This window comes from Octopus sinensis, linkage group LG3, assembly GCF_006345805.1.
Source record: "Octopus sinensis linkage group LG3, ASM634580v1, whole genome shotgun sequence".
NCBI lineage: Eukaryota > Metazoa > Mollusca > Cephalopoda > Octopoda > Octopodidae > Octopus > Octopus sinensis.
The window spans coordinates 55,681,434-55,741,433 of NC_042999.1; the positions used below are offsets into that span (position 1 = coordinate 55,681,434).

Consider the following 60,000-nt stretch of genomic DNA (forward strand, 5'->3'; position numbering starts at 1 on the left):
TTGAGTCTCTGAATAGAACAACCAGATCTAGGTTCGAACCCACAGGCACCACATGTAACATTTTAATAATTTCCAGTATGTTACAACCAATAACCACGGCAGAGAAAATGTCTTTATGGCTTAATCACGAAAGAAAAGACAGAGCACGTGACCTTTGTGTTCTGGGATTCAAGCTGCTTTTGTTGGGGAGGGAGGAGGAAACTAAGGTTAATGACTGGGTGACGGTGATTAAGTAGACTTTACCATCCAAATGCAGGTGGGGGTCCACCATGTGTCACAACAGAATTTCGATTTTGGATCAATTCAAAGCTGACAGAATATACCTGCCCACCATGCCTCGCAATGGATTCGATCCCATAATATGATTGAGAAGTAGGCGCTATATACAAATTAATATATATTTCTTTATTGCCTACAGGAGGCTAAATATAGAGGGGACAAACAAGGACAGACAAAGAGATTAAGTCGATTACATCGACCTCAGTGTGTAACTGGTACTTATTTAATCGACCCCAAAAGGATGAAAGGCAAAGTCGACCTCGGCGGAATTTGAACGTAACAGCAGACGAAATACCGCCAGGCAGTTCGCCCGGCGTGCTAACGATTCTTTCGGCTCACCACCCTATAATATAGTTTAAACTTTTCTTTTTATAAAGTGGTGAAAGACTTTTTTTTTATCAGCTAGTCTTAGACTGAAGGTAGGTAGCCTAATGGTTAGAGTGTGGCATTCACGATCGTAAGATTGTTGTTTCGATTCCCGGACAGGAGGGTGAATTGTGTTCTTGAGTAGAACACTTTATTTCACGTTGGCTCAGTCCCCTCGGCTGTAAAACGAGCTCCAACAATAGGTGGGAAGTTGACATGGCAACCGTCTGACATCCCATTCAGGTGTGTGTTCAATCGCACTGAAAATAGGGTTCGTCTCCAGCGTTATGAGTGCTGGGGGTTATGAGAGCCCTTAAGTCTAAGTATAAGGTGTAGAGGAAGGCGCAGGGCCGACGACCTTTGCAGGTCTTCGGATATAATTGAAACTGAAATCGTTAACATTCCATTTAAACTGGTAAAAGTTGACGATTGTAAGAGAAATGTGTGAAAGACACGAATTCAAGAGGGACAACGTTCTGCGGAGGAAGGAATGGGTGAAGGGATTAACGCAGGACAAGCGAATAGGTGTACAAAACATGGGGGATGAAAAAAGCAGAGATAGGTGAATATGTCGGGTCAATGTAATATATAAATCGCTGAGATAATTTGCAGTTTTTCATTCAATTTCTGGAATGTGATAAATTCTTGTATCTATCCAAGAAATTAAATGATTGATCTGTCTGAGTATAAAACGTATTGGCATACTTATTAACGGAATGTAGAGTCATTGGGGTCATTGGAGTAATTTCATTGTGTTTCTAATTAAAAAGCTTTATATTTCTTTACCTTTCTGTCTACCCGTCTACTAATTAAGACGTAGTAAATAATCTGGGCTTACTTTAATTAGTTGCTAAACCATATAATTTCTTACTGATATTAAGGAGTAATACATAATAGTTAAATAAAGCGGCGAGGAGCTGGCAGAAACGTTAGACCGCCGGGCGAAATGCTTAGCGGTATTTCGTCTGCCGCTACGTTCTGAGTTCAAATTCCGCCGAGGTTGACTTTGCCTTTCATCCTTTCGGGGTCGATTAAATAAGTGCCAGTTACGCACTAAGGTCGATATAATCGACTTAATCTGTTTGTCTATCCTTGTTTGTCCTCTCTGTGTTTAGCCCCTTGTGGGTAGTAAAGAAATAGGTATGTGTGTCTGTTTTTACGTTCTGAGTTCAAATTCCGCCGAGGTCGACTTTTCCTTTCATCCTTTCGGGGTCGATTAAATAAGTATCAGTCACGCACTTGGGTCGATGTAATCGACTTAATCCCTTTGTCTGTTCTTGCTTGTCCCCTCTATATTTAACCCCTTGTGGGCAATAAAGAAATAAATAAAACTGATCTAAATGTCTGGGTAAGACAACGGGTGGCTGCAGCCGTATCGAGCTTTGAACCAATGTGTACACTAACCTTGGCCTTTGACTTGGGATGGTGCAATGATTTGGGAGTGGTTGCTTGGCGACAGACCATGCTGTCTTTATAGCTGGGGGTGCTGAACAAGGGTACGGACAAAAACCCCTACTTAAAGTGTGAAAGTGGACAAAAACCCCATGCTTATATTTTTCGGGGGGGGGGGGTTCCACATTTCTTGACGCCTAGCCTGGTAAAAATTTCTGATATATTTCGTTTTTATTTTCATTTTACTTGTTGCAATCATTAAACTGAGGTCATGCTGAGGCATCACCTCGAAAAAGTTTTAATCGAATGTATCGACTCCAATATTTTTTTAATGATTTTTAACAAGCACATAGTTGAGCCTAAAAGGTCTTTCCACATGCTAGAGATAACAGCTTAATCTTTAAACATTATTTTTATATAATTTCAAATAAACAAAAACAGAAACCGCGGTTGTAAAAAAAACAGAAAACACTTTCATACTTTAACTATGGGAGTTTGTTTGAGGGGCTTTTGTCTTAGGGGGCTTTTTTCATAAGGGTCTTTTGTATTACACCCGCTGAACAGAACTCTAAAAACTGTACTGTTTATAAAATTTGATTATGTCTCTGTTGTGTGGAAATAGAACACCCCCATGGTAGAATGGATGGATAAGTCCACCAGGATAAATACGTTGGAGTAATGCCAATGGGTTCGACAGTTCATGAGCAATGTGTTGAGTCGGGAGTTCAAGTACTAACGGTGAGCGGACAAATATCTAGTACTATCTCTTAAACAGACTTAATGTATTATTTTATTATGTCGTACGAGAACTGTACGATACAAGTCTCTCAAGAAAAACTCAGAATACGAAATAGAATCAGGTTACATTTATTTAATACAACTGCAATCTACGGCAACACAAGGCAAAAAATTTAAGAAAATCGCCCTTCTCTATACTTGATTTGTATTTATTAAGAGAAGCAAATATCACGAGATTTGATTTTCGCTGGTGCTTCACATTTCGTTGAAAGGGTGTCATAATTCGAGTTAGCGTCGAAAACGATGATTCACATGTAGCTGGGCTAGATCCAAATGTTAATGCTGTACCATACAAAGGATAAACATTTGGAAAGGCATCCTGTGCAATACGTAAAGATCCAAAAATATCAAGCAGTGTCATCATAATTTGTTGGGAAATGTTTGCTTTAGCCACAGTAATTTCAGAAAGTAAGGTCAATTTATCGCAATTAACTAAATTGCTGGCATTCCTTCGATATCACAAAATCAGAACATTTCACTTCGGGTATTTCCGTGGGTTGTGGAGTGTAGATATAACGAAATTATTCCAGCAATGTCTCATTTTAAACTTGAAGAAAAAAGCCTTGCATATTTGTTCTTACCTGTTTCATGTGTGTATGTAAAATCCACAAATTTCCAAGCAGAAAACAGAATCGAACTGTCTTTTGCTTCCACGGAAATACCCGAAATGAAATGTTTTGATTTTGTCGAGTTATATCGAAAGAATGCCAAATTGCTCAAAGGTTTTAAAGCACCAAAATCTAAAAATGTCTCGGACGTTGGTAGGAAGAATATATACTATCGCTTTGCTCTGAAAATCTATTATCTAACTCTCTCAGGCTTTCGTCGATGATCACGATATAAATTTTGCGATGAAAGGTTATCCAGTCATCTTGTGATGGTATCAGGGCTTCAACAACATAATCTGAAAAACGTCGGGACCCGCAAGCCTTTCGACACATGCATTCCTCAATAACATTAAATTGACGCATTTGTTTTAGAATCTCATCAAATATTAAAGAGTTTCTCAGTTTGGTTATTTCACTCTTGGCAATCTTAAGAAGCCCAAGGCCATGGTATATATCACATTTGTGACTCTGAAGCTGTTTGTCTACTGGTCTAATTATATGCAGAAATTTGCTAAGAACAAGGGCTAAGAAAAACAAACCTCAAGGAACGAACTTGATGTAAAATTCTACACACGTTTTTGAATCTGACAAATCTGTGCATTCGGTTAGCAAACCAACAATTTTGGAGTGATTTTCTATTACAGAAGCAATGGCAGTGAAATGGCCCGACTACCTATGCTCCATAAGGCGTGGCAATTTCAATCCTTTGCAGAGACTAGCTATCTTTGGCCGTTTAATAAAATTATGAAGAATATTAACGATGTCAAAGAACTCCGGAATCCGCTTTATTGTGTTAACGACGTCAAGATGCAACTGAGGATTAAGACAATGAACATAGGGTATATATTTCTCAAGTCGATTCAGAATCTTTCTTTGAACGCCACCTATTTTACTAAACGTCACAGAAGCACCATCATAGCATTGTGACAACATACGCTTTGGATCAATGCAAAGGCTGGTTAATTCTTTAATTATAAAGTCGGCCAATGCATGATTTTTCAGTATTACTCAAATCGCGTTCCGTCACATTTTAGCGTAAAATAAGGAACATCGGAACATTTTATTTCATCGACCACGAGGCTGACAGTGTGTCTTCTCAACAATTCGATGATTTCGTGTTGCATTCCTGCTGAGGTGTAGGTCGCATTTTATGGAATCGTGCTGTAACATTCTATTAGCTTCGAGTCTTTCTCTAATGTGTACTGGAATAATTTCATAAAAGACCACAAGGCTGCGTGTCATCTTCCGAATAAAGATCCTAAAAAGCTTCATTTTCGTTTTCTCGAAAAGGCAATTCGTTTGCACAAAGAAAATGAACAATATCAACAATGGAACTGATGTAATAACGGTTTTTGCTCAACTGATCATTTTGAAGACACGGAAATTGTTGTGGATAAACGCTGTTGGCGTTCCTTCCATGTTACCATAGCTTGGATATGGGATGCAGAGTTTGCGTGTTTATTTAAACCTTTGTTTTTTTTTTCTTTTGCATGATGCCAATTAGAATATCCATTTTTGATAAAACAAGTATCAGCTTGAGCAGAAGTATTAAAGCGCTGACAAGCAAAACAAAACAAGGCTTTCTTTGAAAGAGAATACTCTAACCATAAACGACCAGTATACCAGCTTGACGAGAAGTCACGTCTCTGATTTCCATAAATTTTTGGATCTGTCGACCTGTCCTAGATCATCCAATGAGGGTGTCAAAGTCTTTGCAAGATCTCCCTTGACCTGCGAAACTTCGTTTGCAATTCTCTTCTGTTTGGCATTATTAGATGTATCAGATTGGAAATTCAACAATGATTGCTTCAGTTCTCTTTTTCGGTGGTGATTCATTATTTTTGGGCACCGATATTCGCAATAATTAATTCTAAGGTAGAATATCGTAGTAAGAGTAACAATTTCTTAAAATCTATGTATTTTAAAATTAAACTCGTAAGAGATTTCAGTTCAAGCAATTTTTTTTTCAATTTCTTCAAAGTTATGCTTTTTTTAGTTAAACACAAAATGATTTCTGAATAAACTTTGTTCAAAGAGTAAGAAAAATTATTCAGTGGAAGTTCCCACCGGAAAAATCCTTTCTGAATGTATATTTTTGGAAATTTCAAAAATGTTCTTTCCTTTCTCGCGAATAAATTATCCTCTCTGACTAGTAGAAATAAAATGACTTTTTAATGTCCGCCTCTGTTCATATACGTTTGTAGTGATGCGTTTACTACCATAAATTTCTAACTACAGCAACTATTCTTCACATACTTTTCAAAAGCAACAACGACAATCACCAGCACCACCGCCGCCGTCGCCACCACGACGATGACCACAACAACAACAACAACAACTGACCCAGCGTCAGCCAGTCCTTAATTCAACCCACAGTTGATGACCAGGTCAACAGCCAATTCTGCGACAATAATTACAGCTACAACAAACACTTTGACCAGCTCTAATTTACCCACGTTTTCAAATCAAAAGAAATTCAATTTATTGAAACTTTAGCGACTTCAGATATTGCATATGAGAAAATGCAGCGAGCGTACGCCTTAAAAGCTAAAGCAAATCCGAAAGTGATCTCCCTTGAAGTAGAAGTTTTTCACCTGAGTTACCTCCCCTAGATTCTTTTTTTCTTCTTCGTAAGTTTTAGAAGGCGCCGATGAGTAGATCCATTATGTGCCAGAAATAGCAGCTAGGTTCCTCAGAACTAGAACTGTACAGTCATAAACTAGGAAGCATACAAGTTTCCTGTGAATTAGAGACAAACAAAAAAGTGCTTAGACAATTTCAGAGCCAAAATGATTCGACGCTAGTGGTTATTAAGTAGGCAATCTCTGAATGGTGACGAGGCGTGCTAGAAATAGCAGTCAAATTTCAGTCAAATCACACCACTATTGTCTTCAAAATCGGACGCTATTAATAATGCAATTCCGGATATATAAACAAGACGGAGGAAAGGAGGGGGTACATCCAGAAAGACTTTGCTGCCAAGCTTGCACGTTCGAAACCAACCCGAAACTCAACAGTGGGGCGCAATGGCCCAGTGGTTAGGGCAGCGGACTTGCGGTCGGAGGATCGCGGTTTCGATTCCCAGACCGGGCGTTGTGTGTGTTTATCGAGCAAAAACACCTAAAGCTCACAAGGCTCCGGCAGGGGGTTGTGGCGACCCCAGTTGTACTCTTTCGCTCCAACTTTCTCTCACTCTTTCTTTCTGTTCCTTGTCTCCGACTTCCTACGCAACCGCTGAGCCTGGATGCGCATTCATCCATCCGTCGATGCTCTCGGTGTCGGGGGTTGACCTGCTTTCTCTTCTGCGGGTCTTACGATTAGCAAAGGACCACGTTTCGGACTTCTCCCACTGGGACGAAGACCGCTTCGCTCAACAAACAAACAACAACAACAACCATATTCATGTGACTAGGCAATAATGCAGCTAATTTCAGTTTATTTCATGAAAATTTAAGACATTAATTAAAGAGTATGACTAATTAATGGCATCAGAAATATGAAGAGATGGAGAAATCCATTGTACAGGACTTGATGGGGTCATGATGTAATGGTTACATATATTTAGACTCCATCTTACACGGAGTGAGGGGCTGGATACACTGACCTCTTTTGACATTAGAAAACTGAAATATTAATACTGAGATTTTTGTATACACTACTCAAGTGGGCCTCAGCCATCCCGATTTTGTGGAGGAAATCAGCAGTGCAGGGTTCGAGGTCACCGGAGGTCTCGACGGCAACCAGCACAAACTGATGGCGACCGGTCAGTCACCTGCATCTGTTTATCTTCTTTTCCTCTGCGTTATGGCTGGCGATACTTGGGCTTGCGGCTGATGCAGCCAGGGTGGAACCGGAATACGCGTCACAACACGTCACGACCCAGACTAGAAACCTGTCTCACTCGAATGAGTAGGGGATTATTCTGCCGGGCCACTTCTGTTCCTTAGGTCCAGTTGAAACGAGAAGCCAACTGCATCGGGGCCCCTCTTAATTATGCCATTCAGAACGGCATGTTGGGGGAACTGACTCACGTTACTATGTCATTCGCCTATTCACACTATGTCACAAGGCGGTGAGCTGGCACAATCGTTAGCACGCTGGGTGAAATGCTTAGCGACATTTCGTCTGCCGCTACGCTCTGAGTTCAAATTCCGCCACGGTCAACTTTACCTTTCATCCTTTCAGGGTCGATAAATTAAGTACCAGTTACGCACTGGGGTCGATATAATCGACTTAATCCGTTTGTCTGTCCTTGTTTGTCCTCTCTGTGTGTAGCCCCTTGTGGGCAGTAAAAAAATAGATATTTCGTCTGCCGTTACGTTCTGAGTTTAAATTCCGCCGAGGTCGACTTTGCCTTTCATCTTTTCGGGGTCAATAAATTAAGTACCAGTTATGCACTGGGGTTGATGTAATCGACTTAATTCCTTTGTCTGTCCTTGTTTGTCCCCTCTATGTTTAGCCCCTTGTGGGCAATAAAGATATAAGATACTATGTCATTCACCGCGGCAACGTCATCGCAGTCATGAACCCGAGGCACCATTGAGAGGACCATTTATTCCGGGTTGCGGGGACATTACCCCCTCATCATCATCTTCTGCTGCTTACCCTCACTTGCCCTTTTTTCTTGTTTTTTGTATTTAAATTTTATAATTTAAAATGTGATCTGTTGGTTTTATAAATAATTTACTGAAGTGCAAAACATCTCGATATTAGCTGAATCTTTATAATTTACCAGAAAATAAACAAAATCACCAAAAGTGCTGCTATGAATGCGTGTGTGTGTGTGTGTGTGTGTGTGTGTGTGTGTGTGTGTGTGTGTGTGTGTACGTGTGACTACAGGTTAAGCGACAAGAACTGAATGTACCTTGTTTCATTACACCACAGCAAAGTAAACGTCTGCAACACTTAGAAACTTTAATAGTAGTTGCTCTTCTTCTTCTTCTTCTTTAACCTAACTGAACAGATCAATAACTAAATGTGTTCCACTGAATATTATCTGGGCAACGTATACCTAGGACTATATTATCCAAAACATCTCTTCTTAAATACAATATATCCCTTCAAGATAATAAGATACGACTTCAGGGAGCCCTGACTGCTATTTCTTGTAGATCACGCGACCACATACAGGTTTATTCAACTGTGCTGTGAAATGTAAAGTGTTCGCACTAAATTTGACATCAATTGTTCAATGAATTCTGGAGTATCTCTTCCGGATGGCCACGGCTTCGTAGTCTTATAGCCTTTTCAGTGTTCACAGAGCGGTGAATAGCAGTTGTGATGTCGGCATTTTCATACTCGGCGTGAATCTAACTCGTTTCCAGTATTCAAATGTCTTCCAGTCCTCCATGTCAGCTAACATTTTCGCAACCACAACTTAAATTTTTATGCTCTCCAACGCCGTTGTATCTTCACCAAAACACGAAACTCTCCCCAAAAAAGACAAAAAAAAATCGCCATTTTCGAACAGATACTCTTAACGGGCGTGTAAAGTATATAAATTATCTCCCTTGGACGGTTTTTGATACTGTATTATATAAATGTGGTTATCTCCCCTACATTACTCGCCTTTCCCAGCTTCATGAGCGCCAACTACGTCTTTGTGCGATCGTTGAACAGCCAGAAATGTCAGCCAAACCATTGTTTCATCATCATCATTTAATGTCCGCTTTCCATGCTAGCATGGATTGGACGGTTTGACTGAGGTCTGGCGAACCAGACTCCAATCTGATCTGGCAGAGTTTCTACAGCTGGATGCCCTTCCTAACGCCAACCACTCCGAGGGTGTAGTGGGTGCTTTTACGTGCCACCGGCACGAGGGCCAGTTTGGTGGTACTGACAACGGCCACGCCCAAATGGTGCTTTTTATGTGCCACCTGCACAGGAGCCAGTCCAGCAGCACTGGCGACGACCTCACTCGAATGTTTCACGTGCCACCAGCACAAGTGCTAGTAAGGCGGTGCAGTAACGATCACGCTCGAATGGTGTGTTTAACATGCCATCGGCACAAAGGCCAGCTTGTTACTCTGGCAACGATCTCACTCGTATCCTTTATATTATTTGTCATTGGACTGTGGCCCTGCTGAAGTACAGCCCTGAAGGGTTTTATCAGACAAATGAACCTCAAGTATCTAGTCTATCAATCTTTCTGCTGAACCGATAAGTTACGGAAACATAACCAAACTAACGCAGATTGTCAAGCGGTGGCAGAATGAATATTAAAACACATGATGATGATGATGATGTGCACAAGCACACACACACTTAATTCATAGACTACAGGTGATTACAATATCTGGGACTATAAAAATCTGCAGGACTTTCTTAAGATTTAGCGAATGATGAACAAAACAAGATGCTTTCCTTCACAGCCTTGCTACCAAGTAGATGGTCAGTCAAAATTTATTCTAAATTAAAAAGAGGTAGAGCACATTCATACATATAATTGACTTCTCTTGCCCCTGTCATTTCACTGTCCTCCCTCCAACTTCTCTCTGATACTACTTGCTGACTACAAATGAAACTCACAATGACCTCTGTTCCCCATCAGTTGCAGCCAGTTTCTCAAACACAGAAAATGTAAGGCTTTATCCTATTACTTCTGCAGCACTGTGGATTATCCTTAGAAGCTGTAATGATTCTCCTAATTGAATCACAACACAAACTTCACAATCCAAAATCCAAAATATTAAAAATGCCACCGAATCAAACAGAATACAGAAAATATATTAAATTTATTATTTAAAATGAAAAAATTTACATGTATTTCCAAATATGGTCAAAATTTGTACCATATTTTTTTGTGGCTCTGAGGAGAATGCACCCCCACCAGACACTCTCAGAAGTGGGTCTTTCTCCCTCTGTCTCTCTTTCATATTTCAGTGAAATAAATACACAACTTGGTCCAGTGTAAATACCATCATTTAGAAACAGATCTAAATGACAGACTCAATCAGCTGTTTGATGATAATTCCTGAAAAGACAACAATAATAATAATAATAATAATAATAATAATAATAAAGAAATTGATAAAGGATAGAATTAACTTTCCAAATTCTAATCAGAAGGTAAATACAAACACACACACACACACACATATAAACTATTGCAATACAAATGTACTACTTTCCAGTAAAATAAAGCACTGTAAAAGTAGAAGTATAAATATAAATTAGTGGTACAACAAGGCACCAGAAGCTATGTATTTATACTTCTACCTTTACGGTACTGCAAGCAAGCAAGCAAGCATGCAGGCAGGCAGGCAAGCAAGGAAGCATGTATGTATGTGTATATATCCCGTGATCATGTGACCGACCAGACCATCAGATGTTACACATCGCTGGTCACAATGCGTTTGCATTGTTTTAGCCTTCGAATGACGCCACCCTGCTGGCTAAGCGAGCAGGCCAACAGAAGAAAGAGTGGGAGAAAGTGTAGTGAAAGAGTACAGCAGGGATCACCACCCCCTGCCGGAGCCTCGTGGAGCTTTTTAGGTGTTTTCGCTCAATAAACACTCACAACGCCCGGTCTGGGAATCGAAACCGCGATCCTACAACCGCGAGTTTGCTGCCCTAACTACTGGGCCATTGCGCCTCCACATGTGTATATATATATGTATATAAATTCAGTGTATGTAGCATTCTATTACTTAATAAATGGGAAAATGTATAAACAAACAACATAACATATACTGAATATAAAAACGAATTGGAGACAAAAAGGTCTGTAATTCTTCATCAGTTATCGACCAATTGGTAATATTCAGTTTCGTGCCTTTAATGATAAGACTGAGCACTTCCCAATTGGTGGTGCCCGCAAAAAAGTAGTTGTTAGCTTCTGTAACATCCTCATTTAATATTCGTTTTCAATGCTGGCATGGGTCGGTCAGTTTGACAGGAGTTGGTCAGCTGTGGAGCTGTCCAGGCTCCGACTGTCTTCTGTGGCATGGTTTCTACAGCTAGATGCCCTTCCTAATGCCAGCCACTTTGCAGAGTATGCTGGCTGCGTTTATGTGCCCCCAGCGTGGGCGTGTTTACACAGCTCTGGCACAAGTGCTTTTTATGTGGCACCTACACCAATAAAGGACAAGCCTTTATGTTTGGATAACAGCCATTTCCCACTGACAGGAGAAGGGGCAAAGGCAAGTCACTGGCGCCTTAAAACCAGTTGCTTCGGGTAGTTGGGACTCGATAGCCTTGGTTGGCAGCCCAACTAGGAGAGGGAAACTCCGATTTCAAACCTCCGCTGCCTTGTGGCAAGACCCCCTCCTGGGGAAGGCTAAGGGAGTAAACCCTGACAGAAAATCCAGAGCTGGAGTCCCTAAGGCGGCCTGACACAACACATCATCACCAGCAACTCCTGCGGCACATCTGGCACCAAGCTGTACCGACCCGTCGTTCCCTTGGAGCTACCAGCTGCGTGGAGAGGGGGAGGGGGGTCAAACTGCATGGGCAGCAGCTGATCCCTCATACAAAACTGCCCAGGCCCCTTGTAGCTCATTCCGAGCTACACCATCATCTCTCGAGACGGATGGATGCCGACGACGATGGGATCAGCCAGTTTACTTAGCCTAATGTATCTTCACAAGTACAACAAACTGTCACAATTCCCAGTACATAAGAATGAAGGGACAAAAGTTTCAGGGAGTTATTTACCTTTCCTGTGGCATGTAAAAAGCACCATCCGAGCGTGGTCGTTCACCAGCCTCGTCTAGCACCTGTGCCGGTGGCACGTAAAAAGCACCCACTACACTTACGGAGTGGTTGGCGTTAGGAAGGGCATCCAGCTGCAGAAACACCGCCAGATATGACTGGCCTGGTGCAGCCATCGGGCTTCCCAGACCCCAGCTGAACCGTCCAACCCATGCTAGCATGGAAAGCGGACGTTAAACGATGATGATGATGATGATGATGATGATGAAAGGGTTTCTCTCAGAATGAAAGGCAAATAGTATAAAATATATTGAGGCTAAGATGTGGCTGTGTGGTTAAGAAACACATTTCTCAACTGTGTGCAGTTATATGTTCAGTTCCATTGAGTAGTACCATGGACAAGGGCCTTTTACTATGGACCCCCAACCAAACCTTGTGAGTTTAGAGAGCTCCTACTCCTGCTGGCAACAAAGGGCCTCTCTCTCAGACTGAAAGGCAGATTGTGTGATGCCTGTGTGCGACCAGCTATGCAACATGGCAGTGGAACATGGGCTGTGACAGCCGAGGACATGTATAGTCTTGAAAGAAATGAAGCCAGTATGCTTTGCTGGATGTGCAATGTCAGTGTGCATGTTCAACAGCGTGTAAGCATCTTCAGAGAAAAGTTAGGCATAAGTGTATTCTGATGTGGGGTGCTAGAGAGATGATTGCACTGGTATGGCCATGTGATACATATGGACGAGGACAGCTGTGTAAAGAAGTGCTGATCCCTAACTGTGGAGGGAACCTGTGTTAGAGGTACACCCAGGAAGACATGGGACGAAGTGGTGAAGCATGATCTTCAAAAAATTTGAGCCTCAAGGAGACAATGATAGGAAACTGAGACCTTTGGCGATGTGCTGTGTTTGAGTTTTTAAACCAAATGAAATCGTAATCATGGCTGATGGTGGTGTCACATAATTGGCATCCATGCTGGTGGCATGTAAAAAGCATCTTTCAAGCATTGGGCCTCACAGAAGCAAAGTGACTGAGTTCCTTTTGAGTGTTGGGTCTCATGGAGGCAATGACTGAGACCTTTGGCAATATGTCGTGCTTGAGAAGAAGACTCATCAAGCTGAGTAAAATCACAGTCTTGGCAGATACTGGTGTCATACGAATAACACCCGTACCAGTGGCATGTAAAAGTACCCATTACATTCTTAGAGTGGTTGGTGTTAGAAAGGACATCCAACCACAGAAACCCTGTCAAATCAGACTGGAGTCTGGTGCAGCTTTCCATGGACAATGGACATTAAATGATGATGATGATGTGTGTGTATGTGTTTGAGAACAAGGATATAGGGAGGTGTGAGGTGTGTACTAGTGAAACCATTATAAGGTGGTGAGTTGGCAGAAGTGTTAGCACAGCAGACAAAATGCTTCCAAGCATGTCATCAGTCTTTGCTTTCCAAGTTCGAATTCCACTGAAGCCAACTTTTTTTTCTTTTTGGGGTTGATAAAAAAAAAGTACCAGTTGCGCACAGGGGTCAATGTAATTGACTTAGTCCCCTCCCAGTAATATTTCAAGCCTTGCACCTGTAGCAGAAAGGATTATTATTATTATTATTATTATTATTATTATTGTGTGTGAACGCATTGACATCTAAACAGTCCCAGACCTGCTGCATGACGCTGTGGAGGATCTTCATGGTTTGTACGGCCAACTTTTGGCATTCCGTATCCGGATCTTCTCTGACAGTATCTGAAATGACCAACAAAGACAAAAGCAGTGGTGGTAGTAGTAGTAGTAGTAGTAGTAGTAGTAGTAGTAGTAGTAGTAGTAGTAGTAGTAGTAGTAGTAATAATAGTAGTAGTAGTAGTAGTAGTAGTAGTAGTATAGTCGTAATGGTAGTAGTAGTAGTAGTAGTAGTAGTAATGGTGGTGGTGGTAGTAGTAGTAGTAGTAGTAGTAGTAGTAGTAATGGTGGTGGTAGTAGTAGTAGTAGAGACGACGACAACAACAACAACAACAACAGCAACAGCAACATCCTCCTCCTCCTCCTCTGTATCACCATCATATATACAACCTTGAATTAGACAAGTCTATACTTTAAACTTCATGCGTCTCTCTCTCTCTCTCTCTCTCTACCTCTCTCTCTTTACCCCTCTCTTTACCTTACTCTCTACCCCCTCTCTCTTTCTCTCTTCCCCAGTTTCTATCCACCTCTTAAACACACAAACAACAAATCACAAAACAAAGCATAACGCCTCATCATCATCATCATCATCATCATCATCATCATTTAACGTCGTTCTTCACATTCTGAGTTCAAATTCCGCCAAGGTCAACTTTGCCTTTCATCCTCTCGGGGTCGATAAATTAAGTACCAGTTACGCACTGGGGTCGATGTAACCAAGTTAATCCGTTTCGTCTGTCCTTGTTTGTCCCCTCTGTGTGCAGCCCCTTGTGGACAGTAAAGTAATAGGTACTGGCAACGGCCAGTACCACCAAACCTCATTTCTCTAAACCAGTGGTTCCCAAACTATTTTAGGTTGCCACCCCCCTTGACACCCATCCCACATTCCTAGCACCCTCATCCCCACCTTAACTAACCATCACAACCACAAACCTCTTTTTGAAGCAAATTCAAACTAACAGTATTTCACAAATAATACTTAACATAACGGTGGTGCCCCAGCATGGGCGCAGCCTTCGGGCTAAAACATTTTTAAGGATTTATAACGAACCCATTATTTTGTTGTTTTTACTTCAACTGCATCCCCACCCCACTTGGGCTACCCCATTATCACCCCAATTTTCTTGGAACTTTCCACCACCCCAGGGGGGAGCATACCACCCACTTTGGGAACCGCTTTCCCTAATTTTTAGGATGATATTTACGATAAACATTCTTTACAAACCCCACATCATCATCATCATCAACTACAGTATACCTTTCACTGTCTCACACATAAACATATCATCATCATCAACAGCAATATTAGCCACTTGTTTACTGCATTACTAATGACAACACTCAGTGCTTGCAGACTCTGTGCAGAACAAATATCCAAAGGGACTTCATCAAACAAGCAACATTTTTTTTTTCGGAATCTTGGGGTTAGTAGCCCATGCTCTTAACCACTACGCCATATGCCCATTGTCTTTTCTTCCAATCTACAGAGAAACAGCTAAATTAGCCCTGTTTGTATATCTGCGAAATAGTTTCAATGTATGACACTGTAAAGTATATACTAGTCTATGGTATTAGATAGTGTACGCTAACATACTTAATTATTTATAATGGATGGGTATGTGTCCTCATCTTGTTGTTACCACAACATTTCAGCTGATGTATTCTCCAGCCTTCTTCCGGTGTTCTGGTGGAATTTTCGAGCCCAGCCCTTTATTTGACCAATGGGGCAAACTGTTCTCATTCCTAAGGTATGTTGCTGATGTTATTTTTCTGTTGACGTTATTTTTCAAGTCCCTAAGGTGGCAAGCTGGCAGAATCATTAGCACGTCGGATGAAATTCGGTGAATTGGTAGAATCGTTAGCACGCTGGGCAAAATGCTTAGCAGTATTTCGTCTGCCGTTACGTTCTGAGTTCAAATTCCACCGAGGTCGACTTTACCTTTCATCCTTTCGGGGTCGATTAAATAAGTATCAGTTACGCACTGGGGTCAATGTAATTGACTTAATCCGTGTGCCTGTCCTTGTTTGTCCTCTCTGTGTTTAGCCCCTTGTGGGTAGTAAAGAAATAGGTATTTCGTCTGTCTTCACGTTCTGAGTTCAAATTCTGCTGGGGTCAACTTTGCTTTTCATCCTTTCGGGGTTGATGAATTAAGTACTAGTTACACATTGGGATTGATGTAATCAACTGGTCCCCTCCCTGTATATTTAAGGCCTTGTGCCTATGATAGAAAGGATTATTTTTCAACTCCCTGCGTGGGATTGAACTTAGAATCTGAAGGTTAGTAGCCCGTGTGCTTATCTCAAAAATATAGAATAGTAAGATACTCAATGCCTGATTAAATGATGATGGGTAGTCACAACTAGGCCACCTCTGATTCTCATAAATCAGGGGTCAACATAAGGTTAATCAAGAACAGTAACTAAATAACGTGATAAAACTGACCTTGCAGCCATTGTCTGAAATCAAAACTATCTTCTTCCATCTCTTCCAATAAAACATGGCTGGGCACTGACAAATAAACTGCTGAAACACCAAATAAAATGGCTCTTCGAACCGAACTGCAATGGAATACAAAAACATTATTCAACATCTAAATGTCTTTTAGTGTCCAGTATTTTAGGCACAAACACACATATACACACAAATACATACAGACACAAAGCATGGGTTATGGTATCACTGAAAAGGTGGCGAGCTGGCAGAAACGTTAGCACGCCGGGCGAAATGCGTAGCCGTATTTCGTCTGCCGTTACATTCTGAGTTCAAATTCCGCCGAGGTCAACTTTGCCTTTCATCCTTTCAGGGTCGATTAAATAAGTACCAGTTACGCACTGGGGTCGATATAATCGACTTAATCTGTTTGTCTGTCCTTGTTTGTCCTCTCCATGTTTAGCCCCTTGTGGGTAGTAAAGAAATAGGTATCACTGAAAAGCACTGGTGCTGGTGCTACATAAACAGCATTGATGTTGGTACCATGTAAAAAGTACTGGTGATGGTGCCATGTAAAAAGCACCCAATACACTCTGTAAAGTGATTAACATTAGGAAGGGCATCCATCATCATCATCGTTGTCTTTTAACATCTGCTTTCCATTCTGGCATGGGTTGAAAGATTTGACTTAGGAGTGACAAGCCAGAAGGCTGCACCAGCCTCCAATCTGATCTGGCAAAGTTTCCACAGCTGGATGCTCTTCCTAACACCAACCACTCTGAGAGTGTAGTGAGCACTTTTTATGTGCCACTGGCACGAGGGCCAGTCAAGCAGCACTGGCAACGACCACGCTTGAATGGTGCTTTTTAAGTGCCACCGGCATGGGACCCAGTCAGGTGGCACTGGTAATGACCATGTTTGAATGATGCTTTTTACATGCCACTGGCACAAGAGCCAGTCAGGTGGCACTGGCCATGACCACATTTGAATGGTGCTTTTTACATCCCACTGGCATGCGAGCCAGTCAGGTGGTACTGGCAATGACCATGTTTGAATGGTGCTTTTTACAACATCCCACTGGTACGGGAGCCAGTCAGGTGGTACTGGCAACAACCACACTCAAAAGGTGATCCAGCTGTAGTAACCATGCCAACAAAGACAATGGAATCTGGTGCACCACCTGACCTCTTGGCAAACTGTCCAACATAGAAAACAGACATTAAATAATGATGATGATGATGATATATGAGAGGAGGCTCATGTATATGTGTGTGTGAGATGGGGGGGATGCTGGCAAATGGTTAAGTAAATATATCATGACTCATTTACCTTTGTGGATGATAACGAAGAGGCCAAATGAATTCCAAAAGACAACGTCCCATCCGCTTCACAGCCTGAAATATAAATGTCATTATTATTTCTCTCTACATCCTTATAACAGCAAAACCAGTCTGACCCTGTTGGGTCAGTTGAATAAACTAGCAACACTCCAAATCAGTATCTGTGCCCTTCTTTTATTGTTTTCCTTTCACACTACCTGGGAACACTTCACTTGATATTCATCCTTCATTATTAATACTGTCCTCTCCACTTACATTTTACATTGATCACTTTTTCCGAACCACCAGATTCTCTCTTCTTCTCCACCACAACATATCCCTCACTTTCCTCACACTTGCAACGCACCTAATCACCCATCATCTTTCTCACTCCCATCACTCTCCTGTCATTCTGCTGCTCTTCATCACCGATCAACTACATTCCTTATCCACCATTCACTACATTCAGCTCTCAAGCCAATCCAAAATCTACACTTTTCACCCACCAAAAAACTGGAACTCTGTTGGTTATGATGACAAGGCTTCCAGAAGAACCTGCTTGTTAAAATTAACGTGCAAGTGGCTGAGTACCCCACAAAACACATGTACCCTTATCATAGTTCTCAGGGTGCTTCAGTGTGAAAAAGAATGTGACATGACTGGCTCCCTGAAATACAGGTACTACTCATTTTTGCCAGATGAGTGGACTGGAACAATGTGAAATAAAGTGTCTTGATCAAAGGACACAACGCACCACTGGGAATTGAACTCCCAACATTATGATTGTGAGCTGAATACCCCTAACCACTAAGCCACACACTTTCACACTTCACCTAAAGCTGACAACACAGTTCTATCTTCATTACAACTTGAGGATCCACCCAAATACCCTGTCACTACTATTTGTATCTCTTGCCACCTCTGTCTGATCCCTACCCTTCTCCCTTTCCCCTACAATGTGAATAGGCGCAGGAGTGGCTGTGTGGTAAGTAGCTTGCTAACCAACCACATGGTTCCGGGTTCAGTCCCACTGCGTGGCATCTTGGGCAAGTGTCTTCTGCTATAGCCCCGGGCCGACCAATGCCTTGTGAGTGGATTTGGTTGACAGAAACTGAAAGAAGCGTGTTGTATATATGTATATACATATATATATATGTATATGTGTGTGTTTGTGTGTCTGTATTTGTCCCCCTAGCATTGCTTGACAACCGATGCTGGTGTGTTTATGTCCCCGTTACTTAGCGGTTCAGCAAAAGAGACCGATAGAATTAGTACTGGGCTTACAAAAAGAATAAGTCCCGAGGTCGAGTTGCTCAATTAAAGGCGGTGCTCTAGCATGGCCGCAGTCAAATGACTGAAACAAGTAAAAGAGTAAAAGTCATTATAGCCCTTCTACAGCAAGAAACCTGTTTTGCTCAAGCCCTTCTCTCATACTTTAACCCTTTAACATTCAGATTACTCTGTCAAACATTAAGCTCATTTATTCACGGTGTTTTGAATTAATCACAAATGATCTTGTAGTTTTGGGATTTTGATCAGATTATTTTTTACTTTCAGAATGACATGGTAGGGTAGGTGTGAGAGGCTGGATCTGACTAGTTTAAAAATAAAACAAGTAGAATATTTGGGTTAGATGAGGCCAGTTTGAAAGGTAAAAGATTAAGCCTTTATCTCCTAGCATAAAAGCCTTCCTTTATCATGGCGTTTGCAATCTTGCAAGCTGCTCGGCAACCTCACTAGAGTGAGAAAGAGGGATTTATCATAGGACTTACAGCACTGAACACCAGAGTGAATGTGTGTGTGTGTGTGCAGATGTGTGACTGTGTGCATCAAAAGAAAGGGAGAGAGAGAGAATTACCATTGTGTTGACAGCACTGTAGACCACAGTTCCTAGAGTCATGAGAAGTCTTTCCAAAACCATGCAATCTTCTCCCAAAAGATCCAAACAATTATCTTTCCTGGAATAGATTAATTAACAATAATTACTAATTATTATTTACCCTTTCTGACAATTCATCACAAATAGAACATAGGCAGAAGAGTATATATATATATATATATATATATATATAGAGAGAGAGAGAGAGAGAGAGTACATGAAAGATAGTATATATGCAGTGTGTGTGTGTGTATATATATATATATATATATATATATATATAGAGAGAGAGAGAGAGAGAGAGAGAGAGAGAGAGAGAAAGATACACTGAGTGTAGATAAGAGTATACAAAGGGTGTGTGCAAGCAGGTGTATATACAGTGTATGAAAGAATGTATAAAGACTGATGTCATGTGATTGAGGACCAGACTATCAGATGTTGTTATACATCACTTGTCACAATGCACTTTGCATTGTTTTAGCTTTCAAAGGATGCCACCACCCCAACTGGGTGGAGTGAGCAGGACAACATCAAGGTGCCACTCGGTCTGGCAATCAAACCCATGATTTAGCAATTGTGAGTGCAACATCCTAAACACTAGGTCATACACCTTCAACTATATATATATGGCAATGACCAAGACCTTTGGCATCATGTCGTGCATGAGAAGAAGACCCATCAAGCCAGGAAAAATTGTAGTTGTGAGAGAATCCGGTGTCATGCAAATGGCACCCATGCTGGTAGCATGTAAAAGCACCCATTACACTCTTGGAGTGGTTAGTGTTAGGAAGAGTATCCAGCCTTTCAAGTGTTGGGCCTCACGGAGGCAATGACCAAGACCTTTGGCATTATGTCATACTTAAGAAAAAGACCCATCAAACCAAACAAAATTGCAGTTTGGGCAGATACCAGTGTCACACAAATGGCATGTAAAAGCACCCATTACACTCTCGGAGTCATCATCATCATCGTTTGACGTCCGTTTTCCATGCTAGCATGGGTTGGACGGTTCAACTGGGGTCTGGGAAGCCAGAAGGCTGCACCAGGCCCAGTCTGATCTGGCAGTGTTTCTACAGCTGGATGCCCTTCCTAACGCCAACCACTCCATGAATGTAGTGGGTGCTTTTTATGTGTCACCTGTACAGATGCCAGACGGGGCTGAGTGTTAGGAAGAGCATCCAGCCTTTCCAGTGTTGGGCCTCATGGAGGCAATGGCCAAGACCTTTGGCATTATGTCATGTTTGAGAAGACCCATCAAACCAAACAAAATTGCAGTTTGGGCAGATACTGGTGTCACACAAATGGCATGTAAAAGCACCCATTACACACTCGGAGTGGTTGGTGTTAGGAAGGGCATTGAGCTGTAGAAACATTGCCAGACCAGATTGAACCCTGGTGCAGCCTTCCGGCTTGCCAGCCCTGGTCAAACCATCCAACCCATGCCAGCATGGACAACGGACATTAAATGATGATAAATATGATGATGATGATGATGTTGACGGTGGTGACAATGATGATGAAAATGATGATGATGATGGTGGTAGTGGTAGTGGTTAGGATGACGATGATGATGTTGAAGATGATGATGATGATGATGCTATATATAACAGAGAGTGTATATACTCATCATCATCATCATCCTCATCACTATTTTAAAGTTAACTTATCTGGGTTAGAAAGGATTAGAAGAAACTTAAGGAAGTTGGATGAAGGGGTCAGGGAAACATCCCAATCCCCTGTTTCACATAAGTCTTTAAGGCACAACTCAGTGCTTCCTTGTCAGATTGCAAACAACAACATTTAGACAGAACAAATAAAAGATTTAAAATAAATGATGGGCCTGTGCCGGTGGCACGTAAAAAGCACCCACTACACTCACGGAGTGGTTGGTGTTAGGAAGGGCATCCAGCTGTAGAAACATTGCCAGATCAGATTGGAGCCTGGTGCAGCCTCCTGGCTTCCAGACCCCAGTTGAACCGTCCAACCCATGCTAGCATGGAAAGCGGACATTAAACGATGATGATGATGATGATGGGGTCATCATCACCATTTAATGTCCATTTTCCATGCTGGCATGGGTTGGATGGTTTGACAGGAGCTGTCAAAGCCAGGCGGCTGCACCAGGTGCCAATGGTCTGTTTCAGCAAAGTTTCTACAGCTGGATCATCACCATACATGCAATGGACTGGGGCCAGCAAGTTGGGGAGCTCCACCAGGTGTTCCAGTCTGATTTAGCTTGGTTTCACCAACTGGATGCCCTTCCTCACACCAACCACATCACAGTGTGTACTTGGTGCTTTTTACATGGCACCATCACCTGTGCTTTTTATGTGGCCTAAAAACCCTTCAAGGCAGTGCCCCAGAAAGGTCACACTCCAATGAAAGAAAACCTTCAAATAAAAAGCAGTATCTTTGCAAAAATTCCATGGTGACTGTGATCATCTTTTGATTAGGACCCCCACATTATGACACATGGTAACCCAAGTTCAAATCCTGGTCACTGCAAGTCTCTTCAACTTTTAATGGCAGTGCCCCAGCATGGCTACAGCCTCTGGTGGAAAAACCTGTAATAGAAACATTCCACAATAAACATTATTTACATTTGACAGATATTTGTCCTCATCTTGTTTGTTGTTAACACAATGTTTCAGCTGATATACTCTCCAGCCTTCATCAGGTGTCTTAAGGAAATTTCGAACCTGCATTCTCATTCCTAAGGTATTTTTCAATTATTATTATTAATATTATTATTATTTTCGATGTTATTAATAATAACATCAAAAAATACCTTAGGAATAAGAACCCAGGTCCGAAATTTCCCCATGACACCTGATGAAGGCTGGAGGGTATATCAGCCGAAACGTTGTGTTAACAGCAAACAAGATGAGGATAAATATCTGTCAAAATGTAAATAATGCAAATAATGTAAATAATTCCTCACCTCTTAAATATAGAACTGTATTCCACAATAAAGCTATGATGTTTACTCACCTATCATAATTTTTAATAAGTGGATAAAAGAAATGTCCAGCCACCGATGAGAACCGGTTGACCACAACCTCTGGCTGTTGTCGGTTGTGACCTTTACCAAAACGACGGGTCTTGCTGTCGATTCGCTTCTGAACAACTTCACGCCAATTATACGTAGCTTTCTCTGGTTGAATGAGGGACACTTTTATAGGATTTTCTGCGACGGTTTTCTTATCCTTCGCTGATTTCTTGGGTGAAGCAAGTTGTTGAGCTGCAACGGCCAGAACCTAAAATGATGCAATCAAGAAAAACAACAAATGATGAAGGTTTTTAACTAAAGATGTGGCATGAAAGGGTTTTGAGTAAGAAGTGAGAAGCTGGAAAGAAAAAAAAAAATAACATAGGCACAGGCATGGGTAATACCACACACCCTTGCCTCTGCCTATGTTTACCTTCCCAACCAACCACGTGGTTCTGGGTTCAATCCCACTGCATGGCAGCTTGGGCAAGTGTCTTCTACTATAGCCTCAGACCAACCAAACCTTTGTCAGTGGATTTGGTAGACGGAAACTGAAAGAAGCTTGTTGTGTGTGCATGCATGTGTGTGAGTGTTTTTGTGTGTGTGTTTGTTCCCTACCACTTGACAACCAGTGTTGGTGTGTTTACATCCCCGTAACTTAGCAGTTAGCACATGGTTCTGGGTCCAATCCCACTGCATGGCAGCTTGGGCAAGTGTCTTCTACTATAGCCTCAGACCAACCAAACCTTTGTCAGTGGATTTGGTAGATGGAAACTGAAAGAAGCTTGTTGTGTGTGCATGCATGTGTGTGAGTGTTTTTGTGTGTATGTTTGTTCCCTACCACTTGACAACCAGTGTTGGTGTGTTTACATCCCCGTAACTTAGCAGTTAGCACATGGTTCTGGGTCCAATCCCACTGCATGGCAGCTTGGGCAAGTGTCTTCTACTATAGCCTCAGACCAACCAAACCTTTGTCAGTGGATTTGGTAGATGGAAACTGAAAGAAGCTTGTTGTGTGTGCATGCATGTGTGTGAGTGTTTGTGTGTGTGTGTTTGTTCCCTACCACTTGACAACCAGTGTTGGTGTGTTTACATCCCCGTAACTTAGCAGTTAGCACATGGTTCTGGGTCCAATCCCACTGCATGGCAGCTTGGGCAAGTGTCTTCTACTATAGCCTCAGACCAACCAAACCTTTGTCAGTGGATTTGGTAGATGGAAACTGAAAGAAGCTTGTTGTGTGTGCATGCATGTGTGTGAGTGTTTTTGTGTGTATGTTTGTTCCCTACCACTTGACAACCAGTGTTGGTGTGTTTACATCCCCATAACTTAGCAGTTTGGCAAAAGGGACCAACAGAATAAATACCAGGCTTAAAAAGAAAATAAGTCTGGGAGTGGGGGGGCAATTTGTTTGACTAACATTCTCTGAAGACTGAAACAAGAGAAAGATGAAAAGATAAAGCTTCACCTCCAGTGTGTCCATCCGTTGACGAATGTTGTAATTGCTTGCATAGACTTGGGATGTCAAATAGGTGGCTGTCTGCAAGAAAGGAAGTGGGGAAGGGTCAGTTAGTAATTAATTATGACTAGCAATTAGTGTTTCAGCTATAGTCATCTTTGTCTCTCATCATCATCATGATCATCTCCAAACATTCATATGCAAAACAATTACGATTGTACTGATGATGATGATGATGATGATGATGGGAGGAGGAGGAGGGACAACAATGATGAGAATGGTGATGACCTTGCTGATGATAATGACAATGATGATGATAACGATGATGATGATGAGGAGGAGGAGAATGGTAATGATAATCATGATGATGGTGGTGACAATAATGATGATGATGATGATGAATTCCATGGTGAATATCTAAACACACAGACCTCCTGAAACAATGCCAATCATGACAAAAGTGTGAATGATAATGAGAAATTCATATAAGAAAATAATTTAATAATTTGTAGAATCATCAAACCCACATGTTGGGAAATAAAGTGTAAGGCCAAGAAGGGAAAAAAAAAAGGGGAAATTAACTGTAAAAATGCAGAGAGTTTTCTCCCGTTTAGGTCTTAGATCCTCTTGCACTGTCAGCACAATGGTAAACAAACCTTCTCCACACATCCTGATTGCTCACTTTTCTCTTAGCTCCACTCAGGTCAGCTCTCAATACTATCACGTCATCCCATAGCGTACTACACCACATCTTCCTTGGTTTCCCTCTAAGTCTCTTCCCTCCTCTCAGAGACAACTCCATCACAAGGCAATCGAAGCACATGGCCAGTAAGCCATAGCCACCACTTTGGTCCCCATGTCCTGCAAACTCCCCATGCCTGATCCTCTTATCACTTCTTTGTTTCTCATTCTGTTTTGGTAAGAGATGCTCAGAATTGAAGATAGGCAGCATCAATGGAACACATCCAGCAATCGAAAGATCTTCACTGTTCACAGACGTAGATGGCTGTTGGGATAACAATAGATGGATCTAGCTGCAGCTTTATCTTCTTTTACTCCTAAAACTGTAATATGATCACTGTATTGATCTCTCATTGATTTTCTGTTAGTTCTGAAACAATGATTATAGAATAAAATCTTAGGTCACACTGACAAGACTAACAATGGCCCCTTAGCTTTCTGAATATTTCAATGGAGCAGGAATTAATCTTATTTCATAATAACAAAATGAGGAACCCTACTTCATCATGTAAGCTTTATAGGCACCTTTAAAATTAAAGGTACCATAGATGAGAAAAACAACAAAGTACCTTAAACATTAAAAGTACCATGGAAAAGAGAAGAGATATTAGAGCACTGGACAACTAGTGTTTAGTTACAATCTTTTACATTTCAAGGTTCAAATCTCAGTGAGATTGCCTTTAGATTTCCTATTACCTGAGTCAATAAAATAAGCAAAAGGTAGTCCACTCTGTGGAGTGGTTGGTTTTAGGAAGGGCATCCAGCCTAAAAAACCCTGTCAAAACAGACGCAGAAGTTTGGTGCAGGCTCCTGCCTGGCCAGCTCCTGTCAAACTGTCCAACCTGTGCCAGCATGGAAGGAAGATGTTAAATGACGACGACGATGATGATGACATATTGTTGCTGTTGTCATTCAGTTCTAGGTCAATCCATAGCTTTCCTTGATCACTGTGTATCTAAGACTACGTTATTCAATGTTATCTGTCTTCTTCGAAACAAAGTGTAGTCTGAAGAAGACTTGACTCCTATTTCTAGCAATTTCAACAATCATGTTGAGTTTCTTTTGTTGGTTCTACAAATATCAATTATAATCATACAAAGGAGTAGATTAAACATACACACACACATCTCTATGGCTTTGTGACTAATGAAGATATCAATGTTATCAGGACATCAATGAAGAAAGGAGACAAGGTGAACATGGCAACAAGGGGACATTCTATAGAACAAAATACAAAGTAAACAACATGACTTACCTCAACAGGACATTCTACTAAGAGAGCCACAAGAGCCCTAAGTCTACATTCTAATAAATTGCTAAAGGAATGACTTTCAGTCAAGTGAAGAAGTATTTTAGCAAATTCTGCAGCAATCTGTAAAGAAAGTCATGTGACAGTGAGTTTATAGTGGCATAGAACATTAATATTGTATCACACAGATCAGAGTGTCTTTAACAAACCAGAGTAACTCAACGTACCACACCATGGTGATTTAATGCATCACTTAGTAGTTTCATAGTAGTGGCACAGTGTAACACACAGTAGTAGCACATTAAAATATTACAGCATTTTTGTATAAGAGGCTGCAGTGTGTTGGACTATGATTTCACAAGGACTTAGTGCAACACACAGCACTGGTACAATGCAACATATTGTAGTGATTCAGTGAAACTCACCTCAATGTTTAAGTATAGAGAGAGAGAGAGAGAGAGAGAGAGCAATAAGAAAATGGAGGGGATCAATAGGTGGTATTCATCAATTTTTAGACATTATATTATGTCAGTTTATTTATTCATTTACTAAAATGACAATTACAAGAATATACATACATGTATAACGTATGTTTTACATATAAAATATATAAAGATACCAGTAATTATTAAAATACTAGCAGTATCGCCCGGCGTTGCTCGGGTTTGTAAGGGAAATAATTATATAAGCATTTTTAGAGATGTAAAGTATAATAGCCATCTCAATATGGCTAACCACAAAGGGGGAGGGGTGTTACTGTAGCTTTTTACGTTCTGAGATATAATAATAAATTTTAGAGAGTTACTTCCCTTATATATGTCAAAAATGGATTAAAAATGGGAAAAATTGATGGTAAATTTTTTTTTAAATCGTAGACTCATCGTAGACGCATGCTAATACCCAGACGGTCTCGATATGAATCACGACTATAAGATACCCGGTTTTGGTTAAACTGCACCGCAAAATGTGGGAGTAGTTAGGAATCTAAATCGTAGGAGACAGACACACAACCTCACTTTTATATATAAAGATTTCCTCTATTTACATAATATTGAGGTCTCTTTCTTTCTTTTGTTATCTTACTGTTTTTACCAATATACATATATATATATATATATATATAAATATATATATAGTTACAGAGATGTACTTGCATAGCAAGTGACTTGATCTGAGATCGTGTGCTGGAACGAAAACAGTTGCAGCGTTGAAGGTGTTTATAAGCCATTTAAGAAACACACAAAAACCGTTAGATTCACTTCAACATTTAAATTTAATTTGTCAAAATATTTTCGTCGCTTTGAGACCGCGACCTGTTAGCACGATATTTTTGTCAGTGAACAGGTCGCGGTCTCAAAGCGAGGAAAATATTTTGGCAAATTAAATTTAAATGTTGAAGTGAATCTAACGGTTTTTGTGTGTTTCTTAAATGGCTTACAAACACCTTCCACGCTGCAATATATATATACACACATATATATATATATGTATGTATGTATGTGTGTATATGTGTATGCATGTATGTGTGTGTGTGTGCGTGTCTGTGCTTGTGATTGTCCTCCACCACTGCTTGACAACGAATGTTGGTTTGTTTACATCCCTGTCACCTAGTGGTTTGACAAAGGAAACAGATAGAATAAGTACAATGCTTACAAAAATAAAACTGGAGTTGATTCATTAAACTACAATTCTTCAAGGCATTGCCCCAGCATGGCCACAGACCAATGGCTGGAAAAAGCAGAAGAATAAAAGAATACATTCTCTGCTTTGGTCTTATGTTCAAGGCATGAGAAAGCTTGAGTTTACATGAGAAGGCCTAACAGACCTGGTAGAAACAGCAGCCAAATCTCCCTCAAATCACACCTTACTGTCTTATGTATGTATATATATATGAGCCAATGAGGGGGACCTCTACATGGTAGCTAGACCTGGTAGAAATAGCAGCCAAATTTCCCCCAAATCACACCTTACTGTCTTATCTCTTATTATAAAAGTCTATGTATATATGTATGTATGAGCCTATGAGGGAGACCCCTACATGGCAGCTAGACATGGTAGAAATAGCAGCCAAATCTCCCTCAAATCACACCTTACTGTCTTATGTATGTATATATATATACAAGCCACTACGGTTATTTAATGTAAAGTCTTCCTCAAATCACTCTCGCTATTTACTCTCTTCCAAGAACATTTTCACTCACTCTTATCTCTTAGCTTGCCATACATTTTACTCATGTATCTATCAGCGTGATAGACAGAAACAAATATTACATCGCCATCGCCATCGCATTCTATTGTCTACCTGTCAACACACACACAGTGAATTACTTTCATTTTATTCGTTGCACACTGTGTGTGTGCGTGTGGTGTAAACCACATTAAGAAAAGCATTTGACATACACACCAGAATGTGAGTTTTGTGTAAATTTTGCTTAATTGGAGTTTAAATTTTAAAAACTGGACCTGGCATGACCCAATGCATTCTACTCTTAAAAATGCTAGGTAAATTGTAATTGAAAAAATCCTATATTGTAGATTTCTATAACTGACAAAGGGAGGCAGATAAAATCTGCCTTTTATAATAAGAGATATAACATACAGGAATAGATAGTGGGAAAATATCTTACAGCTGTTTCAGCCAAGAGGCAAAAATACCTCATGCTACCTGTATGCCTCCTGTAGACTGAAGTAATTAGTAGATGAAATTGAGGTACTTGGGTGCTTCTCTAGGCTTCATCAGAGATTTATATATACATACATTGGAGGCGCAATGGCCTAGTGGTTAGGGCAGCGGACTCGTGGTCACAGGATCGCGGTTTCGATTCCCAGACCGGGCGTTGTGAGTGCTTATTGAGCGAAAACACCTAAAAGATCCACGAGGCTCCGGCAGGGGGTGGTGATCCCTGCTGTACTCTTTCACCACTCTTTCTCTCACTCTTTCTTCTGTTGGCCTGCTCGCTTAGCCAGCGGGGTGGCGTCATTCGAAGGCTAAAACAATGCGAACGCATTGTGACCAGCGATGTGTAACAACATCTGATGGTCTGGTCGGTCACGTGATATACATACATATATATATATATACATATATATATATATTCATATATATATACATATATGTGTATATATATATATATATATATATACACACACATATACATATATATATAATTAATTAATAAGAAAATTAATTAATAAAATAAAAATTATTTGAAAATCAAATCTTGTCAGAGGTAGTTTAAGATATACAAAATAGGTGTTCGATATACTCAACATGCAGGAATTGAACACCTATTTTGTATATCTTAAACTACCTCTGACAAGATTTGATTTTCAAATAATTTAAAACTTTATTAATTAATTTTCTGAAGGTCCGGAATTGAAACAGCTGTAAGAGATGTTGTCAACTTTTTAATTAAATAATAATTTATTAATTATCCCTCTATTTTCTTATTTTATTGAAATAAATAAATATAGTTACCTTACAGTTGAATATTAATTATAATGTTCAACATTCTTTGTATAGGTGACTAACCAATATCCCTTAATGACGTTTGTAACCTTTATTTATATATATATATATATATATATATATATATATATATATATATCATCATCATCATTTAACGTCTACTTTCTATGCTGACATGGATTGGATAGTTTGACCGAGGACTGACAAGGCAGCTGGCTACACCAGGCTCCAATCTGATCTAGCAAGGTTTGTACAGCTGGACGGCCTTCCTAACGCCAACCGATCCGAGAGTGTAGTGGGTGCTTTTTCATCATCATCATTTAACATTTAACTCCATGCTGGAGCCGTTCAGCTGGAGAGTGGCACCTGGTTCCAATCTGATTTGACATAGTTTTTATGGCTGGATGCACCTCCTAACACCAAGGATATATATTCTTTTATTTATTTCAGTCATTTGACTGTGGCCATGCTGGAGCACTACATTTAATCGAAGAAATCGACCCCAGCACTTATTCTTTGTGAGCCTAGTCAGTTGTAAAGCGATGTTGTGGGGACAAACACAGACACACAAACACACATATATACGATGGGCTTCTTTCAGTTTCTGCCTACCAAATTCACTCACAAGGCTTTGGTCAGCCCGAGGCTATAGTAGAAGACACTTGCCCAAGGTGCCACACAGAGGGACTGAACCCAGAACCATACGGTTGGTAAGCAAGCTACTTTCCACACAGCCATGCCTGCACCTATAAAATTTTTATGTAAAATATTTAAAATGTCATATTGGTTTTTATTATTTGGTGGCTGTCTCTAATTAAACTGTGGATAATCCACTGGGTTTGCTAGTAATAAATAACGCTGTCAGCGGCTATTCGAGTATGATCGTTACCAGTGTCGCCTTACCTGCACTTATGCCTGTGCTAGTAGGGTGCCAAGAGCACCATCCGAGTGTGATCATTGCCAGAGCAGCCAACTGGCTTCCATGCCAGTGGCACATAAAACGGTACCATTCGAGCATGATCATTACCAACATCACTTCACTGGCACGTGCAAAAAGATTCGAGTGAGGTCATTGCCAGTACCGCCTGACTGGCACATAAAAAGCACCCACTACACTCTCGGAGTGGTTGGCGTTAGGAAGGGCATCCAGTTGTAGAAACTCTGCCAGATCAAGATTGGAGCCTGGTGCAGCCATCTGGTTCACCAGCCCTCAGTCAAAATCGTCCAACCCATGCTAGCATGGAAAGCAGACGTTAAACGATGATGATGATGAAAGACAAAAGTGAAGACAGGAGTTTTCGAAACATTCATCTCCACCATCTGAGAGACAATATCAACTTACTTCTGTCAAACCATAATGACTTGAAGATATCAATTCTTCAGCTACTTTCAGACAAGCTTCAACACGTTCTGGGTCTTCAGTTCCAATCAGACCTTTAAAACAACAGACAAAAATAATAACCCAAGATCAACAACAGAAGAGAGTTCCAGGAAGCTAGCTGGTTGCAATAGCAACACCATTCTGCACATGTCCCCTCCACACATGCTCACACACACGCACATCGGCAACATTTGTCTATTTCTTGAAAATGGAGTCATAACCCTGAAATATTGAATACAAGGTAAGTCAACATTAATTCACATATTAAAAGCACCATCCAAGTGTGAACGTTGCCAGCCCCACAGATTGGTTCCTGTGCCGGTGGCATGTAAAAAGCGCTATTCAAGAGTGATCGTTGCCAGAATCGCCTTACTGGCACATGTGCTGGTGGCACATGAAAAACAACACTTGAGCGTGGTCGTTGCCAGAACTGCCTTGACTGGCCCTTGTGCCAGTGGCACATAAAAGCACCCACTACAATCTCGGAATGGTTGGCGTTAGGAAGGGCATCCAGCTGTAGAAACTCTGCCAGATCAGATTGGAGCCTGGTGCAGCCTTCTGGCTCACCAGTCCTCAGTCATACCGTCCAACCCATGCCAGCATGGAAAGCGGACGCTAAACAACGATGATGATGTTTTCTTGTGATTTACCTTGCACTATTTTGGCCTTACTCATGATCCTTTATACAAGCAATTTTTTTTTTGTTGAAGGACAGGGAAAAATGTGAAATGAGTTAAGAGGGATGCTTCGACAAACAGTTATGAAATGTCTTTAATCAAAGGTCTGTTTAATGAGGACTAAACTGGGATCAAACAACAACACTAATGTCCCTGGAAATGTTCGAATCCCCAAACCAGAGATTGGCAAACTTCTTATGTCACTAATCCCTTCAATGTGGAGTCATTGATAACTTACCAACCTCACTAAACCCATTGTGTCGTCATCATCATCATCATTTAATGTCCACTTTCCCTGTTGGCATGGGTTGGACGGTTTGAGTGAAAACTGGTAAGCCAAGGAGCTGTACCGGGTTCCAATCCAACTTGGTAAGATTTCTATGGCTGGGTGCCCTTCCTAATGCCAACCATTCTTGCAAGAGTGTAGTGGGTGCTTTTTACATGTCACTGGTATCAGCCACAATCACGATCTCACTTGGTTTGACAGGTCTATACAACCACGGTTTTCTTATATAAAAATTTAAAAGTATAATTAATAAAAATAATTTATTGATTTAAAATCATGCATCAGCATGGCCACAGCTCTGAGCTGAAACTAGAGAGAAAAAAAAAAAAATAATCCCTTTGTACTTTTGTGTCCTTATTACTTTTTAATAAGAAATAGTTAAAGAAATTTAATGCAAATACTTAATGAAATTGATAAAGGACAATAAAAATTTAATCATTATTTTGGTTTCAAATTTTGGCACAAAGCCAGCAATTTCGGGGATAGTCAATTATGTCAATCCCAGTGTTCAACTGGCATTTATTTACCGACCCCTAAAGGATAAAAGGCAACACTGACCTCAACAAAACTCAGAGCATAACGTCAGAAGAAACGTTAAGCATTTTGTCCTGTGCAGTAGCCATTTTGCCAACTCATTGCCTTATTTATCATCATCATCATCATCATCCAGTGTTTTAAATCCAGGTCTTGTCTCCATTAACAGGGGTAGCCAGATCTACCTCAATGCTATAGCACCCGAAGTAGGCAGGTGCAACCCACTCCAACCTTTGGGTTGGCTGGTGCCCATTCTCCCTTGCTATCATGAGGCTTTTTTGGAGCTGGATTTTCTATAGGGCTCATGCCCTTGCTTAGCCCCAGCCTCAGTTTCTAGACATGAGTGGTCCCAAGACCAAAGCCTCTAACATGATTTTTAAGAAATGTGGTGGAAAACTAGCTCAGGAAGGCAGGAACGCTACACCCTGAAGCAGAGATGTTACTCCTTGGGGCAGAGATGCTACTCCCTGAGGCAGGGACGCTACTCCCTGAGGCAAAGATGCTACTCCGAGGCAGGACGCTACTCCCTGAGGCAGGGATGCTACTCCCTGAGGCAGGACACTACTACCTGAGGCAGGGACACTACTCCGAGGCAGGGACACTACACTCTGAGGGAGAGATGCTACTCCCTGAGGCAGGGACACTACTCCCTGAGGCAGGGATGCTACTCCAAGCATGGACGCTACTACTCTCTGAGGCAGAGATGCTACTCCCTGAGGCAGGGACACTACTCCGAAACAGGGATGTTACTCTCTGAGTAGTCATGTTATACAGATATACTCAGAGTATTCACAGTGAAATTAGTATTTGGTTCATATTGCATTATATTTGGCAGGAGCTTAGTGAGTTTTGGCCTTTAAGTAACCAATCTTTTATCTTTTACCTGTTTCAGTCATTTGACTGTGGCCATGCTGGAGCATCACCTTTAGTCAAACAAATTGACCCCAGGACTTATTCTTTGTAAGCCTAGTACATCAGTCTCTTTTGCCGAACCACTAAGTTACAGAGACGTAAACACACCAACATCAGTTGTCAAATAATGGTGGCGGGGACAAACACAGACACACAGATACACACACACACATATAAATACTACAGGTTTTTTCAGTTTCCGTCTACCAAATCCACTCACAAGGCTTTGGTGGGCCCGAGGCTATAGTAGAAGACACTTGCCCAAGGTGCCACGCAGTGGGACTGAACCCAGAACCATGTGGTTCATAAGCAAGCTACTTACCACACAGCTACACCTGCACCTATAAATGTTCAAAATGTTTTCAGGTGTTTTTCATGGATAGCCACATAGACACCCAGCCCCCACAGGTGTCACTATTGACCACTTTGCTGATACCTGCTCTAAACCAAATGTTAAAATTCCCACACTTTAATCTGTATAAGACATGATGAATAAGGGAGAGGAAATACCTTTTGCGAATAATTGCTTACCTTTTACATTGTTTACCTTCGGCTGATATACCCTCCAGCCTTCTTCAGGTGTCTCATTCCTAAAGTATTTTTCGATGTTATTAATAATAACATCGAAAAATACTTTAATAATAATATTAATAATAATGACATTGAAAAATACCTTAGGAATGAGAACCCAGGTTCAAAATTTCTCCAAGACACCTGATGAAGGCTGGAGGGTATATCAGCCGAAACGTGTTAACAACAAACAAGATGAGGACAAATATCCGTCAAATGTAAATAATGTAGATAATTCCTCATCTCAAATATAGAACTGTATAATTGCTTACCTTCCATACAATCCCTTAAGTATTTTGGTGTTTTCACTTTCTGTTCTTGCTTATCATGTGACATGTCGAAGGGTTCAAAGTCATCATCACTGCCAACAATAATTTACAGAGAGAAATACAACAACAGTGAAATGTATTGAACAAAGAATATGCAAATTAACATGTGGCTAACAGCTGACACTATACAATACAGGTCATATATAGTCTAGATTAGGGTGGAGAACCCCTTAATCACATTCAATTGTCCACAACAAAGTCCACCTTCTGTGATAGGAATCACAATGCAGTTTCAATGTAAAGAGAATGGTGACAATACATATTTAAAAATATCGTTATTTGTAGCGGAGTGAGGGTGTATAACCTAGTGATTAGGGTGCTGCACTAACGACTGCGAGATCGTGGTTTCAATTCCTAGATTGGGTGTTGCATTGTGTTCTTGAGCAAAACACTTCATCTCACCTTGCTCTGTGATCTCTTTGCCACCTGATGCGTGGCACACTGTGCCCCTGTTCAGGCAATGTCGATTTGATGGAGAGAGATAGTGAGCTGACGTACAACACACACATTTGATCATTATAAACAAATCATTTGTATTTCTTTACTGCCCACAAGGGGCTAAACACAGAGGGGACAAACAAGGACAGACAAAGGGATTTAGTCGATTACATCGACCCCAGTGGGAAACTGGTACTTTATTTATCGACCCCGAAAGGATGAAAGGCAAAGTTGACCTCGGCGGAATTTGAACTCAGAACATAACGACAGACGAAATACGGCTACGCATTTCGCCCGGCGTGCTAACGATTCTGCCAGCTCACCACCTTTTGTGATGATTGTTCATTAAAAACCAAACAGATAATACGTTGTCTTCAATGAAAAGTTCCAAACTCCTAAATACATCCTAAACTGTATTTTCATTCTTACAGAAGCCTACACCTGTCACCGCATCAAGGTAGAAATGACAGCACAGTTTAGATGTTATGGTAGAATATTGTCTAACAAAATATCAAATGTAAATAAACAGCTTGAATATTTTAATATAAAAGACAATACAGTTTATATCAAATAAAGTTAATTAAATTTAAGCAATGTATTCATGAATGGTTAACGAGTTGGATGTAATGCTGAAGATGGAGCAAGGACCCCTGTAATACGCAAATACACCCATTACTATTTTCCCATCTCTGCACATTGTTTACACAGATGTATTTGTATACAGAGTGTTATAACTTTCAGGGCTGGCTCTAAACTCTTTACAAAAAATCTGTAGAGATACACTTAAAGATGAAAACAACACATTGCTAATCAGTGGCAGACTGGCCAGGTTGCCAGCTTGCCCGATGGCAAGTGGGCCCCTGTGCCATTAAAATCCATACATGGTGGCCCATGTTAGCATCTAAGGGACCCATTCCCTCAAGTTTGAGAATTTTTTATTCACTCCTGGAAGAATGCATTAATCATTTCAGCTTGGCTGTATTTGTAGACAGTTGAAAACAATACTTTTAACAAAAAAAAATATAAATAAATGATAGCATTATAGTTGTGGGTAAGCCCCCTTGTAGTTGCGGGTGGGCCCCCTGAGTCTCCTGGCAACCAATATTTTTAGACCCAGTCCGCCACTGCTGCTAATACAAGGTAAGATATAATACTGACTTGTCAACCTTTGATATACTTGGTTGTAGAATATGGTTGCAAAATGAGATACTGTGACCCTATTAGCAGTAAATTACATTTCAATATTATAGGTTAAAAAATAGAACAAAACTTAAAATGAAACAAACTGTACTTGTATGGTTAGAGTGTAAACAACACAAAAACAATCAACTTGCTAAATATGCAACAGACCTATCAAGATCTGATTCTTGATTCTCCGATATTTTTTCCTGATCCTTTTTCTTTGTCACATTTTCAGAAGGTTCTGTGATATTTTCAGATACTTCACTAATTTTCTCAGCCACCCTAAATTTTGATTAAAGCCAGAAATAAAAACATTAGTGACCTATTTTGACAGTGTGTATATATTTACAATATTTATATCTTCACTATTAACTGTATCTTTAGAAAGTCATCATCAACAATCATTTTTCCAATGTTTGCATTGGTCGGAGAAATACAGATTTTCTGTAGTCAGATGCTCTTCCCATCACCAACCCTAAACTGCTTCTGAACAAGGTAATATTTGCCTGTGAGTCTAGGACATTTACCCTCCCCCATAGACAATAATCCCCCCACCAAGGACAATTACAACTGAGGACAACAGATGATGATTTAAAACTTCTTAATATATGGGAGGTGGAGGCACATGGCCTAGTGGTTAGAGCAGCGGACTCGCAGTCGAGGAATCACGGGTTCAAATCTCAGACCGGGTGATGTGTGTGTTTATGAGCGAAAACACCTAAGCTCCACGCGGCTCCGGCAGAAGGTAATGGCGAAATTCGGCTGACTCTTTCGCTGCAGTTTTCTCTCACTCTTTCCTCCTGCATCTTGCAGCTCACCTGCGATGGACTGGTGTCCCGTCCAGGTGGGGAACCTATACACCAAGGAAACCGGGAAACTGGCCCTTATGAGCCAGGTGTGGCTCAAGAAGGAACAAACAACAACAACAACAATATATTGGAGAGGGATATAATTAACCAAGGGGGTTAATTGATCAAGGGGGTAGTTGTCATATGTGGGGGTAATTGTCCTGATACATTGCCTGTGGCCAGATATGATTTTTGCAGAATAGTAGAAAGGAACGACACCACTTGTATGACAGTGATACTCGTTTACAACTATCACAGAACATCAAGACAAAGAGATACAAATACACACACACATGATGATGAGGATGATGATGGTTGTCCACTTGTGACCAAGGAAGACCATCACTGACCAGTACTCACGCAAAATGTCAGCAATGCCCGTGTGTGAGGTTATTGCATGAGCAATCGGCTTCACCCAGGTTCGTATCTGCGACTTCTATGCTTGCCGTGATGCCCTCTGACTCAACTGGACATCAAATACTTGCCTCACTGGCGATTTGCACAGACTAAAATTTTAGTTCCAATAAGGCCTGCACAGAACTTCACAGACTCTCACCACCCAAATGACATGATCTAGAGACAAGTCAGGGAATTATGTCCAGTACCGATATGGGTCGCAGGTTCAGGAATATAGGGAGCACCGAAATGTTCAATGCCATGTAAAAACATGTAAAAGAGAAAAAGTGTGTGTGTGTGTGTGTGTGTGTGTGTACACAGACAAAAGAGAACAATTTGCGCAGACACAAGATGTACATGAATGTGTATGAGAAGAAAAGGTATGTGAGAAAGAGGGAGAGATAGAAAAAAAAAGAAAAGAGACAGACAGACAGACAGACAAAGAAAGAGGAGTATAAGGACAAATACATCAACTTGGTCAGTATAAGAAGATGGTCTGTACTTAGGTTTCTCTGGAGGAATGGCCAACTGCTGCAGTGTTTTGATATCATCAGACATTTCATACTGTGAGAGAAAAGAGAAGAGAGACAGACAGAAATTAATATATATATATGTGGTTAGAATCAGTGAAATACAGAAACAAAGAGAGGTACGGTAACATGGAGTTATGGTAATACATAGAAACAGAACAACAGAGATGTGGTATGGCTGTCAAGATTTGATATAATATACAAATACACACACACACACACGTATTGGTATAAATGGATTATACCATTGAGAGATATGTGATATTGACAGGGATACGGGGAATATTTTGTGGAGAGACAAAAGTTCAGTTCTATATTTAAGAGATGAGAAATTATGTACATTATTTACATTTGACAGTTATTTGTCCTCATCTTGTTTGTTGTTAATACGTTTCGGCTGATATACCCTCCAGCCTTCATCAGGTGCCTTGGGGAAATTTCGAACCTGGGTTCTCATTCCTAAAGTATTTTTCGATGTAATTATTATTATTATTCAGGTCACTACTTAGAATCAAACTGGGAATCTTGGGGTTAGTAGCACGCACTCTTAACCACTATCGAGTGAATTTTAGGGCTTATAAATCTAATATTTTCCCCAGGCTACTAACCCCAAGATTCTGAGTTTGATTCCAGGCAGTGACCTGAATAATAATAATAATGATAATTATTATTATTTCTTTATTGCCCACAGGGGGCTAAACATAAAGGGGACAAACAAGGACAGGCAAAGGGATTAAGTCAATTACATTAACCCCAGTGCATAACTGGTACTTATTTCTTCAACCCTGAAAGGATGAAAGGCAAAGTCAACCTCGGCGGAATTTGAACTCAGAACACAACGGCAAACAAAATACCGCTAAGCACTTCGCCTGGCGTGTTAATGCATCAAAAAATACCTTAGGAATGAGAACCCAGGTTCGAAATTTCCCCAAGACACCTGATGAAGACTGGAGGGTATATCAGCCAAAATGTTGTGTTAATAACAAACAAAATCATCATCATCATCATCATCATCATTTAGCGTCCGTTTTCCATGCTAGCATGGGTTGGACGGTTCAACTGGGGTCTGGGGAGCCCGAAGGCTGCACCAGGCCAGTCAGATGAGGACAAATATTCGTCCTCATTCGAGACAAAAATGAGGACAAATATTCGTCAACCATCCAAACGTGGTCGTTGCCAGCGCCGCCCCCACTGGCCTCCGTGCCGGAGGCACGTAAAAAGCACCATCCGGTTGTGGCCGTTGCCAGCCTCGTCTGGCCCCCGTGCTGGTGGCACGTAAAAAGCACTATCTGATCGTGGCCGTTTGCCAGCCTCATCTGGCACCTGTGCAGGTGGCACGTAAAAAGCACCCACTACACTCACGGAGTGGTTGGCGTTAAGAAGGGCATCCAGCTGTAGAAACACTACCAGATCAGACTGGGCCTGGCGCAGCCTACTGGCTCCCCAGACCCCAGTTGAACCGTCCAACCCATGCTAGCATGGAAAACGGACGTTAAACGATGATGATGATGAATGGAGACAAAAATTGTTGCCATGGAGCCTAGTCAAGCAACACTATCAACTACACCAGTTATAACTCACACACACACACTAATGCCAGTACAAATACACACACACTGTTGTCAATACACATACACACACAGAGGAACTGAACCATTCATCCACTGACAACAAATGTCCTTCCCAGTCAGACAGAAGTTACATTTTATTTTTCAGGCAGATATAATCTCTCATCTAAGTTCAAAGTTTGAATTAATGACTGTAACAGCAGTTGAACTCATGACCCAATGGTCAGCAGTCGTGTACCTTAACCTACTTCAATCTAGAACAACCAACACCAAACACCGAAAACATTCTGATACTTCAAGGTGCAACAGGACAACAAAGAACTTACACCGAACTTCAATTCAGCCCCATCAAGTTGAAGTTTGGCAACCATCAGTTCTGTGACTACCATTCCGAGACGATGAATGTCACCGCTAATGCTTTCCAGGTGATTCTGCATACCATACATTATAGACGAGACTAGATCTACAAATGAGAAGAAGAATACATATTAGAAACCAATGCTATTGCCTGTATAAGTACTGCTCATTTACAACTATTATGTGATGCTAAGACAAAGAGACACAATCCCACCACACACACACGTCTGTCATCATCACTTAACCCTTTCATTACCAACCCGGCTGAAACTGCTTCTGGCTCAGTAGTACAAATGTCTTGTTTCCATAATTTTTTAATTAAAATCTTAGTCGCAATTTATGTTCCTAACACTAGCTGAATGATAACTAAGTTATTTTACTAAATTCTTTGTTATATTTAAAATTAATTGAAAGAAACAGAAAGTATCTCAAAATAATTATGGTAACAAAAGGGTTAAAATATATAATAGAGAAACCATTCTTAACCCTTTCATTACCAACCCGACTGAAACCACTTCTGGCTCAGTAGTACAAATGTCTTGTTTCCATAATTTTTTAATTAAAATCTTCCACCAAACCTTAGTCGCAATTTATGTTCCTAACACTAGTTGAATGATAACTAAGTTATTTTACTAATTTTTTTGTTATAATTAAAATTAATTGAAAGAAAAGTAGAACTTCTCAAAAGAAATACAGTAACGAAAGGGTTAATGCCCCCGTTCCACACTGGAATGGGTTGGATGGTTTGACAGGATCTAACTATTCAGAGGACCACATCAGGTTCCAATACCTATTTTGGAATGGTTTCCACAGCTGGATACCCTTCTTAATGCCAACCACTTACTGTAAGTGCTGGTGCCTCATTAACATACCCATGCCAGTGCTGCATAAAGGCACCCAGTACACTCTGTAGAGTGGATGGTGTTAGGAAGGGCATCCAACCGCAGAAACTAGGCCAAATCAGACATGGAGCCTGGCCAGCTCCTGTCAAACCATCCAACCCATGCAAGCATGGAAAATAGACGTTAAATGATGCCGATGATGATTTACAGAGTGTATTGGGAGCTTTTTCTCTTGATAGTAGCACTTGTGAGGTTAACATGTAACTTATAAGATCCCTTTCAACTGAGAAGGACAATAGTAGAGAGGGAGGCAGCCTTATTATATGCGTGTGTGAAGGCAGCGAGCTGGCAGAATGCTTAGCGGTATTTCATCTGTCTTTACATTCTGAGTTCAAATTCTGCTGAGGTCGACTTTGCTTTTCATCTTTTCGAGGTCAATAAAATAAGTACCAGTTGCATACTGGAGTCGATCTAATCGACTGTCCCCCCTCCGCTCTCCCCCAAAATTTCGGGCCTTGTGCCTAGAGTAGAAAAGAATATGTGTGTAATAGTGTGTCTCTAACTATAATGAGCTTCTTTCGGTCTCCATTCCCAAAGTTTTGGTTGACTCAGGGCTATACTAGGAGACACTTGTCTAAGGTGCCTGTCACAGCAGGATTGAACCTGAGTGCATGTGGTTGGCAAGTGAACTTCTTAACCACACAGCCATGCCTGCAGCTTTACATATATCAACTCTGGCCAAAACAAGCTTTTAGGGTCCTCAAAGCTCCACACTTTCTCTTCTCGTTTGCCAGTGACTTATTTTCCAGAGTACTTTCCAGAGTATTTTCCAGACTGCATTTTCCATGGCACCAGCACAGGAAAGGTTGTCATGCTCCTCAGTGCCTCTAGAGGTGGTAATAAGTGCTGGCTTTCCATCATGGCTGGAATACATGAGGTGAGGGACTGTGTACACAAGAAATAATGAATAAAAGGATTCAATAACATGTATGGACTGAGAGGGAGGATGGTGAATACGAGAGAGAGAGAGAGTAGTGACCACAGCCCAGTCAGAAACAGGTGGGAGGAGTATCAAAGTAAGTGCAGAGAGCATCTAAAAGTTTAAGATTTAATCAAGTGGCCAAAGAGGGGATTAGGAGAGAGAGAGAGAGAGAAAGAGAGAGATGACATCAGATGGGTCAGGGTGTAAGTAGGAGGAAGAGTTTGATGAGGAGGCAAGGTCTTTTGAGGTATAGTAGTCTGGAGTGGAATGACTGGTAGTAGCAGAGGTGGATAAAGGCAAGGGAGGGTGGTGAGATATGGGTAAAAGTAGGTGATGGGTGGCGACACAGAGAGCCTAGCAAGGGAAGAGAATGATGGCTGGTAGTAGGGAAGGATAAAGCTATAGTGTATTGAATGGGAGGCAAAAGGGAGTCTAATGCAGTCTGTAATACATGGGCCTATGAAGAGCCAGGGACTCAGGGTGGTAAGGATGATGCAGTCAGTATAGGTGATGGGAAATGAAAGATGGGGTGCAATGAGCAAAAAGGGTAGGCATAAGTTACAGAAAATAGAGAGAACCCACCTTTCCGTAGCGATTGGTCTTCTTTATCAGAGAGGAACCCGTTAGAGATGACAATAGCAGATGAAATATAGTAGTGTTGTTCATAGGAGGTGTGTCGTATGGCACTCGTGTCACCCCACACATTCACAAGGTTTTTGATTACCTGAAAGAATTTAGATAAAATAAAATAAAATAAAATGAAAAAAAATAAAATTAGTAGAAACTGGTTCCACACCTTGATTCCGGTTCATTTAGTTATATTTTATTTCAACACACATCATTGCACTACTGTCCACCTCCTCTTCCTCCTCCTCACCACCACCACCACCATCATCCTCATCATCATCATAATGATGGTGTATGTGTAAATTTCTTGGAGTTATAGTAATGTCCAATAATGGTTTAGAATTATGATGGATACGATCTGAATTACTTTAGTCATCATTACCATCATCATCGTCATTATTAAGGCAGCAAGTTGGCAGAATCATTAGCAAGCTGGACAAAATGCTTAGCAGCATTTTACCCATTGCTATGTTCTGAGTTCAAATTCTGCCATGGTTGACTTTGCCTTTCAGCCTTTTGGGGTCGATATATTAAGCACCAGTGAAACACTGGGGGCAATGTAATCAACTAGTCCCCACCCACCACCAAAAAAATTTCAGGCCTTGTGCCTACAGTAGAAAGGATTATCATCATCATTATTTTTTCACATCCTCCTTTCATTCTGGCATGTGCTGAATGGGTCACTATGGATGGTCTGAACAAATCTTCAGAACCACTTCTCACCTGGATGGGTCAAAGAACCACATTTCAATCCTGTTTTGTTTTTGACATAATTTCAAAGGCTACATGTTCTTTATCCACCTCTGCTACTACCAGTCATTCCACTCCAGACTACTATACCTCAAAAGACCTTGCCTCTTCATCAAACTTACAGTGTGTGTACTGGGTGTTCTTTTTCCTTGGGACTAGCATTAAAGAAGTGTAACAACCCTTTTCATTTCACTGAGTGTAGAGGGGTGCTATCTTTGAGCCATCAGCACATAAGAGAGGCGTCATGTCTTCACAACTATACAAAGTGTACTGAGCGAATTTTTGTTGTGGCACCAGCATATGAGAGGTAGCTGCATCCTTAACAGGCATTCCATTGGTTATGATGGCAAAGGTTCCAGGTGATCTAATCATCTGGACAGCCTACTCATGAGGTTAACGTGCAAGTGACTCAGCTCTCCACAGCCATGTGTAGCCTTAATGTAGTTCTCAGGGAGATTCAACATGATGCAGAATGTGTCAGGGCTGGACCTTCTGAATTACAGGTCCAACAAATTTTGGCCAGCTGAGTGGACTGAAGTGTCTTGCTCAAGGACATAATGCACTACTGAGTATCAAACTCATGACCTTATGATTGTGAGCTGAACACCCTAACCACAAAGCCACATGTGTCCTTAGCACAACTAAAAGGCCCTCACAGGCCCACATCTTTGCTGAACCCCCAGCGTTTGACGCTGATACAAAGGATGTGTGATAGAAGGGAGAGCAGGAGGGTTACTCACCAGACGGAAACCAAATCATGTGGATTAAGGGATCAACAGATGTTGAAATACATTGTTGGAAACTAATAAAAGATTCTGAAATTTACCTGTAAGAAGAGAGGACGTCGGTTGGAAGAAGAAGCCAAATAACCAAGAATATTTTGGAGCAATATCGTCTGCAAAGTGAGGACAAGACATTTCTCATGAATAACAAGAATGATAATGAGTACAAATTTACAAACATTAATTATATGGTAAATGTATGTGTGTGTGTGTATATATTTCTTTATTGCCCACAAGGGGCTAAACATAGAGGGGACAAACAAGGACAGACAAAGGGATTTAGTCGATTACATCGACCTCAGTGCGTAAATGGTACTTAATTTATCGACCCCGAAAGGATGAAAGGCAAAGTTGGCCTTGGCGGAATTTGAACTCAGAACGTAATAACAGACGAAATACGGCTACGCATTTCGCCCGGCGTGCTAACGTTTCTGCCAGCTCGCCGCCATGATGGGATTCTACCAGTTTGTATCCACCAAATTCGCTCACTAGTCTTAGGTCAGCTTGTGTCTATAGTAGAAGACAAGGTGCCACACAGTGGAGCTAAACCCAAAATAACATGGTTGAGAAGCAAATTTCTAAAGCAAGCAGTCCTAAAAAGAAAACATTATCTTTAAAATAATAATGAAATGATATTGTTTCCTTACATTGGTAAAATATCGATGAAGTAAGATCTTGGTACAGAGTAAGTATTTGACTTTGGGTCGCTCCAGAATGACATCACCAAGAAACATCTCAACAATGCCATACCTGCCAAAACACAAAACACAAACATCAATAGATTAGAGAGACAAGATACATTAAACTTTATAAGTCAACCATGACAGCAGCTATGTGATCACTCAACTTGCTAAAATTAACAGCCAAATCTTCCTCAAATCACATCCTAATAGGCTTCTATGGTTAATGATGACCATACAGGCCAGGGTAAAAATTTTTGAGGAACTCTGCCCCTCTCTCCATATGACTGATGTTCGATGTCAATCCAAGGGGATGGTCACTGATTTGGGCTGATACAGCTTAGTACCAATGTTGTTGTAGGTATTACTGTTATAAGAAGACAAGGAGCCAGAACAGAAAACACTATAGCATTCCACTTGATACTGCAACCATTTTGTTTCTATGTTTTGACCTCACCTGTGCTTGGGCCGTGTAAAAAGCACTAAGACCACTCTGCTGAGTGGTTGGTATTAGAAAGGGCATCCAGCTGTAAAAATCCTGTTAAAACAGTCACAGATGTCCGGTGCAGGCTTCTGCCTGATCAGCTTCTGTGAAACTGCCCCAATCATGCTAGTATGGAAGGTGGACGTTAACCCTTTCGTTACTATATTTCTGACCAAATTACACCCCTTATGTGTTTCAATTAATTTCTAACGTAATCATAAATTTAGTCTGGTTTCATTAAACAACTATAACTTTTTTATTTATCGATATATTAATCTGATTTTTGGAAGATAATTTAATGAAATATTCTCAACCAATTCTATACTATAATTTTTGTCACAAAGTGACTCTATTTGCAGGTAGATACAGGTAAATTCAACAAAACATAAAATTATTAAAATTTTGTTCAAACATCGCTATAGAAAATATTAGCTATTATTCAATTGGGTATACAACAAAGTTTTACGATAGAATTTGTTATTCTGGGTAACTTTCTGATACCCATAATAATATTTATGGCAAAATAGGCCTTAATTTCATTTAAGGTTGTGGGAAATAACAAACTATCCTTTCTTTCGTTTTGTTTACGTTTAGCGTAACGGTTCGTTTTCGCTGTAATGATTTCAAATAGGCTCATTCGAAAAAGTAAATAGAAATAGCCTAAGGCTTTACCCTTCTGGGAAAGTCTGTGGCTTGGTCCAGTTTCTGCAGAAAAATCACCGAAAGAAACAGTTTTTAAATTTTCACTCCATTCAGGTGCCAATTCGTTTTCTTTATCGCTATCGGAGATCTCAGATTCACTGTTTTCACTTTCGGAAAATGAAACATCAAATTCATTATCAAATACCATGTGCTTTTTTTTTTCAGTCATAGAGTTAGATTTATGAAGGTCTTCAGTAGAAAATCCTTCGAATTCTGACTCACTGCTTGATATAATGAAATTCGTATCCATTTTTTGTCAGAATTACAAATTTTGAAAACACAATAGGAACAAATTTCGGAAAAAAATCTCCCAAAATTCACGGAATTAAAATTACACTTCGATTATTGTACAAAACTGTAGTTGAACTGTTTACGAAGTATAATACGTGTTTTCACAAATGTACTGAAGAGATTTGCTCTGATATTCTCATTTAAATATGAATAGGTAAATTCGGGCGGCTTTGGGCGGTTTGGTTTCATAAACCAAAATTTTTTTCGGGCGGCTTTGGGCGGTTTGGTAACGAAAGGGTTAAACAATGATGTTTCTGCTGAAATGCACTGCCTTTGTGTCAATTAATTTTGAAAATAATGAAGAATTTTGGAAAATAAGTGCAAAGAGCACCATATGTGCGTGATCATTGACAGAGCGGCTAACCGGCTTCTGTGCCAGTGGTACTTAAAGGGCACCATTCGAGCGTGATCGTTACCAGCATCGCCTTACTGGCACTTGTGCCCGTGCTAGTAGGGCGCCAAGAGCCACCATCCGAGTGTGATCGTTGCCAGAGCAGCCAACTTGCTTCCATGCTAGTGGCACGTAAAAGGGCACCATTTGAGCGTGATCGTTACCAACGTCGCCTTACTGGCACCTGTAAAAGGATTTGAGCGAGGTCGTTGCCAGTGCAACCTGACTGGCCCCCGTGCCGGTGGCACGTAAAAAGCACCCACTACACTCTTGGAGTGGTTGGCGTTAGGAAGGGCATCCAGCTGTAGAAACTCTGCCAAATCAAGATGGGAGCCTGGTGCAGCCATCTGGTTCAAGAGCCCTCAGTCAAAATCGTCCAACCCATGCTAGCATAGAAAGCGTACATTAAACGATGATGATGATGATGAAGTTTGTCAATATTATGCTAGTGTTTGGAACATAAATTAACATGAAATTTCAATGGATGGTTTTAAATGGCATTAAAATACAGAATTAGCATTGTTGCCAGTTGCTTGAATTAAGCTGTTCATCAACATCATCATCATCGTCAACATTTAACATCCGTTGTCCATGCTGGCATGGGTTGGATGGTTTGATCAGGGCTGGCAAGCTGGAAGGCTGCACCAGACTCCTTTCTGATTTGGTATGGCTTTCTACAGCTGGATGCCCTTCCTAACACCAACCACTCTGAGAGTGTAATGGGTGCTTTTACATGCCACCAGCACAGGTGCCATTTGTGTGACCCCAATATCTGCCAAGACTGTGATTTTACTTGGCTTGATGGGTTTTCTTCTCAAGCATGAAATAATGCCAAAGGTCTCAGTCATTGCCTCCGTGAGGCCCAACACTTGAAAGGAGCTTTTCACATGCCACCAGCATCAACCATTTTGTCTCCATGAGGCTCAACGCTCGAAAGGTGCTTATGTGCCACCAGCACGGGTGCCAGTTATGTGACACCAGCATCAGCCACGACTATGACTTCACTTGGCTTGGAGGGTCTTCTCGGGCACAGCATATCACCAAAGCTCTTGGTCAATAAAGATATGTTTTGTGGCCACATGAAGAAGAACAGAAGCAACTCGTGAACATTTAAATGAATATTTATTGCAGGGCCTAAAGGCATCTGGTTATTTATAATGAACAACATTAAGGTGACAAGCTGGCAGAAACGTTAGCACACCAGGCGAAATGCGTAGCCGTATTTCATCTGCCATTACGTTCTGAGTTCAAATTCCGCCGAGGTCGACTGTGCCTTTCATCCTTTCAGGGTCGATAAATACAGTACCAGTTTCACAGTGGGGTCGATGTAATCGACTTATTCCCTTTGTCTGTCCTTGTTTGTCCCCTCTATGTTTAGCCCCCTGTGGGCAGTAAAGAAATATATAATGAACAACATTAATAACTCCCAACTAGAAGAGAGACAGACTGCTCTGAAATTACAGAAAGCTATCTATGTGACAACAAGCAGTCAGCCCAAAAATAAACAGAGTCACCTGTATAAATCTCTATGGCAACAGAGGTCCTTGGCTGTCTGCACTCTAAGTCATGTGTCAAACAATTTTTATAGGGGACCAGAAGCCAAATTCTAGAATGTTGGAGAAAACCTGATCATGCCACAGCTTCACACTGATTGGTTGACTAATAGACCAATCATGTGAAACCATGGTGGTTTGCTCATGGTGTTTAACTGATTATCTAGTGGTTGGGGTTTTGAATCGCTGCTACTAATATCATAACACCAGGAATGTCTGAAGTATGGAAAAGGTTAACAGTTCTGCCATTCCATACAAGGCTTAGTGGCTAGGGTGTTGAACCCATGGAACTCATGACCCAAAGATTGTAGTTTCAATTCCTGGACCAGGCAATGCATTGTATTTTTGAGCAAAACACTACATTTCACAAAGCTCCAGTCCACTCAGCTGGCAAAAATGATTAAACCTAAAATGGACTGGCATCCCATCCAGGGGGAAATATATATTGCCATGGAAACCATCCCTGTGAGTCTATGTGACTCGATAAGGATTTTTTTTTTATCTAATTCACCACCCTGGGTGCTTTTCTATTGACCCTGAAAGGATAAAAGCAAATCTGACCTAGGCAAGATTTGAACTCAGAGCTTAGAAAACCAAAACAAATACAGCAATTTGTTTTGTCTTATGACCTGCGACTAATCTACACAAACAACATTTAATAACCAAGTTAATACATACCAAGGGACTTTCATCAGAAGCGGTACAATCACACTTTCAATAGAACGGTCTGGTGCTCCGGTCACAAGCCGTTTACATAAGCGTTGCCACAGAAAGCTTTCTTGAGCATTCTTCATCAGTTCAGGTAGGGTTCCATTCCACAATTCGTCTGAAAGATAATAAACTCCATGTCTTAAACATTATCTTCATCATTACTTTAACATCCATTTTCTATGCTGGCATGGGTTGGACGATTTGGTAGGATGTGGCAAACAAACCAGAGCTCCACCAAGATCCAATGTCTGCTTTGGCATGGTTTCTGGAGCTTGATGCCCTTCCCGATACAAACCACTTTACAGAATGTATTGGGTACTTTTTTCATGGCACCAGCACCAGTGAGGTCACCAAATACTCACAAGACAAGAACCCTTCAAGTGAGCAGGATATAGTAGTGAAGGATGCGAAAATATGATAGAGAAACAGGAACAAGTGACTTGCTGAAGAGGTGAATGCATGGTTTCACCAGATGGAAAGAGAGAGGAGGAGAGTGTGAGAGTGCACCCTCACGGTACAAAGTGAATATGAGAGAGAGAGAGAATAGGGATAGAGAGGAAACAATAGGGTGGGTGGGTAGGTAAGTGTACAAGAGTCAAAAAGAATGTGACAGATGGATAAAGATGGAGACTGGGGTGGACACAATGAATATCAGCATCAAAGAAACAAGTTGACCTTTTTCATCTCCAACCACAATTTCAGGCCTTGTACCTATAGTAGAAAGGATTAATATTATTTTTATTATTATTACAATTCTGCTGCTCTTTATAGACCCCTTTTCTACACTGTCAGTCAAGTCCTTTCTCCTACCTCCCCCAACCCATAAGTATCATCGGTCACCCCATCCCCGACCCTACACAGTTTCTACAGTTGTCACCTACTCTTCCCTTTTGGTTCACCTTCACCCTACATCATCCTTCAGCATTTGTTCATCATTATATTAACCCTTCACTCATTCCCTTCATTCATTCACTCAATTTCTCATACATTCTTGCAACCTCTAAACACTTCTTGTTCTCCTTCCCCGCTACCCTTTTCCACTAGTTTTAATCTCTTTCCAACTCCACCCCAGCCCCATACGACCTTTCCTGTTCAACCCTAGTCCCTTCTCTCATGCTCTGGTGTAACCCTCAGTCAAAGAGGATCTTAATCTTTCAAGCTGCATAGCAACCTCACTAGTGCTGGTGCCCTGAAATAAGCACCCAGTACACATTGTAAAGTGGTTGGCATTAAGGAGGGCATCTAGCCATAGAAGCCATATTAAAGGCAACACAGGAATACAACACAATCTTGAGATTTATTAGACCCAGTCAAACCATACAACCTCTAACAACATTGAAGAAAGAAGTTGAACAATGATAATGTTTATATACACTCTGTCTGGCCCCCGTGCCGGTGACACGTAAAAGCACCATCCGTTCGTGGCCGTTTGCCAGCCCTGTCTGGCCCCCATGTCGGTGACATGTAAAAGCACCATCCGTTCGTGGCCGTTTGCCAGCCCTGTCTGGCCCCCATGTCGGTGACACGTAAAAGCACCATCCGTTTCGTGGCCGTTTGCCAGCTCTGTCTCGCCCCCATGTTGGTGGCACGTAAAAGCACCATCTGTTCGTGTCCGTTGCCAGCCTCGCCTGGCCCCGTGCCGGTGACACATAAAAGCACCATCCGTTCGTGGCCGTTTGCCAGCTCTGTCTGGCACCTGTGCGGGTGGCACGTAAAAAGCACCCACTACACTCACGGAGTGGTTGGCGTTAGGAAGGGCATCCAGCCGTAGAAACACTGCCAGATCTGACTGGGCCTGATGAAGCCTTCCAGCTTCACAGACCCCAGTTGAACCGTCCAACCCATGCTAGCATGGAGAACGGACGCTAAATGATGATGACGATGATGATGATGATCCTCATTGTTTAACGTCTGTTTTTCATCCTGGCATGGGTTGGACGGTTTGACTGAAAACAGGTTCCAATATGATTTGGCATGGTTTCTACAGCTGAATGCCCTTCCTAACACCAACAACTCCAAGATACATTTCCTATAATTTCATTTTAAAGTTTCTATATACTTTTATAGTCTTTATACATCTTCAAGGTGTTGGGCTCATCGTTATAAAGTTATAGGTTCACTTCCTTGGTCAGGCAGCACTATGTTCTTGAGCAAGACACTTCACTTCATATTATTCCAGTCTTCTCAGCTGAAAGTGAGTACCATCCTGAGTGGGAGGACTGAGGGAGTTTATCCCTGTTTGAAGGCACATGGCTTAGTGGTTAGGGTAATCAGCTCATGATCATAAGATCGTAAGTTCAATTCCCGGCAACAGGTTGTGTCCTTGAGCAAGACACTTTATTTCTTGTTACTCCAGTCCACTCAGCTGACAAAAATGAGTTGTACCTGTATTTGAAAGGGGTCGGCCTTGTCACATTCTGTGTCACGCTGAATCTCCCTGAGAACTGCATTAAGGGTACACATGTCTGTGGAGTACTCAGCCACTTGCATGTTAATTTCATGTGTAGGCTGTTCTGTTCGGTCAACTGGAACCAGTGTCACAATGGGGTGACGTTTAAACTCCTGTTTGGGATAACATAAGCACCAAAAGACAATCAGTAAAAGCAAGGTCCTAACCACCAAACCATACTCACTTGCAAATTACTTATACTTTTCCATAAGTTTATAACATTTCTGTACATTTTATACAAATTTTTATATAATTCCTATATTTGTATTTTCTCCTGCAAGTTACTTGGTGACCTCAATACATCAGGTACCGTGAAAAAGGTACCCAATACACACTGTAAAGTGGTTGGCATTAAGAAGGACATCAAGCCATAGAAATCATGCCAAAGTGAACATCAGAGCTTGATACAGTCCAGTGGATTGTCAGATCTTGTCAACCTATCCAACTCATGCCAGCAAGGAAAATGCTAAATGATGATGATGATGATGATGATGATGATGATGAAAATGTATATTTTCCGATCATTTTTAAACAGTTTCTATTATTTTTTACTACATTTGTCTACAATTTGGTCATCATACTCTTTTACTTGTTTCAGTCATTTTTGACTGCGGCCATGCTGGAGCACCGCCTTTAATCAAGCAACTCGACCCCAGGACTTATTCTTTTGTAAGCCCAGTACTTATTCTATCGGTCTCTTTTGCCAAACTGCTAAGTAACGGGGACATAAACACACCAGCATCGGTTGTCAAGCAATGCTAGGGGGACAAACACACACACACATATATATATATATATATATACATATATACGACGGGCTTCTTTCAGTTTCTGTCTACCAAATCCACTCACAAGGCTTTGGTAGGCCCGAGGCTATAGTAGAAGACACTTGCCCAAGGTGCCAGGCAGTGGGACTGAACCCGGAACCATGTGGTTGGTAAACAAGCTACTTACCACACAGCCACTCCTGTGCCTATAAAGCCACTCCTGCGCCTATCATTCTTGAAGTTTCTTTTGTTGGAATCCCAGTTCTTCCTTGAGATCAAGGACTCTCCATTCCATAGGACATAACTTATTTTTTGTAGCTGCATAAATAAATAAATAAATAAATTAATTAATTAATTAATAAGTAATGATATTTACCTGAGTAACCCGAAGAACAAAGGGAAGCAAATAAATGGCAGAGAAACATAAGAGAACAATCTTCACTGTTACTAACTGTTTGATGAGCTTTGTGTAGGACTTGGAGCATATCTTGGCACAGCAGTTTGGTGAAAGACGTTGGATAAAAATGCAAACTGCAAAAGAAGGTAAAAGGAAAGAATTGGTAATATAGAATATAAACAATGGGGACGAATTCTTCCAAAGATAACAAAATTCCAAGATCTACAAGACATATTTTACTTAATCAAAAACATACAGATAATATCCTCATCCACATCATTTAGCATCCATTTACCTATTTCTTTATTACCCACAAGGGGCTAAACACAGAGGGGACAAACAAGGACAGACATAGGTATTAAGTCGATTACATCGATCCCAGTGCATAACTGGTACTTAATTTATCAACCCCGAAAGGATGAAAGGCAAAGTCGACCTTGGCGGAATTTGAACTCACAACGTAACGCAGACGAAATACCGCTAAGCATTTCGCCCGGCGTGCTAACGTTTCTGCCAGCACACCGCCTTAGCATCCATTTACCATGCTGGCAGGGGTTGGATGGTTTGACAGGAACTGGCAAGGCCAGGGGCCACACCAGGTTCCATAGTCTGTTTTGGCAAGGTTTCTACAGCTGGATGCACTTCCTAATGCCAACCACTTTACAGAATGTACCGGGTGCTTCTTATGTGACACTGACACCAGTGCTTTTTTATGTGGCACCATTAAGTGTTTTTATATGGTACCGGCACTGGTACTTTTCATGTGGCACTAACACCGACAGGATGACAAAGTATTTTGCAAGATAAGAACCCCCAATTTCCATTTGGTTTATACCAAGGGGTCAACAAATTTCCTTATATCATTGACTCCCTTCCTGGAATCATTCACAACTTATTGATCTCCATAGTGTAAATTTTTAAGATAAAATCAAAATCTATGATTAATAAAAAAAAAAATCTTGATTTCAAAATAATAATTGCTTCTGTCCTTTGTTTCATTACCATTTCATCATCATCATCGTTTAACATCTGTTTTCCATGCTGGCATGGGTTGGACGATTTGACTGAGGTCTGGAGAGCCAGCAGCTGCACCAGGCTCCAATCTGATCTGGCAATGTTCCTACAGCTGGATGCCCTTCCTAATGCCAACCACTGACATTACACATCCAGCGGATCATGCTAGCTTCATTTCTTTCAAGTCTACGCATGTCCTCTGCAGTGTCTATTGTCCCTGTGCATCTGCTGCACAAGAAAGCTATCTTTTCAGCTAATTTCCCTTTGATGTTGCTGCACCTCTTATGCGTTCATAGCTTACACTGGGTGCATCTTATGGAGTTTCTACCTACACCTTTCCTACAGATCGAGCAGGGCCACCTGCCCAAGGGTGTGTGTACTGAGTTCGCCTTTCTGCTTACTATAACTTTGGTCTTTGCTACATTTACTCTAAGACCCTTTGATTCTAACCCTTGCTTCCACACCCGAAATTTCTTTTCTAGTTCCGGTAGTGATTCTGCTATGAGAGCCAGGTCATCAGCATAGAGGAGCTCCCAGGGGCATCCTGTTTTGAATTCCTCTGTTATTGCCTGGAGGACTATGATGAATAAAAGGGGACTGAGGGCTGAGCCTTGGTGTACACCTACTTCTACCCGGAATTCTTCACTACATTCGTTGCCAATCCTAACTTTGCTGACAGCCTCTCTGTATAGAGCCTGTACAGCCCTTATTAGCCATTCGTCAATCTCCAGTTTCCGCATCGACCACAGATAAGGGATCGGGGAACCCTGTCAAAGGCTTTCTCCAAGTCCACAAAAGCTATGTAGAAGGGTTTATCTTTAGCTAGGTACCTCTCCTGCAGTTGTCGGACCAGGAATATAGCATCAGTGGTGCTTCTACTTGGCACAAAACCGAACTGCATCTCATCTAAGCAAATTCTCTCCCTAATGAGATGGGTTATGACCCTCTCTGTGACCTTCATCACCTAATCCAACAGTTTAATACCCCTGTAGTTATTTCTATCTAGAGCATCACCCTTACCCTTGTAGCAGTTGACTATGGTGCTGCTACGCCAGTCATTGGGTATGACTCCATTGTGAACTACCTGGTTTACAATGCGGGTGACTAGGCCACAGCACACATAGCCAGCTGTTTTAAACATCCCAGCAGTGATTCCTGATGAGCCGGGGGTTTTACCTGTTTTCATATCCTTAATTGCCTTAACTACAAGGGAGCTGTCTATTCGGATAGCTGGTCCCTCTACTGGGTCAACATTTGGCAGGCTCTCCTCCTCCCATTCATTTTCCTCATTCAGCAGTCTTTCATAATGGCTTCTCCAAGCCTCTTTCTTTTCACCAACATTAAAAGCAAGTGCCCCATCATCCATGCGGACACATTTCTCTCCTGTAACATCACTATTTTCTCTCACACACTGTCTGGCAATCCGAAATACCTCAGCTCTTTGGTCCTCACGTCACAGGACATTGGCAAACTTCTTCTTTTCTGCTACATCTTTGGCTATGTATACCTGCCACCCAGCCTCCCTTTTGGCTACCTGGTACAGTTCCCTGCTGCCCCCACCCTCCAGGCTTTCCAGGCCTGTCTCTTTGCACTAATGGCAGTGCAAAGAGACAGGCCTGGAAAACCTGGAGGGATGGGGGCAGCAGGGAACTGTACCAGGTAGCCAAAAGGGAGGCTGGGCAGCAGGTATACATAGCCAAAGATGTAGCAGAAAAGAAGAAGTTTGCCAATGTCCTGCGACGTGAGGACCAAAGAGCTGAGGTATTTCAGATTGCCAGACAGTGTGTGAGAGAAAATAGTGATGTTACAGGAGAGAAATGTGTCCGCATGAAGGGTTAAAGTGATTGAAACTGTAACTATAAAAATTTCATGTTAATTTATGTTCTAAACACCAGTTCCAAAATAATAATTCTTCATTATTTTTTAAATTAATTGATACAAAGATGGTGTATTTCAGCAAAAATATGGTATCATCATCATCATCATCGTTTAACATCTGTTTTCCATGCTCGCATGGGTTGGACGGTTCGACTGGGGTCTGGGAAGCCAGGAGGTTGCACCAGACCCCAATCTGATCTGGCAGTGTTTCTACAGCTGGATGCCCTTCCTAACGCCAACCACTCCGAGAGTGTAGTGGGTGCTTTTTACATGCCACAAACACAGGGGACAGAGGGGGCTGGCAATGACCATGATTGGTTAGTGCTTTTTACGTGCCACCGGTACGGAAGTCAGTTAAGGTGTCACTGGCATCAGCCACATTTGGATGGTGCTTTGTACGTGCCACTGGCACGGGGATCACAACTACAATTTCCATTTGATTTTGATGTACCTGACTCAAGAGGTCACCTCAAGCACGGAATGTCGCCCTAAGATCCAAAGTACTTTTGAGTGAGCTGGTTATGTGACACTGGTGTAGTTTACAGCTGTGAACTCACTTCATTTGCCAGGTCTTCTCAGTCACAGCATACCTCCAGAGTTGTCAGTCTTTTGTCATTGCCTCTGTGAGGCCCAGCGTTTGAAGGTCATGCTTCACCACCTCATCCCATGTCTTCCTGGGTCTCCCTCTACCTTGGATTCCTCCCACTGTTTGGGAGTGGCACTTCTTCACACAGCTCTCCTCATCCATCCGTAGTACAGCACCAAACCAATGCAAACGTCTCTCTTGCACGCCACATCCAATGGTTAAAGTGATCTTGGGAGAAATTCAAGTAAACTTTTGCGGTAACATCAGATTCACTTTGAAGGAATGGTTTACCTTAAGAACAAGTGGTTTCTGATAGGTTTTGGTCAAATTTGTTCAAAACCAAAAGCCATAGAGATAAAAAACATAAATTTCATCTTCAAATGAAATGAGAGCAAGAGTAAAAATTTACCAAAATTAAAACTTTAGAACAAAAAAAAAAAATGCAATGAGGTACATAAGGAATTTTTACCTGTTTTGATCTTTCAATTTATTAGCAGTTCTTGAAGGCAATGAGATAATGGCATTAACTAATTCTTGATTGACACTGTCATTCTGTGGAAATGAACCCTTTTCTACAACACACTCAGCCCACATGACATCCAATAAACAGTGCTGAGTGACAAAGTTCTCCAATAATAATACACAACGGTTAAGTTTGTAGCCGGCACTGGAAAATAAAAGACAAACATTCATTTTTTTTGTTTTAACTACAACAATGGCCCATTTCTTTTAATCTAGTAAAATTGTGGACCACCTCAAAACAACTGCCTCTTGCCCTTTTCATTATAATTTCACACCCCCACCTGCCCCAACCCCTATTAAATTCTTGAGCCCCACTACAGCAATACTCCCTTGGAACTTCCTCTCTGCTGACAGAAGAATCAGATGAAATTTACATTTGGCAGAGTGAAGGGTACATCATCATCATCATTGTTTAATGTCCACCTTCCATGCTGGGATGGGTAGGACGGCTTGACAGGGGCCAGCCAGGCAGAACCCTGCACCAGACTTCTGTGACTGTTTTAGCAGGATTTTTACAGCTGGATGCCCTATCATCGTCATCTCATCACCCAGTGTTTTAAATCCAGATTTTGTCCCCATTAACAGGGGTGGCTAGATCTACCTCAATGCCATAGCAATTGCCCTCACACCATCTTGCCCAGTTTTGGGTGTTCTCCCTTCTCGAGCCAACCTTCCCAATCTCCTTCTCCACTTTTTCCTCGGTCTACCTCACTTTCTCGATCCATTCACCTTAAACTCAAGCACCCTCCTCACAACATGCTCCTCATCCCTCCTCAACACATGCCCATACCACCACACTCCATTCACCGATTCCTCCAACCCTAGCATCCCTAGAAGCATAAGAGAGTAAAATCTATTCCACCACTGGGCTCCATATGGCCCTTGGAGGTCCTTGTAAGATTTTGTTGTTAAAATTTATCTCCAATAATTTGGTTATATTTTTACAATGCACAAAATATATTAATTTTTTTTAATACAATTCCTAATAAAATAGTAGTTTTAAGACATCGAAGGGATGTGAAGGTTGTACTCCCTAGGTAAAACGGGAATCGAAGGGGTCTAAGAAATGGTTGAGAGGCACTGGTTGCAAACTCGGTCTACCTCACTACCGAACAAGTGAAATGAAAGTAAAATGTAAAGCCGAAACAAAACGAAATATCTAAAGGAAATAAATTCAACCCAAACCAAAATTGGAAACCGAATGCGATGTAAACCGTAGAGTAATCAGGGCCCGTCCAGTCGAGACTATCCTGCCTTTTGTGAGTAATATCCCTGGGACTGCATTATCCAATGTGTACTTAATTTAAAAGGAAGGTGCAATGTGGTTTGTCGAAGACTTGGCTGCTATTTCTAGTCTAATGAAATAGGTAGTATAGAGGGTCACTCGTTGAGGGAAGGGGACTCTTTTACTTGGATAATTTCTTTTCATCGAAGTTTCGAGCGTGTCGGACAAAATGCTTATCGGCATTTCTTCCGGCTCTTTACGTACCAAGTTCAAATTCTACCGAGGTCGACTCTGCCTTTCATCCTTTCGGAGTCGATAGAATAAGTACCAGTTGAGTATGGTAACTGATAGGCACCCCACCCCTAAAATTGCCGGCTTTGTGCCAAAATTTAAAACAATTATTATTATTATTCCCTGTGGGATTTGAATTAAGTTCCGAATTCAAATTCTGCTGACGTCAATTTGGTTTTGATAAAATAAAATACCAGTCGCATATGGAGATCAATTTAAACAATCATACTATTCCCTAAAATATTTGTTATTATGTCGATGTTAAAAATTCATACATATTATTTTAAGGACTAAATTATCTATCGTACCTCCGTTTCATACCTTCTACACCAGGACTAAATTATCAACGTAGTTGATTAGGGAGAACTCAGAAACGAAGTTGCTGAGAAACGCATGAACCTCACAACACAGTATTTACCCACCCATCTATATTTATAAATTTGATTGATCACTCGTAGCTGTTGGTAAGAAATCACTAACAATGATAATTAATAGTAATCGATATAAACTTACCTGGAAGAACAAATATGATGCATAAGACAGAGAAAGGATGCGGAATGGTTCCCACGTAAGAATACGATTTTTAAAGCAACATCCAGCTTGGTTTTGTCCAGTTTTTCCACCCATTCAAGAGAAAGTTTCGACAGAAGAACATCAACAAAACGCGAAAAATGGTTCTGAAGGAAACAACTTCTTGCTTGAGATTTTTCGCCATAACTTGGAAAATACTGGTTGAGTAAGGGATCACTGGAAGCCTGAGTCCTCCTGGTTAAATTACATTCGTCTCCTGCAGTAATTTTAGAAGCTGAAATAAGGGCCACAACAGTGTCCAGGGAACTCATCACTTGATATGGGTCGGTACTTGAGAGACCCACATGGAGTTCTTTCAATAAATTAAGAACTTTACCGTTTATCTCTGGCTTCGACATGGTTGGCCTTTGTCTAAGCTTATTATGGGGATCGATATATTAAAAGGATTCTATTAATTATAGATTTAAACCATAGATTTACTGTAAAGATTAATAAGAATCACAGAGGAAAGTAAAACAGCGACATCATTATTTCTCAATGTTTACAAGCCATTGAAAAGTACGGATGACGAAATGGGAAATAACTTTGTATATATGGTAGCAGCAACATGTCATAAATTTCGTTCTTCGTAAAAGTTTTCTGCCTTTGAAGGCCAGATTTTCCTAGTTAACTAAAAAATTTGAAACTTCGTATACTGGTAGAATGTGTCAAAAGAAAACATAATTGTAAACAAAATTGAAAACAAAATTGTTATTCGTAACTTAAACGTAGTTTAATTTTTACGAATTTTAACCAATGAAATACCAACATCTTCGAATTTTAACCAATGAAATCCCAGCATTGCTGCGTTATCGATATTGATAAAGAAATATAGCAGACGTACCACGCACACACACACACACACACACACATTTGCACAAGCACATAGTAATTAATATATAAGCGTACACACACATACAAACGGACATATACACACACACACATACAAACGGACATATACACACACACACATAGTAATTAATATATAAGCGTACACACACATACAAACGGACATATACACACACACACACACACACACAGTAATTAATATATAAGCGTACACACACATACAAACGGACATATATATATACGCACACAAGCAAAAATACACGTTCGTGTTTTGCCACTTGCAAATTTGCACAAAAGGTGGGGTCAATGTTTCATCGTTTCGGGGTCGATAAATTAAGTACCAATTACGCACTGGTGTCGAGGATTTTTTTCCCAATTTATATCACAGCTTCCGACAAGCTGGGGGCATCCTTTTATGAAAAAATATTTCGCAAATTTTTACAATACGATTCACACTCCACGCGCAAACTCGAGACCGATTTTGTTTTTGTTGTTTCTGGCCCTTCAAAACCATGGGAGAAGCCTTTTCGGTAAAAAAAAATAAAGAAAATATTCAAAAAATATCGTTAATACTTTTATTGGGCGACGAAATATCTCGATTTAAGAGATATAACTGTTATTTCTAGCACATGTAGAAGACAGAAGAAGAGGTAAATAATTTGAGCTCGAATGCTGCGATTTCATTGGTTAAAATTCTTAAAATTAAACTACGTTTAAGTTACGAATAACAATTTTGTTTTCAATTTTGTTTACAATAATGTTTTCTTTTGACACATTCTACCAGTATACGAAGTTTCAAATTGTTTAGTTAACTAGGAAAATCTGGCCTTCAAAAAGAAAAGATCCCAGTTATACATACACATACCTAGTCATGGATGGCTACCCACACTAACACACACGTACACATACACATGCAAGTAGTCACACGAGTGTACACACAACCACACACATACGCACGCACGCACACACACACACACACACACACACACATACACACTCGCACACACGCACATAATCTCCTTTCCTCTCACCCTTATTCTTCTAAGCAAACACACATCTACACACACATATAAAGGCATGCATGCACGCAGACATAAGATTAATTCGCGGCCAAATTCAGGGCAGACGTTGAAGAGAAAGGGCAAGCTATTGAAAAGGTCGCGAAAAATAGCGACGTAAACAGGAGAAAATTTGCTGATGGCAAAAAAATTCTACAAAATTTTTCTTTGCCACCCTATATTGATTAATTATGAATTTTCTGGTTAATTCCGTAATGGAATCGACGGCTTATATTTATTTGCTGCCGATAAATTTGGCGCGAGTGCGATGATTTGAAAATTTTAGG

General features: G+C 41.0%; 1 protein-coding gene across 2 annotated transcripts; it reads right to left on the bottom strand.

Annotated features, from left to right (window-relative positions):
* Positions 1-10,200: 10,200 nt before the first annotated feature.
* LOC115209396 (telomere length regulation protein TEL2 homolog) lies at positions 10,201-58,328 on the bottom strand. Of its 2 annotated transcripts, XM_036500990.1 has the most exons (21): positions 57,750-58,328; positions 55,668-55,865; positions 51,700-51,854; positions 48,075-48,222; positions 43,943-44,045; positions 43,340-43,408; positions 41,719-41,860; positions 39,282-39,418; positions 37,360-37,421; positions 35,782-35,895; positions 33,937-34,025; positions 30,647-30,738; positions 25,842-25,958; positions 23,855-23,926; positions 22,391-22,656; positions 19,379-19,478; positions 17,531-17,595; positions 16,214-16,329; positions 13,754-13,836; positions 10,353-10,416; positions 10,201-10,259 (listed from the first exon to the last, which is right to left on the bottom strand). In XM_036500990.1, exons 1-20 carry the CDS (start codon positions 58,163-58,165, stop codon positions 10,396-10,398), a joined length of 2,565 nt encoding a protein of 854 aa, XP_036356883.1. In that variant the 5' UTR covers positions 58,166-58,328; the 3' UTR covers positions 10,201-10,259; positions 10,353-10,395. The 2 variants fall into 2 exon arrangements, with proteins under 2 accessions (XP_036356883.1, XP_029633648.1); XM_029777788.2 differs by lacking the exon at positions 10,201-10,259 and having other exon boundaries at positions 10,293-10,416.
* Between the last annotated feature and the right edge of the window lie 1,672 nt (positions 58,329-60,000).

What these genes read in the sequence shown, in the direction of transcription:
- LOC115209396 (XM_036500990.1), bottom strand. Translation starts at nt 58,165, where the DNA reads ATGTCGAAGCCAGAGATAAACGGTAAAGTTCTTAATTTATTGAAAGAA. An exon ending in GTCATTATGGTTTGACAGAA is followed by an intron (nt 25,959 to 30,646) that starts GTAAGTTGATAT and finishes CTTTCTTTACAG; the next exon opens with ATTGCTGCAGAATTTGCTAA. An exon ending in CTTCGTTATCATCCACAAAG is followed by an intron (nt 16,330 to 17,530) that starts GTAAATGAGTCA and finishes ATTCCATTGCAG; the next exon opens with TTCGGTTCGAAGAGCCATTT.